This window comes from Ictalurus furcatus, chromosome 6, assembly GCF_023375685.1.
Source record: "Ictalurus furcatus strain D&B chromosome 6, Billie_1.0, whole genome shotgun sequence".
NCBI lineage: Eukaryota > Metazoa > Chordata > Actinopteri > Siluriformes > Ictaluridae > Ictalurus > Ictalurus furcatus.
In genome coordinates, this window is record NC_071260.1 from 165,754 (window position 1) to 237,842 (window position 72,089).

The 72,089-nt window shown below is 39.8% G+C and overlaps 1 protein-coding gene across 1 annotated transcript; it reads right to left on the bottom strand.

Annotated features, from left to right (window-relative positions):
* Nucleotides 1–889: 889 nt before the first annotated feature.
* On the bottom strand, nt 890–53,644 carry znf804a (zinc finger protein 804A). The gene is made up of 4 exons (XM_053626097.1): nt 53,170–53,644; nt 8,731–8,874; nt 3,882–4,012; nt 890–3,682 (listed from the first exon to the last, which is right to left on the bottom strand). The coding sequence occupies exons 1-4, from the start codon at nt 53,272–53,274 to the stop codon at nt 1,288–1,290; spliced, it is 2,775 nt and encodes a 924-aa protein (XP_053482072.1). The 5' UTR covers nt 53,275–53,644; the 3' UTR covers nt 890–1,287.
* Nucleotides 53,645–72,089: the final 18,445 nt, after the last annotated feature.

Consider the following 72,089-nt stretch of genomic DNA (forward strand, 5'->3'; position numbering starts at 1 on the left):
TTTAATGTGGCTATAATTTGAAACTTATTTTAGGTTCAGAATCTGATTTCCTACAACACTTTCCTACATTTTTAACAGTCTTCATGAAGAAACTTGTGTTTTAACGCGTTGTGCTTTTTCTATTATAATGCCGTAGAACTGCAGTTGAGGTCAGTGTTGGTTAAATAAAGATGTTATGCATCATGTCTGTTGTATGAGCAACTGATTTTTTAAATGCATGTCTGCATACATTCTTGCTATCCTGTGCTATGTGGGACTTTACATTTCAGATAAATATGTTTAAAACACTGGGTAAAGAATATTTTATGTCCTATAATACACATATCTCTGAGCTAATTCTGAGCTAACAGATGTATGAAAACACAAGTTGTAAAGGAAAACTCCACCCTGAAATAAAATGTTAATTAAACAGATTTAAACTGAAATATTACTGGTGTGTTTGTTTGGTGATTCTGGGGCTGATTTGTTGGTTAGTGCTGTATTTCTCCTGATTCCTGTGAGAAGATCTCAACCACTCAGATACTGCTGTTCGGTCCTAAAAAGAAAATTTCTTTTCTCACTTTTTATTTTCCAGCAACATTCAACATCATACTATGAGAAATCCAGCATAGAAGTAATGGAGATGTTGCTGTAAATGCTGGAGAGAGAGACTCAGCTTGGCTAGTTAGCGATCTACGAGCTGACGAGAGCAGTGGCACTGATGGAGGTATTACCACGATGCTGCCATGATTTCTTGGCGATATAGTAAGGGCTAAATTTCACTGTACCACTATCAGCAGGTAGTGACTGACAGCTGGAATGGCATTGTGGGTAATTTAGGAAAATAAACCCCTCAGAATTTCACTGTAAAATAAATCTTGGATGCCACTGAAGATAACAGGTTCATTATAATGATTAATGTGCAAGTCATTCGTGGTGGAGTTTTCCTTTAGCGTCTGTGTACAGCTGAGAGATCCTTCACCTCTGACATATGTACTAATAAAGAAACTAAGATTTAAGATTTAAATGATCTGTAAAGTGATGCTGCTTGTCTTGCAGTGCCATGGCTCATTAGTAAGAAAGAATTGTCATTCACCTGACCGATTGCTAAATTATTTTAGTAAAAAGTGCTAACATCTGTAATGTCCTATCCATCTAGACACAAACACATCTGGTAAAAAAAAATGGCATAGACACTAGTTTGTTCCCCCAGTGGTATATTTATGTATATTACTGTTCTGTACGTAATTTCAGAATGTATTTTGTAAGATTTTACCACTATAGCTATTTTACCAAGTTGTAGTAATTTCAGAAGAGAGGCTGAAGGGGGAAGACGGTAGTGTGAGGGGGTAGTAAGGGTGGAAAAGGAGCAGGGTGGTGCAGGAGTGGCTGAAAGACTTGAGGACGGGGTAAAGTGTGGAATGTCACGGCCGTTGTGTGGATAGTGGGTGGAGCCACCATCGGAACTTGAGATGAGGTTATGAAGGGTGTGATTTCAGGGGCAAGGGGAAGCCGGGTAACAGGTACTACCTGGGTAAAGAGGGAAGGCTGAGCAGGCAGGAAGGTGGAGTGATGCCGAAGGACGGTGATGGAACTGGATGGAATGGCAGATGGTAAGTGAACAGGGTGAAGGAGAGGAGAGGAGATGGGAAGCGTAGATCTGAATTTAGCTGAAAACACCTTCTGGTGCAAAACCTGTTTGTGGGTGTGGCTGTGAAGAAGGCCATGCCTCTCCACACCATTGAGTTGAGACGTAAAGCACAGCATTGGGTTGAATGGACTCCGGATTGCGCAGTTCTGCCTTTCCTCGTCCACAAGTTGAAAGCCTGGCAATGGTGGTGTGTGCTGGCAGGATTTATCATGGCTGACTTTCTCTTTTTCTTTGACTCGAGATGTGATGGCACACTTCTTACACTCATTTTCAGATTCTTTCTCTATTGCCGAGTCACCATTCTGGACGGTAGGAAGCTGATTTGTGTCTTTATGCTGCAGAGCTCGCTCAGGTAGAGCCTGAGAATTTATCTCTGAGGTGGAAATGGGGTTTTTATCTATGGATGCTTCAGCTGCTGCATTATCTCCTTCTTCAGGATCACATGTGCCTGGATCTAAATTGAGGATATTCCATGTTGATTCCATGTCCACCATTCCATCCGATCCATTTAAAACACAAACAGGATGTTCATCAGTGAGATGTGTGGTAGGACTTTGGTCCAACTTTTGTCTTTTTTGTCCATGATTTTGACACAAAACATCTTCTTCGTCTAGCTCCTCAATCACACCACACTGTGTATGATCTGACCAATCATTATCCTCTTTGCTCTGGGAGTCACTTTGTCGTTTCTTTGGTATAGTTGGGCTGCTGTGATCTGAGGCTGATGTTTCACAATCAGAAGGAATCACATTGAGACGGTGTGAGTCATTTTGTGTGATTATTGTCTGCCCTAAAGAAGGGATGTCTACCATTCCCCCGCTGCTATCAAGTACCTTTTCAGCTTCAACAGAGCCTCCTGCTGAGGAAACAACGCTGTTATTCTCCGCCTGATTCTGAGCTGATTGCTTTGACTTCTCTAATGGCTGCTCTTGCTGTGCAGCACAACCTCTAAACTGGCTTTCAAATCCTTCTCGTTTGTAGAGTTCAGTCCGTTTTTTCATGTTTGCACTCTGCTCCAAGTCGCTGTGATCCGCCTCCTCCCACCTACTTCTTCTCTTGTGCCTCTTTTTATGCTGACTCCTGTAATGGCGTCGATTTCTGCCTTGCAATTTGTCCTCCGCTCTCTTACCACTCTGAGCCCAATTTTTCAAATGCTTGCGTTTGCTCTGTGCATCGCTGGAATACAGGTGATACTTTCGGATATTTCTCTCCACTCTACATGTGGCCTCCTCTGTGGCTATCTCACAGGAAGAAGAGGACATTTTTGGGCTTTTTTCAGAAAGGAAAGACAATTCTGGGTCATTTTTGTTCTGAAAGTCCTCAGGAGACTTCCTGAACTGGGAACCTCTGAAGTCAAAATGGAGAGGGTTGCAACTAAATGAGATGGAGGGCTCTGCTTTTGTGAAGCACACCATTTCTGATGGCCATTGGAAGATGGTTTTACCATCTCGACCCATGACGGAGATGAAAGGTTGGCTTGGTCTTTTGAGACAAGCGTTGTCTTTTTCTTGGCTTTGAAATGAATCGACATCACATGATGTTGGTTGAGGAGCATCACTTATGGTGCTCTCTTCCTGACCACTATCTTCTTTATTTTCAGCTATATTGCTCTCCTCCGAGTCCAGACTGAGATCTGAGCTTCCAGGAACAGTTGGAAAGTGGCTAATTGGAGACACTGATCTGTCCTCTGAGTAAACGAGGAAAGCACACAGATCTGAGGCAGGCATTGCATCATTCAGGGAACTTTTGGTGGAACTCTTTTGATGTGTTATCATCTCTGTATCATATTTAATCAGCTTCTTCTCATCAGTACTCTCACAAAAGACTGCAGCTGAAGACTCCAGCTTCAGCGAGGCTCTCTTTGGAAAGGAAAAGGAGAACGCGATCTTGCGACGCAGAGTTTGTTTCTTCGCTTTTCCTCGATATGGCCAGGGGATTTGAGATTCCGTCTCCTGTTCTGCAATGTTCTCCTCCTTATCCATGAAGCATGATTTATTGAAGCTTTCCACTGCCACCGTAGTGGATTTAAACATCGGGCCACTTCCTGGAGCACTACTACACAGAAAGAAAAATAACAGTAAAACAAATATACAGTATACTGCAGAGAGATACCGAGCACAGGAAGGACTGTTCATGCTTGTATTGCTATTAAATCTAAATTGACAATTTGGTTCAGTGTGTTAGATAGAGAACTGAACAAATAGGTTAAATATTATTTTATGCATTAAATTTAGTTAGGCCCATGTCCCACCATTGAACCTCTCTCCTTTGTTCGGCCAATTTGTGTAGCCGCCGAAGTGCTCGTTCCTGCTTCTGCTCATCCTTCCTTAATTTGGAGGCCACATTGCGGGCAAATTCCCTCTGTTTTAGTTCCTTCAGCCTCTGCACACACACACGCACACACACGCACACACACAGGTACACACATATTTCTCCATCTGTAAGGCTATAACAATAATAATAATAACAACAACAATAATAATAACAATAACAACAACTACAAAAACTACAACAACAACAACAATAACAACATTGGAAACACGTCTGCTTTAGAATCTCAGCGCATCAACCATACTGGAGCGCTGAAAAAAAAATCTTCTCAAGACTACAGAGGGTAATAAAACTGTACGCCAACGCTGTGCTTCATCAAATCCATTTCTCATGTAAATGAAAAGTTATGGATGAGCTGCATACAAATATCATCCTGTTTATTTTAGACATGAGCCAGAGATATTCATTAGAATTTGCTTGCTATATGAAACACACTTGTTCCTCCAACTGAATGTGGGTGAGATGGGTTGGGGTTAAGAACAGTCTTAGAACAAAGAACACTTCAGGGGTTGATGAAGGATTGTTAGATAGTTACAGGGAACCCTTTCAGATAAGCACATCAAACATTTCAGAGTTCCTAGACAACTGAAGAAGATTCTAGATGTAGATAAGACACGGTTTAGGGGTTACTTTCAGTCAGGGCTGTCATTTATGTTGTTTGGGGTTAATGTTCATAGTTTATTTGTAGTGTAAACTGATGCTCAATGCTAATATAGTCATTGTTATGCTTTTTTTTCTCTCTATAATCTCTTTTGGGTGTTCTGTGTTATATGTGGCTGAGATGTCAATCATAATAACCTACACTACCACATTGTCTTCAAAAATTAACTTCAAGAGAAAGAATAAAGAGAGAGAATAAAGAGAAAGAATAAAGAGAGAGAATAAAGAGAAAAAATAAAGAGAGAGAATAAAGAGAGAGAATAAAGAGAAAAAATAAAGAGAGAGAATAAAGAGAGAGAATAAAGAGAAAGAATAAAGAGAGAGAATAAAGAGAAAGAATAAAGAGAGAGAATAAAGAGAAAGAATAAAGAGAGAGAATAAAGAGAGAGAATAAAGAGAAAGAATAAAGAGAGAGAATAAAGAGAAAGAATAAAGAGAGAGAATAAAGAGAAAGAATAAAGAGAGAGAATAAAGAGAGAGAATAAAGAGAAAGAATAAAGAGAGAGAATAAAGAGAAAGAATAAAGAGAGAGAATAAAGAGAAAAAATAAAGAGAGAGAATAAAGAGAGAGAATAAAGAGAAAAAATAAAGAGAGAGAATAAAGAGAGAGAATAAAGAGAAAGAATAAAGAGAGAGAATAAAGAGAAAGAATAAAGAGAGAGAATAAAGAGAAAGAATAAAGAGAGAGAATAGAGGGATGGTGAGGGAATGATTGTTTATAGCTGCTATAACGTAAGTGACAACAGGAACTAAGTTGTTCTGTGTAACTATTAATGGTTAAAAGTACAACATGATGTTCTTTAAGAAATAAAATAATGAAACCATTGGCCAATTGCTGTGATAAAAGAGGGATAAAAGAGGGGATGTGCTGTTCAAAGAAATAATCAACTTCTGGGTGGTAACAGACATTAAGTAACTAGGCAGGAGACATGTCTCACACAGAGAGAGGGGAAGGAAAAGAATAAGTCAGTGTACTTATGGTGAAAAACTCTGCCTCATAAGGCGTGATATGAAACTCGGTTGAAATCTAAAGTGGCAGTGAGACTGAAGATGATGAAATGAAGTTGAGAAGGTAGTGGGAGGTGTTTTTATTTTCTTTAGGATGTCTATGGTTACAATCAGTGTGGCCTCAGATTTGTTATTACTGAGCCTCAGGAAGTTTTCAGCCACTGAGGACATTATATGAGTCAGTCAGAGTAGGAGGAGGACTGTGTGTTTGTGTGTGTGTGTGTGTGTGTGTGTGTGAGCCCATGTGTGTAAGGACTCAGTGTGTATGTAAATGTGTGTCATCAGCATAGCAATGAAACAGCAGGCCATGTGTTTGATCATATTGCCAAGGGCAGGCATGTATTTAATGAATAACAATAAGCCGAGTACTGAGCCTTGGGGAACGCCGTGAGAGAGACAAGAGAAAGTCTAACCTAAACCTCTCAATTCAACAAAGCATTGTTTGCAGGTGAGATAAGATCATAACCAGCACTCGGTACAGGAATATGTCATGACAAATCTTTTTTTTTACTCATTTTTGTATCAGCAACAAGTGCCAAAGTACATGTATTCATCCTCCGTCTGAACAACATGGCATCAGTGTTTAGACACAGCACAGCAGAGTGTGTTCTGGGCTCAGGGTTAGTGTACTGTAGCAGTTAGTGCTTTTTGTTAGAGGAATAATAGACCGCCAAGCATATAGTAGCTTATATTTTGTTCTTTTCTTTGCTGCTCTCCATGTTCTCTTTCCAAGCACTATGCTAGCTTTTCATCCTGCACAGCACTACTCCAATAGCTAGATGTTTTGTCAGTTTGTTGTTTTTTGGGGGGTAAGTCTAGCTGTCAGTCAGGAGCATGAGCAATACCTCCTATCTGCTTCGGTTGAAGCTACTACTTTCTGTGTGCAGAACAGTTTTTTTTCTTTCCTATAGCTATGAGACTGTAAACACTATCCTAACCACAGTCTGTTCAGCCTTATATCCATCCATCATGAATATAACTCTATTGTACATTTATTCTTCTACATGTATTTACAGATTTCTGTCTGTGCAGTTTTACTGACCAGGCCGTTTCTAAGAATGATTGATTAAAAAAATACTGTAAATGTATTACACAGCACTGCATGTTCATGTAAATGTTCATTTTAATAATAATGAACATGTCTTTGTGTTTCCTGTGAGCTTTATATCGGTTACATCCCTAATACGTAGTAAATTCTCCACTGATCCATTGGTAAGAACTATTTTTTATAGATGAGCTAATCAGCTTGCATGGATGACAGATAATCATGTCCACAGTACACATACAGCTATCCAAACTCAGACGTCATCCAAAACATTAGCAAAAGACTTTTTTATTGGAAAAAGGGTAAGGTACAGTACTCTGTAAGGGACTCTTATCTCTCACTGGTTAAATTCTGCCTTTACTTTTCATTATATATACATAGAATCCTCAGAAATACTATTTAAACTAACTGTCATAAATACGGCACATGACCGTTTGAAGAGCCAGGTTTCTGAAACCCTGAAATTCTCTAAAGACTAAACACCATCTAGTTATTGATCTGAAAAGCTCTCCTTCGGTTATGTGTTAATATTTAATGCTTCTGCTTTAGAAACAGATCACACACCCACCAATGCTTACACTATCTCACATTATAATCATTCACACACACACACACACACACACACACACACACACACACATGTGCAGTTTGGGCAGTAAGACAGCCCAGTGTGAGTGAGTGAGCTTGGTTTTAATGGTGTGGAGTTTTAAGATAGTAACAGTTCTGGATAAAAATAGCGTGTGATGTTCAGTATTCAGTTCAGGCTGAGTCACTCTATTGTGTGGTTCAGTGCCGCTGTAACCTTTTCTATTTGAGAAAGCGACAGTGATTGTACTCGCTGTGGCAAGGGCACTGGGGTAAAGGGGGGAGTGAACATCAGGTCAGATATAATTTAGTGATGTTAAAGGGTATGTTCACAGCCAGTGTATATAGATCTCACCGTTATCCACTTTACTGCTTTCCTCTCTCTCTCTCTCTCTCTCTCTCTCTGTTTTCCTCCTGCCTCGCAGAAATAGCAAACATGCTGTTGTTCATTGTATTTATCCCATATATATACGTATATAGTGAGGAGGAAACTATAATATAAGACAAAAAATGGAGAATATTGATAAAAATTGAGAAAATAAATACATCAACCTTAGAACGTGTTTGAATGAAAATTTTCAATAAAACCATGATCTGTTCTTATTTTCTCACAAAAATGTGAGAAGGTGAATCGAAATTTTAAAACATAAACCTGAGGATGTAAAACTAAGAGTCATGGAACTGTAGAGGCGAGGCAGATGCGAGTCCAGATTTAGTTTATTATTACTGAAAGCATACCAAACACAAATACAGAGAAGCTGAGTGCTGCACAAGACGTGACTTAAATACTAATGCTAATTAATATAAACGTGAATGTCATGATCATGTGATGTGCAGTGGTGTCATGTATACCAGAAAAGGAACTCTGAACTGCAGTTCCCAGCAGCCACTGCACCTCACTGCATCACAGTCACATGACCACCTGCACATGAATCACGTCATGTTAACGAGCACCTGTGTGTATATAGCCACCGAGTGCAGCGCACGCCTTGTCTTACGTTTGTCTTCCTTTGCTGTGATGTTGCTGTGTTTATCCTAACTGCACCACTAAGATAAGAGAACGTGAAACAATACTGATAATGTAAAACAAAAACTGAAGAATGTAAAAAGGAAATTTAACATAAAATAAACAATTGATGATACACAATAGAAATCTGAGGACATTAAATAATAATAATAAAAAAACTCCAAACAGAATATGGAGCATGAAGTTGATAATATAAAAGGAGAACTTGAATAAAATATTCTGCAAATTTATCCCATGAACTCTTGAAAATGTATATTTTTCACATTTGGAGGAGATTTATAAAGCATAAATAATAATAAAATTCAGCGGAATGCAGATCTGAGAGGAGGAATGTCAGCGGAGCGGAGTGTGTAGGAGGACTGAGGAGATGGTTTAGTGTGTGTAGGTGTGTTAAAGATCAGGGAGAATCTTACAGAATGAGGAATTCAGTGTGTGTTGTGTTACCTGTTTGTGTGCATGGTCATAAGAGTTAATGTGATTGTCAAACTCCTGATGTTTGTAGTATTGTTTATCACACAGCTGGCAGTAGAAATTAGCCTTCAGGTCCTCCAGAGCTTTAGCCAAAGATTTCTCCTTTTCCGCATAATCCTGAAACACACACACACACACACACACACACACACACACACACACACACACACACACACAGAGTCCATAAGGCTGCATAACACCTGTAAAAGCCCTATGATACACCTGGCATAAATCTTTGCAAACATTCCAGTAGTTATCAGTGTCATAAAGACCGTGTACATCGTTATCAGGTGAAGGGATATATTTGTTAAAAATGGTTCTGTAAAGACGTTTGTTATTATGTTAAAGATTGTTATGTTATAACATCATGACAACTGACTTTGTAGCTTAATAATGTCAGAGAAAATTTAAAAAAGGTTCAACTTTATAACTTATAAATAAGCAAATTATGTATAAACAGCAATAAGAAATTAACATTTTTTATTTTTTCTTTAGTAAAAAAATAACACCTAGGTGACGGAACAGGAAATTGTTCAACCAGGACTTAATGTGATATGACGGGTATCAATATGAGGTAACACACAGGCCAGATTCCTTTAGTCATTCATAACAATGGGTAAGCGTGAGGAATGTAGCTGTGACGTGCAGTAAAAGGTTGTTGAGCTTCACACAGTGGGACGTGTCTACAAGAAAATAGCACAAGCGTTGAAAATGTTACAGCTGACTCGGACGCTATATTAAACAGTCTTTATAACTGCTCATGCGTTCAGGAAAAATCATCTTTATAAAGTTTGTCAGTTCTCATGAAGGGATTATGTAGTCATCCATAAGATTAACACAAATAAATGTAAAATTCTGCCACATCATATTTATCTGTGAAGCAGGAACTTCCTGTTCTGCTCTCTTTGTCTTATATCAAGTATATCAGTCTTGTTCAGTTTTACTAACTTATTTATGATTGTGTTTTTCTCTTGTTTCTTGTTTCCCGGATGCTGTTTTTAGTTTTTTTTCCGCAGTATTGATCGTGTTTTTGACCTTCATCATGGATTTGTGTTCATGTCTGACTGAATAAAGAATGTGCATTTACATCAAAATGGTTCTCACTCCCTGTCGATGCAGAACCATGGATGCCGTTTCTTCTCAGGCTGCAAGCTGTGCTCTGTCCTCATGTATACAGATATTTTTACCTCCTCCAATTAAAAAAAAAGCCACAAATAGCATTTTCGAAAATATTTCCTCCATGAAAATGAAAAAAACCGATTTGTTGAGATCATGTGACCATGCCGGCCCAGCAGGTGTTCGATAGACTGTCATGAAGACTATGTTTAATTCAAACACCCCAAGAATAATGTTAAGAGCTGTGTATCGATTGTTAAAGGTGGCGAATGAGGAAAAACACCAACAGGCCGAAAGGTCTAAAATGAAACCAAGCAAAGACGAGCGTGTTCTTCCGGGTCCGATCTTAATCTGGTCTGATCTTAATCCGGGTTCTCAGTGCAGTTTGCAGTGCCGGAGTGGTGGAGTCAGGGAGCAGTACAGCGCTGATCAGATTCTGTCTCCTCCACACACATGAGGGTTTAATAATAACACAAAGAGAAATTAAACTAACAACATGTTATCAAATTAGAAAAATTACAGAGCACAAAGTACCGACCGCGATAAACCGAGAACATTCATCACACGCTAACTCTGCTCAGTACCTGCTGCTTCGTGTCTTGTGTTTATACTTTACCATCTTTGCTTCTAATTTTTATGTCCATTATGATCTTGTTTACAATCTCTACAGTGACCATGTCTGGAGTAGGCTGTCACTACTGATTATCTGGATCAGTGATTAGGTTTGATTAATAATCGAGTAGTCTATAATATTGCACCTTAGACTCTACTTGTAAAGACCATGTTTAACACGAGTTTTTCCCAGATAAATGCTACATATAAGTGCGATATAAACAGACTTCATTTTATCCTAAAATTCTGACTTTTTAATGAAAAATAAATTCACGATAATTCCTTTTCATAATTTTTAGACAAAATGATTTCTTTTTAAAATGCATGGCTTTCCTGAACAAAAATGAATCTCGGTTTAAAATAATTTTATTAAATCTTTATTAAATAATTTGACTGATTTGTTATAGCTAAGTTAAAATCGTTCCTTAATGAAAACAAAATATAGGCCGTAATGTTGCAATGTCATAAAAGCATTTGTGTACTACTACCACTAATAATAATAATAATAACTTGTTACTGTCTGAGGTGGTTAGAGCATTCAAAATCATTATTCAAGTGAAAGTACCACTATGAAAAAAAAAGTCAAGTAAATAAAAGATCTCATCCAAATATCTACTTGAGCAAGTGGAGAGTTTAGCGTGTCTAGTTAAAAATCGACTATAGTAGATGTTACTCGTTACACCGGAAGCATTAATACATACTGAATGTGACGTTCCACCCCAGCGGATGTCTCGGAGCAGATGAATCGTCTCGGCAGCTCCACAGCGTGTACCATGTGATTTGTGTTGTTTGGTTTTGATAACCAGTACACACACTTCTTATTTCTTTTTGATCTACAGGTATAATTAATGTTGGATGAATGTTTGTGTTGAGATCTTTGAGAATAATGTTGCAGCAAACCTAATAGAGCCTCAGCTATTCCTGTTTGGGTTTTTATATGCTTTATTAAATATTGATTTACAGTAAATCTTGGATGAGAATTTTTTTTATTGCAGGCAGATTTTTATTCGGTTATGATTTTGTTTTAAGTCGTCCTTTACGGCTCAGAATTTTCCTGGAGGTAAGAAACGATGGTGAGTAAAGCGGCAAAAAGCGGCAATTGATCAGCATTTACGTAATCTTAAATCTTAAACCCACAGATTCACACAGCGCCGCTTCACAGCGGGTCGAGTCTTGTGTTCTGAGTCTCAGGATCAGATCTGGATCAGGTCAATGTGCTCAAAATATACGTTACAAGGCAGAATTAAATCCATACATTATGTTTTAATACATTATGTCATAATGCACATGATCAAGGAGTGACAAGTTAGTAATAAACACTGTGTGTGTGTGTGTGTGTGTGTGTGTGTGTTATAGTACTATACTGAGTGACAGGGTGGTGCGATGGAGTGGAGTTACTGTTAAAACCCAAAGTTGATTATTTTCCTCTAACAGCACGTCTCCAAGTGCTTTATTCCTCTTACACCACAGCAATGTTTTAATGAACACATTTTTATCTGTTTGTAGTTACATTTAATGTTGTGGAATGTCCGAGCAACAAGTTCTCACTTACGTTACAGCAGCTATATATAAACAGTCTTTCCCACACCTCTCCTTTTCCCCTCTCTGGAATTTAATCAGGCAGAAAAGCTGTGGTGAAGATACTCGTTCACTCCGAATCTCTCTCAGATCATCATATTAGACTGAGATTATTCAGAGGATTCATGCTATTTACACTATTTATACCCAACACTACGCATATAAACCAAACGTACACTGATGGAAGTTTTATAGTCGTGCTTTTTCCATCTCCCCTGAACATGAAGACATTTACACGCGGTTCAGCCTGGAGATGGAAAAGCAGCGTACGCACTACACGCATCTCGCTCAGCTCTTCTGAGACGCTTTTTGTTTCCTGTAATTTCCTTCTTTTGTAAATGTCTGGACCGCCACTTCTCGAAAAGAAAGAAGGAAAAAGGTTTTCTCTTCTGATCGTTTCTTTCCTGAAGCAAGGCGCTGTGAGTGGATAATAATTTACTTTCAGCATAATAAATGATCAAAGCAGCTTTTAAAGACGTGATTATAAATCGCCCCATTCCGACACGGTTATTAACAGAGGGGCCTTTAACATCGTTTCCGGAAACCCTTGTTTGATGGCTGTGTTCTCGATTAACGTTCAAATGGTTATAGAGACTGTCTTATAGAGACTGTCACATGATTTCAAACACAATGCAAAAATTTGACAGTTTAACAGTAATTTAACAGATGTTTTTAGAGGTTGTAACGGTATACAAAATATTAAAAATATCTGCTAGATGCAGATGTTGCTCGGGTAAAAAAAAAAAAAAAAAAAAGGCTGTTAGTTGGAAAGTAGCTTCAGCCATGTTCCTAACTCAGATTTATATATTTATATATTTATATACAGTATTCACAATGTCAGAAAAATCTCTCATGTCTAATCCTGAAGAAACATCATCAGAGGTTTAACAGTTTAAGATTTAACCTGAATCAGAGCGCACTTCTAGCTTTGTTCCTTCATCATTTTTTTAGCTTCTTTAACTGCTGCTTTCCTGTTCCTCTCATGCCAGTGAACTTTGGGAAAAGCTTAATTGTGACTGAGACATGATTAAACGGTGGCGAAGGATGACACTCGGCTTTGAGAGAGCTCATATTCTGATTGTGGGATTAATTAATTTGTCACGTTGCATACCGGCTTACTAGCTTGTTAGCATGACTGATTGAGATTCAGTCTTTGTGTGTAAGAGGGAAGAGGAATCAAACGAGCTTTCTGCCATGAGATATAAATTGCGAGAGTGGAATGAATATATTTCCACGGTTAATTAAACGTGAGCTGTAGACTGTAACGGTAATTACCGAGCCGATGCTGCCTTTACACATTTATCTCTTCTTCTTTATTATTTAACCTCCTTTTCTTTAAGATAAACAATACTCATGTGTCATGTGTCTTTTACCATGAAAGGCTAGAAGATGAGAGACCATTCTACTTCTAGAGTATAAAAAACAATGACATCATATTACAAGTTTTACATCAACAAGCCACAATCATTAAGTGAAATTAGGGCCCTTATAGACCGAAAGCAGAAAAGCATCATGTTTATCCCTGGCTGCTGTTGAATTCTGGCTTGTGATTGGTCAGAAGGTGTTGATTAATTTTCTATAACAGCGATTCTATAACAGTTCTGATACGTTAGTGAACCTGAATGTAATTGCAAACTGATAAAATGTCTCACGTGTCATTCTTTAATAAATGTAAAACTGTAATTGTAGCATATTGCTGTGGTATAAGTGAAATAAAACACTTCCAGATGTGTGTTGTTGTAGGATAATAATCAACTTGCCGTTCATTATTGAGTGTTTTATTTCTTATATAATGTCTCAGATAGCAGTTTAAGAGCTTTTGATCAATACTACAATTCTTGAAACTTTCTGTCAACTTTTATGATAACATTTTTATACAGTATAATGTTCCTAAACGTTCCTAAAACGTTGCTGCAACATTTTTTATTTATCAGAAATGTTTTCATTTGTTTTCATTCAATGAAACTTAATGTTTTGTGTCTTATTGGAAACATTATGAGCAACAATAATGTTCTAATAACATTGTGAAGGAAAACATTATTATAGGATATATAGAATACTATAAGATAATATATATATATATATATATATATATATATATATATATATATATATATATATATATATATGTATGTATATGTATAATATATAGGATATATTTTAGAACATTGATTTTTACCTTTTTTGTGATCGTTGTGGTCAGAAATGCTTGATTTTCTGCAGCTTAAAAAAGATTTGTTGTGCTTTTCTTGCGGAAAACTATTTGAATTGGCGAAGTCTTTCTCTGTGATGTTTGTTGGTAAATGAGAGCTTTTAGTTGTACTCATGTTCGACGCACGTGAACCGAAGAGGGCTTTGGCTGAATGCATGTTGTGATGACGTCACATGACACGTCTCGGTCCAAATCTGTGGAAAATCTTCTGTAATTTAGAAAAATTACAATCTCCTCCGAGTAGTGTGGCATTTGCTTGATTTGTGTTCATTTCTATGATCGCAGAATCCTGGAGGGACTGTGATGTGGTTCTCTGATGCTGGGAACTGCTTTAACATCCAGCTGTATGAACATCGTGAGGCACAGCTGCAGAACGCAACGCTTGTGAAATTAACACTTAATTTACTAATGTTGTAGCTCATCAGCCGAACTGTGTCTGGGACACAGCACTACTCTGGTCTGGTAATAGAGTCTCCTATTATTTTATCATAAAAGAAAGATGTTTATGGGAAGTGTGGTGGTTTAAAAGTCATCTCACATTTTTACATCTTATTAAAAAGCATTATATTAATTATTTAATTCAACGAATGAAATTATATTACATTTCCTGCTGCTTTGAATTTACAAAGAAATCAGAGAGAATATAACGTTAGTTCTGGATTCTGTTGAATCATTTCCTATAAATGCTGTATAATTATTTCCCATGTAGAAGTGTTCGACTCTTTCTAAACACCAAAGTGTCACATTTGATTATAATAACAATGAAGTAATTCTGTAATTACCTTTAAAAAAACCCCTGAGCATGAGTTCTCTGATCAACACAATTTCAGTTTTCTTTTTGGATGGAAATTAGGCCTGACTGCACATGAATAAATTACCCATAGTTCCCCTGGATGGTGCTTATTTAAGCATGTCAGCCGTATGGTCACCCATCACTCAAGGTTCTGGTAAAATGTACAGGAAAAAACAAACCAAAACGTTTTCCCTTTATATATGAGACATTTCTCGAGTGACCTTCAGTAAATGGCACAGTCTTGGGAAACAGCTGCTGGACAGATGGAGAAAGGAAAAAAAACACCACTTGCCCTCCGACTATGTCCCTAACGTCTCTAAATCCCTACAGCCTTCATATGCTGAATGAAAATAGGAGCAAAGTGTGTGAGGTTGCAGAGCAATAAAATATGAAATGTTATATTTTGCATGTCGTCTGTGCAAACAGCAGTGAAGGAAATTCTCATGAGGCATCAGCACATGGTCCTTAGCTAACCTGGTGAAGAACTTTTGTGGAACCGCTAAGGTTAAAAAGCGCTGTATAAGTGCAGACCGGATACAGGTGTCTCATCCACCACTATACCCTAAAGTTTTGTGGCCAAATTGTTTTTCTGTCTGACTGCTAGCATTTGAATGCTAACAATGTTGGCACCTCAGTAGACCTATACAGACGGGAACATGTAGGTATTATTGATCCTAGTGATGCTATAGTTTTTGGCTACTCTTGATTCTGTTTAATTGAGCACACTATTTCCTGGAAATGGGTTGGACTACTAATTACCTTTCATCCTGCATGCACCTGGGTTTTTATTTCACCAACATCGAAAGCCCCCTCAAATATAACCAAGGCTTCTACATTACCTCCATGCTCCTTCCAGGTGCTCGTATTCCCAAATGGAAAATGTATCCTCTCTCTGTCCCTGAATCAGATCAATGTCCCTTAGATCAATGCATAGAGAAAGCTTTTAAGCAGGGCAAAGTGTGACCATCTACTTCACATGACCTATAGCTTATATCCCTTTACAGACAATAGAACTATGAACAATGTCAAAGTTTGATATGAGATGAGAGCTATTGATCTCACCGACCAGGCTTGACTCATCTCACACCAAAAACCCTGATAGAAAAGGGGTTAACTATAATTAGCTTTCATTCTTGGTTACAAATACTCAGATAGATCATATGTTCTCACCTCACAGACATTTAAATATACTGTGTGTGTGTGTGTGTGTGTGTGTGTGTGTGTGTGGGGCAATGTTAGTGCACATTAGTGTTATTCTGCCAGCCTGAAATAACACATTACGCATGTTCATAAATCCTCAAGAGTACAATCTGTGTGCCAAGGCTGAGAAGTGACACCATATCCTCACGTCTTCTGGATTTCATTCATTCTTGCAGCTCAATTCAAATATGCATTTTTATATATTCATAGAAATCTTTATGTCTGCTCCGATCTGATAGGAAACAATATGGCTGCATACAAGACAAAAATCTGGCTTCTAGTCTTGGAGCACATCCAAGTACCAAGATCAATGTTACCCACTAGATCAAATCCAGGACCAAAGAAAGGTACCTTGAACACCGTGGCAGACTGCTGACCTTCACATATTTCGCCTGAGAGCTTCGCATTTTAACAATGAATGCAAAATAAATTAAACCAAAAGAGCAGTCTACTTTTTTTGCCAATAAAGACCACAGATGAGTCAATGTGTTTTTAGGTCACGAATTGTGGTTTGTAGCTATTTTATTATTTTATTACTCTTGATCTATACCTAAAAATATGGACAGATGTCTTGTTCATCTATTCAACTTGGGACTTATGTTTGCTCCTGTGAAAAACAAAACAAAAAGAATCACATACAGAAATAGTATATTTATCGCCACATATCCCAGCTCCATTCAGAGGCAACACTGGGGTGTAAATAATTTGGAGTCTCTGCAACAAAAGTGAGTTTGTGCTGTTTTCACTTTTTTTTTTTTTAATCCAGGGTTAATATTTAAATATTAATATTGCACTGGGAAAGAAAGATGAGAAATGAATCTGGTTTAGAGTTTCTCTTTGTTATGATGCAGTCAGAGTGATGAAAGGCTGTAGGATTTTTAGGGCACTTAGATATCGAGACATTTTCAGATTCAGAGAGTCAAAGTTCTGGCAAATCATTAAACACTGTGTTATGAAAAATCTAGATGTTTCTCTACCTGTTTTCCTCACTTCCTTCTCGGACAGGAAGTGAGTAAAACAGATCACACCTATTCCTCCTTATTAGTCTCATTATATCTCTTTAGTCAGTATGTTCCTCTAGTCATGACATTTCATCCTTCCTCATGATGACCGTGCACTTCCTACACGCATGTGCAACATGGATGCAGGATTTCAGCAACATCCGAGTAAAGATTTTCTCAGTCCTTTGCAAATTAGGTACGACATGGTATAGAGACAAATCCACAGGATTCAAAGCTCAAATGATTCCTCGGACCAATCCTACGGTGTGTGTGTGTGTGTGTGTGTGTGTGGTCCAACAGTTCTTCGGTTCCCTACTCACAACTTTAGTTCCTACCTGCAATCAGTTCCTATTTACTGTTTGATGCAGAAATGGAAGAACAACTTATAACCATGGTTTCATCTAATCCTGTCATATACACTCTCGTTAAATATATACACAGAAAAATAAAGCTTGGAAGAAAGTAACAGAGATCGTTGGTGCCTCTGGTGAGTGTACGTAGCTATCACAGTTAGCTTGCATTGCTAATCTGAGAATGAAGCTATTATGAATCTGAACATGTAACATGTAAACCAACCAATTTTCAAACTGATTAGTTTATTATTCAAGTAGTGTTTAACTAGTTAGCTTTAGAAACGATACACCGATCAGTAACATAGAGTCCACAAGACCTCTGAAGGTGTGCTGTGGTATCTGGCACCAAGACATTAGCAGCAGATCCTTCAAGTCCTGTAAGTTGTGAGGCGGGGCCTCAGTGGATCAGACTTGTTTGTCCAGAACATCTCACAGATGCTAGATCGGATTGAGATCTTGGGAATTCGGAGGCCGAGTCAACACCTTGAACTCTTTGTCATGTTCCTCAAACCGTTCCTGAACAAGTTTTACAGTGTGTCAGGGAGCGTTATCCTGCTGAAAGAGACCACGGACATGAGGGAACACCGTTACCATGAAGTGATGTACTCGGTGGTACGTTTCAAAGTACCACATGAACACCTGGACCCAAGGTTTCCCAGCAGAACATCACCCAGAGCATCATACTGCCTTTGCCGGCTCACTTCTTCCCATAATGCACCCTGGTGCCGTCTCTTCCCCAGGTAATCGACACACACTCACCCGGCCTCCACACGACGTAAAAGAAAACGTGATTCATCAGACCAGGCCACCTTCTTCCTCTGCTCCATGGTCCAGTTCTGATGCCCACGTGCCCATTGTAGGAGATTTCGGTGGTGGACAGTTCTCATCTGCTAGTCCGAGGTTCTTCCTCTTCTCCTTCGCGATTCCAAAACTTTCCTGTGTTTGTGCTGGCCCTATCCCAAAAGGCTCTTATCTTGTTCTGGTCATTATCTCTCACTGGCAGTCTTTCTTTGTTCCTGTCACTTACTCTTTCACTTATTTGGTCAATCTCAGATCTTGCTTTTGTGCCAGTCAGGGGTACCAGCTCCAGCCTCATTTTCTGATCTAGATTTGTCCCTGTTCCTGTGTCTAACCTTGTTCCTGTCAGCATCTCAGATCTGGGTCTAGTCATGGTCCTGTCTTTCTGTCTTCAGTCGTGTTTTAGTTTTAGGTCCTGGATGCTTACTCAGGCATATTCTAGCTCCTGCATTTATCTTTGATATCTTTGGATTTTGACCTCATCTGAGTGCCTGTTCTCTCACTGCTGTCATGGAATATGACTTTGATTCGACAAGTGTCAAGAAATTGGTACTAAAATTACATCCTGATGTTCTACCACAGAGAATATATTCTGACTCTTGCGACTTAATACGTCCTTAACCGCACTCTTTTACAAGCCACTTACTGTTATTTGAATGAATTTGTGTAATATGAGTTTTATAACCTTCTTTTTTCTCTCTTCCCTTTTCTTTGTTTTTTTTTTTTTATAGCTCATGTAATTATGCTTCAGGATGAAACAGTGGAACAATATTACATCATACTGCAGCATCGTTAACATTTGTTCTAGTAAAGTGAGCTTGAGTGAGATCATAATTTCAGAAACCCAGTTTGAAAACACCATTGTTAATTAAAATGCCATCAAGCTCAGTAATCCATCAGTATCAGAGTATTTTAACCTTCCATTGCCTCCCAGTCTGTCTCAGAGCAATACGACTCTAACAGTGATTTTAAAATCCCACAAATCTCTTATATTCATGTCACTGATGATTACTCGTTGTGTATAATAAAAGAGATATTTTTCATGCGCACTGAATATAATGCTGGATAACAACTTAAAATTAGTCATTAAATGTAGAGTCTGAACTACAAATGTACTGAAAATTAAATTTGAGCTGGTCTCTGATTTATTTCTTGTTTCATCACGTTTCAGATCATTATAAATCAAACTCGATCACCAGCTCCGATAACAGGATGGTTTAAATCAGGCAAAACTCACATTATGTCTACAGTTAAAGCTTTGAGCAGTAGCATTAATGTCCTATAACAGCAGCGCAGCCGCAAATCACAGGTTTATATTAATGCACTCGTTCTCATACCTTATCGTTTCTATGTAAATGTGTTTATGTAAGATTTATGGAAGGAGTCTCCAGTGTCAGCACTGTGTAACAGTCAGAGGTGAAGCTGTAAGTTTTCCCACATCTTCAGGACAGAGGAGTTTATACTTGAGAATAAAGAGAGAGAATAGAGAGAGACTGAATAAAGAAAGGGAATAAAGAGAGAGAGAATAAAGAAAGACTGAATAAAGAGAGGGAATAAAAAGAGAGGGAATAAAGAGAGGGAATAAAGAGAGAGAGAGAATAAATATAGACTGAATAAAGAGAGAGGGAATAGAGAGAGACTGAATAAAGATAGACTGAATAAAGAGAAAGAGAATAAAGATAGAGAGAATAAAGATAGAGACTGAATAAAGAGAGAGAATAAAGAGAGAGAGAATAAAGAGAGAGGGAATAAAGAGAGAGGGAATAGAGAGAGACTGAATAAAGAGAGGGAATAAAGATAGAGAGAATAAAGAGAGAGGGAATAAAGAGAGAGACTGAATAAAGAGAGAGAATAAAGATAGAGAGAATAAAGATAGAGAGAATAAAGAGAGAGGGAATAAAGAGAGAGGGAATAGAGAGAGACTGAATAAAGAGAGAGAATAAAGATAGAGAGAATAAAGATAGAGACTGAATAAAGAGAGAGAATAAAGAGAGAGAGAATAAAGAGAGAGGGAATAGAGAGAGACTGAATAAAGAGAGAGAATAAAGATAGAGAGAATAAAGATAGAGACTGAATAAAGAGAGAGAATAAAGAGAGAGAGAATAAAGAGAGAGGGAATAAAGATAGAGACTGAATAAAGAGAGAGAATAAAGATAGAGAGAATAAAGATAGAGACTGAATAAAGAGAGAGAATAAAGAGAGAGAGAATAAAGATAGAGACTGAATAAAGAGAGAGAATAAAGAGAGAGAGAATAAAGATAGAGAGAATAAAGATAGAGACTGAATAAAGAGAGAGAATAAAGAGAGAGAGAATAAAGAGAGAGGGAATAGAGAGAGACTGAATAAAGAGAGAGAATAAAGATAGAGAGAATAAAGATAGAGACTGAATAAAGAGAGAGAATAAAGAGAGAGAGAATAAAGAGAGAGGGAATAGAGAGAGACTGAATAAAGAGAGAGAATAAAGATAGAGAGAATAAAGATAGAGACTGAATAAAGAGAGAGAATAAAGAGAGAGAGAATAAAGAGAGAGGGAATAAAGATAGAGACTGAATAAAGAGAGAGAATAAAGATAGAGACTGAATAAAGAGAGAGAATAAAGAGAGAGAGAATAAAGAGAGAGGGAATAAAGATAGAGAGAATAAAGATAGAGACTGAATAAAGAGAGAGAATAAAGAGAGAGAGAATAAAGAGAGAGGGAATAGAGAGAGACTGAATAAAGAGAGGGAATAAAGATAGAGAGAATAAAGATAGACTGAATAAAGAGAGAGAATAAAGAGAGAGAGAATAAAGAGAGAGGGAATAAAGAGAGAGGGAATAGAGAGAGACTGAATAAAGAGAGGGAATAAAGATAGAGAGAATAAAGAGAGAGGGAATAAAGAGAGAGACTGAATAAAGAGAGAGAATAAAGATAGAGAGAATAAAGATAGAGAGAATAAAGAGAGAGGGAATAAAGAGAGAGGGAATAGAGAGAGACTGAATAAAGAGAGAGAATAAAGATAGAGAGAATAAAGATAGAGACTGAATAAAGAGAGAGAATAAAGAGAGAGAGAATAAAGAGAGAGGGAATAGAGAGAGACTGAATAAAGAGAGAGAATAAAGATAGAGAGAATAAAGATAGAGACTGAATAAAGAGAGAGAATAAAGAGAGAGAGAATAAAGAGAGAGGGAATAAAGATAGAGACTGAATAAAGAGAGAGAATAAAGATAGAGAGAATAAAGATAGAGACTGAATAAAGAGAGAGAATAAAGAGAGAGAGAATAAAGATAGAGACTGAATAAAGAGAGAGAATAAAGAGAGAGAGAATAAAGATAGAGAGAATAAAGATAGAGACTGAATAAAGAGAGAGAATAAAGAGAGAGAGAATAAAGAGAGAGGGAATAGAGAGAGACTGAATAAAGAGAGAGAATAAAGATAGAGAGAATAAAGATAGAGACTGAATAAAGAGAGAGAATAAAGAGAGAGAGAATAAAGAGAGAGGGAATAGAGAGAGACTGAATAAAGAGAGAGAATAAAGATAGAGAGAATAAAGATAGAGACTGAATAAAGAGAGAGAATAAAGAGAGAGAGAATAAAGAGAGAGGGAATAAAGATAGAGACTGAATAAAGAGAGAGAATAAAGATAGAGACTGAATAAAGAGAGAGAATAAAGAGAGAGAGAATAAAGAGAGAGGGAATAAAGATAGAGAGAATAAAGATAGAGACTGAATAAAGAGAGAGAATAAAGAGAGAGAGAATAAAGAGAGAGGGAATAGAGAGAGACTGAATAAAGAGAGGGAATAAAGATAGAGAGAATAAAGATAGACTGAATAAAGAGAGAGAATAAAGAGAGAGGGATGGTGAGGGGACGAGTGTTTATAGCTGCTATAACGTAAGTGACAACAGGAACGAACTCATTTCATGAACACTAAAAGTCACTATAAAATAATTAAAATTACGACATCACATTTTTAATAGAAAATAAAGTGTACTCACTGCTGTGGTAAAAGAGGAATAAAAACACTTGGGGACGTGCTGATGGAAAATTGAGCTTCTGGATGTAGAAACTGTCAGTGATTCCCGTTTCCATGGTTCTGTCTTCTCTCTCTCGTCCTCCCTCTCTCTTTCTTCAGAAGAATTTTTGTGTTTTTGGCTATCTATCTATCTATCTATCTATCTATCTATTTATGTATCTATCTATCTATCTATCTATCTATCTATCTATCTATCGATCGCAGTCCCTCTGTCATTCTTATATTATTTGGTTGTTCATTTTTTGGGATTTTTTATTCATTTCTCTCTTCACAACCCTCCAATTAAAAGCTTCTCAGTGTCACAGCTCCAGTGCCTCCTTCTGGAGTGCGCACACACACACACACACACACACACACAAACACACACACATACACACACACACACACACACACACACACACACAGCGAGAATTCGCCCACACATGGGCGTGCAACAAACGACACTTCCAGGCAATGAAACCGAATGAAAAAGCCTGAAAAGAGCATGAAAACATCCAACGGAGTAAAGACAGAATAAATACTGAGACTGAGAGAGAGAGAGAGAGAGCAAGAGAGTGCAAGAGAGAGAGAGAGAGAGATAGAGAGCAAAAGAGAGAGAGCAAGAGAGTGCAAGAGAGAGAGAGAGAGAGATAGAGAGTAAAAGAGAGAGCGCAAGAGAGAGAGAGAGAGAGAGAGCAAGAGAGAGAGAGAGCAAGAGAGAGAGAGAGCAAAGAGAGAGCGAGACAGAGAGAGAGAGAGAGAGCAAGAGAGAGAGAGAGAGAGAGAGAGCAAGAGAGAGAGAGAGCAAAGAGAGAGAGCGCGAGAGAGAGAGCAAAAAGAGAGAGAGAGAGAGAGAGAGAGAGAGAGAGCAAAGAGAGAGAGAGAGAGAGAGAGAGAGAGAGAGCGTGAGAGAGAGAGAGAGAGAGAGAGAGAGAGAGAGAGAGAGAGCGCTTTGATACATACAATTCTAGATCCAGAATTTCACAGCTGTTGGGGAATGATGCACTGCTACACTCACTATAAAATACATAACATACGTAATGCCTGCAATCCTCACAGTCATTATTCTCCTTATTATTGTTCTTACTCTTTCTATTAGAGTCATTATGTCCACTGCTTTTATTTATTCATTCTTCTTCAGTAAGTGCTTTATCCTGGTCAGTGTGGTAGAAGATCTGGATCCTATCCTGAGCCCATTTACTCATACTCATAAAAAAGGTCCGATACCAACATCTGATAGCAGGAGATAGCATGTGATATAATCCTAGTGCACGCGGTCAGGCTAATTAACAGATGACTGTACATGACAACGATCTGGAGGTTTTTCAGATTGAAAACTGTTTTCTGTGAAAATATCAAGATACAGCTTTACACAGCATCTTCCTACAACACAAGTAACCTGATAAGACATCTCAAACATAAACCTCAGCACAAGGAGATCAAACTCAATCTGCTGTGATTTTGTAGAGAAAGGAATTGGTGAAGCTGGAGCAGTGAAGCGAGCATGCAGTGACACGGTCAACGTGCAATTCATGGCAATTGTGCCTGGTTTAAACAGCTAATTGTTTTATTTTGGTGGGAATTTCCCCTGATTTTCTCCCTAATTTAGTCATGGCCACTTCCCAAACATCAGACAGGCACCCATTCAGACACATGAAGTCAGCCAACCGCATCTTTTCAAACTTCTGCCCATGGAACATCGGGGGGCGCGGGGGGGGGGGGTAGTGTAACACCCTCAGAGGGTTAGCGCTAGTGCTATCCACCGACTTCTGCATACACAAGCTCACAGACACCCAGGACTGGGTAGTGTCACTGTGTTCTTATTTAGGGAGGACAGAGAGTATGCCCCTTATCCCTAAATAAGAACACAGCCTAATTTTTTACATTTTCATACACAACCAACCTTCATCAAAAAAATATTGCAAACAATAAAAGCTGTGGGACTGAGATTAAAAGCAGTCCCAGACACACCTCCACTGCTGATCTGCTGCTGGACTGCTGGACGTGTCTGTGTTGTCCACAGATTTTATTTGTTAAATGAACACCAAACATTCTCCATTTATCCTGACAGAAAGCAAGGAGCATCTTTAAGCTGGCTGAAACATTACTAATATGAGCTGGGGGCAGGGTTTCCGGGGCAGGGGGCCAGTTAATATCCGAGAGTTCAGAACACTGTCAATCATTCCAGATTCATTCGCTGATTGGTTCTCATCTGCCAAAAACAAGACTTTTTTTCTGTCTTCACGTGTATTACTGATGCATCATAGCAGCATAGTCCAATGTTAAAATGGGAGATGGGAGGAAACCGGAGAACCCAGAGGAAACTGATAGGAGAACATGTGAATCTCTACACGTAATAATCTGAGCTCAGAGTCAAACAGGGAACCCTGGAGCCATGAGGAACTCGACCCACTACTGTTAGCGTTGGTATTATCGATAGCTTCTGTTTTTGCTGTTTTTATGATACTCTGATAATATTATAATTTAACGCATTAAAGCTACACTGAACTGAACCGATTAGAGTTCTATAACAGACATACTGTATACAAACATTTCTACACTATATATCAACAAATCATTATTTTCATTATTATTACTTTTTATTTTACTGAATGCTTTAAACTCATAAGCGTTAAAGAGCGTTAGTGAGAGAAAGACCGATTATACAGTGTGTGTGTGTGTGTGTGTGTGTGTGTGTGTGTATGTGTGTGTGTGTGAAATATGTGTGGGGGTGTGTGGAGGATTTAATTACCATATGTACATATATATTAGCATTCTGTTGTGCATCAGTGTGCGTGTCTGTGTCATGTTTTCTGCTGTCATGTCATGTTTTATCATCTTTATGAGGATCTTTAGTTGAGATAATTATTTCTGTCGATTATTATTCATGATAAACTGAAATTTAACCTTAACCTCCATAACCAGGAGTTTCTCTCTTTCAAATAAAAGCCTGCATTATGTTTTTTTAATAGAGCACAATTTAATTCATGAGGACCAGGTGATTATGAGGACATTTGACACTGTCTTATCGTTGTGAGGACGTCCCTGTGTGCGCTCCCATACACCCACCCACCCACCCACACTCAAACACACACACACACACACACACACACACACACACACACACACACACACACACACACTTGCCAGATCAATGTTTAGTGTAGGCCTGCTCTCTTCTCCAGCTCAATGTTTTGGGTTTCAGACTGCAGAATGTCTTCAGATCTCTGCGGCATGTTTTATTCATCACACACAAACACACACACACACACACACACACACACACACACACACACACACACACACACACACACACGGCTTTGTTGAGTTGCCCACGCTACTTGGGTCCCCCTCCACCTACTCTCCTCCTCCTTGCTCACACACACACGCACACACACTCACACACACACACTCACACACACACACACACACATGCACACACACACACACACACACACACACACACACACACACACACTCACACACACACACACACACATGCACACACACACACACACACACACACACACACACACACACACACATGCACACACACACAGCCGCCTGATGAAATTCATTAGCTGCTGCATCTTAATAGCTAGAGGACTAATTAATCTTTTTTTTGAAGTGCAAAATAAGCAAGAGTGCTGCCTGAGGCATTACACACACACTCATCTGTATCCCATAATGCACTCTGTCAGGAAGGAGAGAACGAGTGAAGACCGGGAGAGTAAAGCAGTGAGATCTCTCACGCTTAGATGTGTGCGCTCTGAGTTAGCGTGTGGGTGTGTGGAGCTGATCCGAGGTTTGATTTTCATTTCTGAGACCAGAAGCCAGGCTTTGTAGAGCTCAGATAAAGTCTAGAACTGATAAGAACTCATGATGAAGGGCTTCTCAGCCTTTTTTGGCCACTGACACCAATTTAAGAGCTCAAAGTTCTTGGAGACTCATACCCCCTTAGTGGCAATTTTAACTGCACTAATGACACACACTTACTCAAGGCTCCAACAATCAATGCTACTTCCTTCCAAGCTTTGCTCTCTTCTGAATGTGTTAAAGATTAAACCGTGGTGATATGTTTTACTTCCATGCATGTCAAACAGGAAATGGGAACTAAGTGCAAGTAGGAACTAAAATTGTGAGCTCAAGAAACATCGGACCTCACAAGCCGTAGGATTCGTCCAAGTTATCATTCGAGCCAATCGTTTAGACGTCTTGCTTTACAGCATCATACTTTTCACATGATGCTGAACTGCGTCGCACAAATACGTAGAAAATGATCAGCAGTTTGTCCCGTTGTGGTTTGCGAGTGTGAACAGGACAGTCAGGGAAAAGGTGTGGTGGCTTGACGTGCCTCCGAGGAAGCGGATGCTAGATTTCCCCATCTCTGGTTTGTGTGGTAATGGAGAGCTACTGTAGTTAGTGGGTGGGAATTAGCAGTGACCAATACTGGGATGGAGCAACATTACAAAATCTAAATGCATGAGCATGCTTTACTTTATTTGAGCTTTGAATTTGATATTTAAACATATTTCCAGCCCTGTGTGCCCTAGTGTAAACAGGGCCTATATGAATGAGAGATGAGATGATGAATGAAATTAGGAAAATCAGCTGCTTTCATCTCTGCTGTTACAGCGTGGTCTTTATCCATCAGCCTCGTGGCAGAGAGCTCTCCCATTCAGCACAATTTCCAAACAGTCTAGCAATGAGTACATATTCTCCAGTGAGTGAAATGATGGTTAGTTGGTCCTTGGTTGCTGTCTGGGACACATGGAGATACACTGGGACACACCGAGACACACTGGGACACATTGAGACACATTGAGACACACTGAGATACACCGAGACACACTGAGACACACCGAGACACAGTGGGACACACCGAGACACACCGAGACACACTGAGACACACCGGGACACACCGGGACACACAGAGACACACCGAGACACAGTGGGACACACCGAGACACACCGGGACACACCGAGACACACCGAGACACACCGAGACACACCGAGACACATTGAAACACACCGAGATACACTGAGACACACCGAGACACACTGAGATACACCGAGACACACTGAGATACACTGAGACACACTGAGACACACCGAGACACATTGAAACACACTGAGATACACTGAGACACACCGAGACACACCGAGACACACCGAGACACACTGAGATACACTGAGACACACCGAGACACACTGAGATACACTGAGACACACCGAGACACACCGAGACACACCGAGACACATTGAAACACACCGAGATACACTGAGACACACCGAGACACACTGAGATACACCGAGACACACTGAGATACACTGAGACACACTGAGACACACCGAGACACATTGAAACACACTGAGATACACTGAGACACACCGAGACACACCGAGACACACCGAGACACACTGAGATACACTGAGACACACCGAGACACACTGAGATACACTGAGACACACTGAGACACACCGAGACACACCCGGGACACACCGAGACACACCGAGACACACCTGGACACACTGAGACACACTGAGACACATTGAGACACACTGGGACACAATGAGACACATTGAGACACACTGAGACACACTGAGACACATGGAGACACACTGGGACACACCGAGACACACTGGGACACAATGAGACACATTGAGACACACTGAGACACACCGGGACACACCGAGACACACTAGGATACACTGAGACACACTGGGACACACTGGGATACACTGAGACACACTGGGACACACGGAGACACACTGGGACACACTGAGACACACTGGGACACACTGAGACACACGGAGACACACTGGGACACACTGGGATACACTGAGACACACGGAGACACACTGGGACACACTGGGATACACTGAGACACACGGAGACACACTGGGACACACCGGGACACACTGAGACACACTGGGACACACTGAGACACACCGAGACACACTGGGACACACTGGGACACACTGGGACACACTGAGGCACACTGGGACACACTGAGACACACCGAGACACACTGGGACACACTGAGACACACTGGGACACACGGAGACACACTGGGACACACTGGGACACACTGAGACACACCGGGACACACTGGGACACACTGAGACACACCGAGACACACTCACGTTCACAGTACAAAGGTGACGTGGGCAAATGTGTCCCAGACCTTCTCCGAATGTGGTTTCAGTAAACAAATCACAGAGTCTTCAACATGCTGTTGCCCCTGTTCACACCTGGACTTATTGCTGTACATCTGTGAGCTGATTACCCAGGACAGGTGTGTTCCAGGTGTGTTCCAGGTGTGTTATACCCTGGAGAATAATTGATAGTTTTCTTAACTTTCTTAACAATAATATATATATGTACCTGCACGGTCAGTATCTGCAGTGTCTGCTGATAAAACATGGAAACTTCTGTAGATATAAAAATGCTGTTGTGTTTATCAGCATCAGCTTCTGGGATCTGTCTGAATCGTTTTGTGTTCAGGAGCACTTTACAGGTCCATTTGAGAGGACAGATAGAATCTCCTGCTGCACAAGCTGTGTGTGTGTGTGTGTGTGTGTGTGTGTGTGTGTGTGTGTGTGTGTGAGTGTCTTGCTTAATAATTAATGTGTGGTTAGCTTTGCTGTAGCACTCGCGGCAAAGCTCAGTAAAAAAGCGGATTTGATTTGCTGTTGTGGATCGCAGAGGGAGCCAGACGCATTTACTGTAGAAACACACACACACACACACACACACACACCCCGAGTGAGTGTGATGCATGAGAGGGTGTGTTAAGCGTGGCGGCTGGCTGGCTGTAACCTTAATGCAATTTCTCATTGAAGAACGGCGACAATAAACGGCAGTGCACACTCGATGAACTCGTGTCTGACTTACAGTCATGCACGTACGATATAAAAACAATAAAAGCAATAAAAACATGAGGAGTAATAACGGTCCTAAAGACAAATGAACTGTTCTGCATGTGATTAGATACTGAATATCAAAGCGAATACACTCAGGGGTTTGGGGGCTCTTCAATTTAATTTAATTCAATTCTTTACTGCCGAAAATGTTACCAATCACATTACTGCCAAAGCAGATAAATAACAGAACAGACACATAACATCTGTGCAAATCTAGCTCACACACACACACACACACACACACAGAGAAGCTAAGCACACTATAACGTCTACTAACAGTCTCTATGGAGGATCTGATCTTACCCATGAGCAATGTAACATGTGTGCTTTGCATTTTTACATTTGCATTCCTTGTTATAATCTAAAAATAATTTACATAAATGACTGTGATTGGATGAACCACAAACAGGATCTGATACAGAAGTTGAAATCGATCATGTATAGAAAACCGTTTACTACTACACACGTACTGTACTGTCGCAGTGCTTTGATCAGCCCTGCTGCTGTGTTTTTCTGAGTATTTGGAGTTTTTGGCCGTCCCATGGCCATGTACATGCCCTTGTGTTCTCAACCCACCTTCATCAACACCTTTCGCCACTCAGACAATGTCACCTCTCACTGAACGTCCGCTGTTTCCTCCTGAATCAGCCAAGCCTTCAACCCACTGAAGCCATGCCTCATCATCTTCACTGCACAGGGAGTTATTCCAATACAGAGGCAATTGATTGGTAAGTAAAAAATAAAAAAGTGATGCCATTCTCTACCACATTCCTTCTCTAATGAGTCTCAGGTTACACCCTTCCACATCTCCAAGCCTCTCTGGCTGCAATTAATTTCAAGAAGATCATTAATCAGATCCATTCATGACTCTTGCACGGACTTTCAGTTTACAACTTTACCATGAGCTCATCTCCGAGACACACCAGAGATCCATCCAGACCAAGATACAGGGCAAGATACGAGACCTCGGAAAAAGACTTGTAAAGGTACAGGGCCCTGGAAATTAAAAAATTGGAAAATTGGTGCGGCTTTGGCTCCGGTAGTAGAGCGGGGTTTCCACTAATCGCAGGGTTGGAGGTTCGATTCCCGGCCCACGTGCCTCCATAAGCCGAAGTGTCCTTGGGAAAGACACTGAACCCAGTTAACTCCCAGTGGCAGGCTAGCACCTCGCACGGCAGCTCTGCTGCCCCTGGTGTGTGTGTATGTGAGTGTGCGTGAGTGTGCGTGAGTGTGTGTGTGAATGTAAAGTGCTTTAGAACCGCTATATAAGTACAGACCATTTACCAAGATGTAAAATGTAAATGTAAAGATTTGAAAGGACTCACCAAGTTACAGGGCCTTACAAAAGCAGCTTACAGGACCTTGGCCATGGATTACTACATACAAGGTCTCAGAAAAGAGAAAGGATGCCAGAAAAGACAGAATCTCAGAAAAGATTCACTAAGGTGCAAGGCCTTGGAAAAAAAAAACCCTCACAAGATACAGGACCGTGGCATTGACGATATACAGGGCCTCAGAACAGACTGAAAGATCCAGGGCATTGTCAAAGACTCTCAAGATTCAGGAGCTCAGAGAAGACTAAAGGATACAGGAACTGGTAAAAGGCTCACAACATGCAGCCCCCCCCCCCCCCCCCCCGCTTTTTTTTGCAGTACCGTGACCGTGCTTCATGTCGTGGAGTCGATGGAAATGAAATGCTGTAGCATCATCACTTTAATGAAAAACATTCCTGCTACTCCGGATAGTTAAATGTTTTGAGTTTCCTAAAAGGGTTCCCCTCATAACACCGGTTCTGTTGTGTGGTTCTGGACGGATTTAAACTTGATGGTTCTAGAATCATCATCAGTGCCATTCAGAATTTTTAACTCTGTACACACACACACACACACACACACACACACACTCAACGCAGTGTCAGATAGCTGTAATAGAGGCTCAGCTGCTCTGTGTGTGTGTGTGTGTGTGTGTGTGTGTGTGTGTGTGTGTGCGCGTGTGATATGATCGTACCTCGAGCCAGACACTTTGATCCACTGATTCTAGACAGATAGATTCTCAATAATGACCTTCTGTTCTACGTCCCTGTCTGTCTTCTTTAGGTCTCTCTCTCTGTCTCTCTCTCTGTCTCTCTTTCTGTCTCTCTCTCTTTCTTTCTGTTTCTGTCTCTCTCTCTCTGTCTCTCTTTCTGTCTCTCTCTCTGTCTCTCTCTCTTTCTTTCTGTTTCTGTCTCTGTCTCTCTTTCTGTCTCTCTCTCTGTCTCTCTCTCTCTGTCTCTCTTTCTGTCTCTCTCTCTGTCTCTCTTTCTGTCTCGCTTTTACATTGATTTCAGATCTGATCAGTTTCACTGCAGAATTGCATGCCTTTGTCACCGCACACACACACACACACACACACACACACACACACACACACACACACACACACACTGCTGTTAATTCATGAGCGTGCACCTGACAGCGTGATGTATTATTGATCACAGAGCTTATTAATGTTGATTTTTGGGTCTTGTGACATTTACAACCGCTGTTACTTTCCTCTTCTGCGTGACTCGCTGACATTTCAGCTCTCATTTAAACCTGGAATTCACTCAGGCCTGATGAAAAAAAACAAAAGCTGGATTTGTGGAAGAGTCTACAACAGAGCTGGAGAGAGAACATCACTCTGCGCCTATTAATGCTGAAAAGTTTGATCTCTCTGGAGAACTCTTAAAGTTTTTACACACGACCCTGTAACAGAGATGTACCGCTCCTTTAATAAGTGAAGATCCCCATCCAGAGATAGAGTTCTAGCTAGAGAACTATCCAGAGAACCTTAGAGGAACCTTTGGCACCTTCGCCTCATGTCATACCCCAGTAACCTGTCTACACTTCCTCTTACGTTCCATCCTTTTCCCATGACTTTTATTCGCTTTTATTCTGAATGAACTTTAACCCAGTGATGGAGCCTACATCCGACTTTATAAATTCACTAAACTAAACTCGGACCTGAACTTAAGGATTTAAATCCAAACGTCCTCCAAATGTCCTTGTGAAAGATTTTTATCAGTAAGACATTACTATAAAACAAATATAAGACTACTGAACCTCTTTCTAGATAGATTTGCTTGTTGTTTTTTTATATTTTAAAAAATACCTTAAATTCAGTTTAATTATAAATTTAATTATAAGTTTAGTTAGCTTAAAACATTTAAAAAATAATAGTTTTTACATCATTATGCAACAATTAAAATTATTAGCACGATTATTATTATTATTATTATTCTCTCTCTCTCTCTCTCTCTCTCTATATATATATATATGTGTGTATGTGTGTGTGTGTGTGTGTGTGTGTGTGTAAGGTAAGAGGTAAGATTAATTTTTCAAAATATATATTTATATATTTTTAGATCTATCTGTTTGTTTACTTGTTAACTTATTTGGTCAAATTATTTTTAATAATTGTTGCTTATTATTATTATTATTATTATTATTATTACTATTATTATTACTATTATTATTACTATTATTATTATTATTGCAGAATATACACAGTTTATGGAAGTTTAGGAACATTGTTTATTTGTTTATTTGTTTGTTTGTTTATTTATTTATTAGATGGCAGCAATTATCTGTGAATAACACACACACACACACACACACACGCACACACACACACACACACACGTGTTTTCCTCCTACATATAACAATATAAATGATTAAGGCCTGTTAATGTGTGTATAGTTTGCCCCCTCGTGTGTTGGTGTATGATCCTCACTGGTCTCAGCCAATCAGGATCAGGGTTTTGGTGTGTTACTGGTGAAGAAACATGGCCATGTGATTTGAGAAACAGAAGTTTAATAAGGAATGGACTGGGATGTGTGGGTCAGATGATAAAGTGTCTTTCCGTCCTCGCTCCAAACCCCCTGATTCCACATCGGGGAGAAAAGTGGTGTAATTTACTGATTAAAAGGAGAGGAAGTGACAGCGTTCAGTCGGAGGAAAGGAAGATGAACGAGTGCGGGCGAGGAGAGAGGACATCTCTCATATTGATCTGTCCAGCGACGGGATTCGTCCTGCCAGCTGTGTGACACATCAGCCACACTCAGATTCCCATTACACATCACCTTGGCTGACCTCAGACATGTATAAAAGCTTCACACACACACAGACACACACACACACACACACACACACACACACAACGTATCAGCAAAATATCATATTGAGTGTGTATAGTTAATAAAGAACTGCTGATATAAACAATAAACTTTACATTTTTGAGATACAGAAATCTCCCAGCACTGCTTTCTAAAATATTTACGAATATTTAGGAACGTGTTATTAATACCCAGTGATTAATACCCAGTGATTAATACCCAGTGATTAATACCCAGTGATTAATACCTAATGATTAATACCCAGTGATTAATACCTAATGATTAATACCCAGTGATTAATACCCAGTGATTAATACCTAATGATTAATACCCAGTGATTAATACGCAGTGATTAATACCCAGTGATTAATACCCAGTGATTAATACGCAGTGATTAATACCCAGTGATTAATACCCAATGATTAATACCCAGTGATTAATACCCAGTGATTAATACCCAATGATTAATACCCAGTGATTAATACGCAGTGATTAATACCCAGTGATTAATACCTAATGATTAATACCCAGTGATTAATACCCAGTGATTAATACCCAGTGATCAATACCTAATGATTAATACCCAGTGATTAATACCCAGTGATTAATACCCAGTGATTAATACCTAATGATTAATACCCAGTGATTAATACCTAATGATTAATACCTAATGATTAATATCCAGTGATTAATACCCAGTGATTAATACCCAGTGATTAATACCTAATGATTAATACCTAATGATTAATATCCAGTGATTAATACCCAGTGATTAATACCCAGTGATTAATACCCAGTGATTAATACCCAATGATTAATACCCAGTGATTAATACCCAGTGATTAATACCTAATGATTAATACCCAGTGATTAATACCCAGTGATTAATACCTAATGATTAATACCCAGTGATTAATACCCAGTGATTAATACCCAGTGATTAATACCCAGTGATTAATACCTAATGATTAATACCCAGTGATTAATACCCAATGATTAATACCCAGTGATTAATACCCAGTGATTAATACCCAGTGATTAATACCTAATGATTAATACCCAGTGATTAATACCCAGTGATTAATACCCAGTGATTAATACCTAATGATTAATACCCAGTGATTAATACCCAGTGATTAATACCTAATGATTAATACCCAGTGATTAATACCCAGTGATTAATACCCAGTGATTAATACCCAATGATTAATACCCAGTGATTAATACCCAGTGATTAATACCTAATGATTAATACCCAGTGATTAATACCCAGTGATTAATACCCAATGATTAATACCCAGTGATTAATACCCAGTGATTAATACCTAATGATTAATACCCAGTGATTAATACCTAATGATTAATATCCAGTGATTAATACCCAGTGATTAATACCTAATGATTAATACCCAGTGATTAATACCTAATGATTAATACCCAGTGATTAATACCTAATGATTAATATCCAGTGATTAATACCCAGTGATCAATACCTAATGATTAATACCCAGTGATTAATACCCAGTGATCAATACCTAATGATTAATACCCAGTGATTAATACCCAGTGATTAATATCCAGTGATTAATACCCAGTGATCAATACCTAATGATTAATATCCAGTGATTAATACCCAGTGATCAATACCTAATGATTAATACCCAGTGATTAATACCCAGTGATCAATACCTAATGATTAATACCCAGTGATTAATACCCAGTGATTAATACCTAATGATTAATACCCAGTGATTAATACCCAGTGATTAATACCCAGTGATCAATACCTAATGATTAATACCCAGTGATTAATACCCAGTGATCAATACCTAATGATTAATACCCAGTGATTAATACCCAGTGATTAATACCTAATGATTAATACCCAGTGATTAATACCTAATGATTAATACCCAGTGATTAATACCCAGTGATTAATACCCAGTGATTAATACCTAATGATTAATACCCAGTGATTAATACCCAGTGATTAATACCTAATGATTAATATCCAGTGATTAATACCCAGTGATTAATACCTAATGATTAATACCCAGTGATTAATACCTAATGATTAATACCCAGTGATTAATACCTAATGATTAATATCCAGTGATTAATACCCAGTGATTAATACCTAATGATTAATATCCAGTGATTAATACCTAATGATTAATATCCAGTGATTAATACCCAGTGATTAATACCTAATGATTAATACCCAGTGATTAATACCTAATGATTAATATCCAGTGATTAATACCCAGTGATTAATACCTAATGATTAATACCCAGTGATTAATACCTAATGATTAATATCCAGTGATTAATACCCAATGATTAATACCTAATGATTAATACCCAGTGATTAATACCTAATGATTAATATCCAGTGATTAATACCCAGTGATTAATACCCAGTGATTAATACCTAATGATTAATATCCAGTGATTAATACCCAGTGATTAATACCTAATGATTAATACCCAGTGATTAATACCCAGTGATTAATACCTAATGATTAATATCCAGTGATTAATACCCAGTGATTAATACCTAATGATTAATACCCAGTGATTAATACCTAATGATTAATACCCAGTGATTAATACCTAATGATTAATATCCAGTGATTAATACCCAGTGATCAATACCTAATGATTAATACCCAGTGATTAATACCCAGTGATCAATACCTAATGATTAATACCCAGTGATTAATACCCAGTGATTAATATCCAGTGATTAATACCCAGTGATCAATACCTAATGATTAATATCCAGTGATTAATACCCAGTGATCAATACCTAATGATTAATACCCAGTGATTAATACCCAGTGATCAATACCTAATGATTAATACCCAGTGATTAATACCCAGTGATTAATACCTAATGATTAATACCCAGTGATTAATACCCAGTGATTAATACCCAGTGATCAATACCTAATGATTAATACCCAGTGATTAATACCCAGTGATCAATACCTAATGATTAATACCCAGTGATTAATACCCAGTGATTAATACCTAATGATTAATACCCAGTGATTAATACCTAATGATTAATACCCAGTGATTAATACCCAGTGATTAATACCCAGTGATTAATACCTAATGATTAATACCCAGTGATTAATACCCAGTGATTAATACCTAATGATTAATATCCAGTGATTAATACCCAGTGATTAATACCTAATGATTAATACCCAGTGATTAATACCTAATGATTAATACCCAGTGATTAATACCTAATGATTAATATCCAGTGATTAATACCCAGTGATTAATACCTAATGATTAATATCCAGTGATTAATACCTAATGATTAATATCCAGTGATTAATACCCAGTGATTAATACCTAATGATTAATACCCAGTGATTAATACCTAATGATTAATATCCAGTGATTAATACCCAGTGATTAATACCTAATGATTAATACCCAGTGATTAATACCTAATGATTAATATCCAGTGATTAATACCCAATGATTAATACCTAATGATTAATACCCAGTGATTAATACCTAATGATTAATATCCAGTGATTAATACCCAGTGATTAATACCCAGTGATTAATACCTAATGATTAATATCCAGTGATTAATACCCAGTGATTAATACCTAATGATTAATACCCAGTGATTAATACCCAGTGATTAATACCTAATGATTAATACCCAGTGATTAATACCTAATGATTAATACCCAGTGATTAATACCCAGTGATTAATACCTAATGATTAATACCCAGTGATTAATACCTAGTGATTAATACCCAGTGATTAATAGCCAGTGATTTAAAAGGTACCTTTAAGTAATGTGCTGTTTTAAGGTGAGTGATCATTACTGTGTGTTGGAATCGTCCTCTGAAGCATCCTCATGTTTAGGACATAACCAATAACCTACTGCAGTGCATTGTGGGATTTTATAAGTGCAGTAGATATACTAGGGTTACTGTTTCCACCCTGTAGTGTTAAATTCCTATTAGACCACAGCAATTTACCAATGATAACAATTTTTATTTATTAAAGAGTGACACATCATACTTTTTATCTGTTTATTGTTGCATTTAATGTTCACAGAACGAGTTAGTTCCTGTTCTCGCTTACGTTTCGAGCACCACTGTATATAATGTTGATTTTAAATTCCAGTTCATCAACGCTTACAGGATTCTTTTACGTTAATCAACAACAATTATTAATAATAATTATATATAAAAAAAACCTGTCCAATATGTTAATACATGTCTCAGGAGCTGGGTTTAGCGTAGCGGTGTTACGACTGAACGCGCTGCAGCGATAAGAACACGACGTAAAGCTTATTTAAAAAGAACAGAGTGGAAATGTCAGAGCCAGAGTCACGTCTTAAATGTCACGGACCGAGGGCCATTTCACAGAAGTGAACCATGACCTTCATCTCACCTTTCTAAATAGCACAGATCAGACCTCTAACACACACACACACACACAGACACACACACACACACATACACACACACATATCTACTCAGCTAATTAACTCGAGGTAGCTTATCACGATGGCCTGAAACCTGTGCAATTTAAATGTCATTGGTGCAAACACACAGATTACAATGCTTTTCAAAACACGCTCACGCACACACACACACACACACACCATTCTATCAGGAATGTTTTTATTGATCAGCTCTGAGATGAAGAGAAAATAAATGCCGGAGTTGAAATCAATGCTGTAGTTGTATTGTATAAGCAGCAGATGGTGTGCAGTGATGAGCTGGAACATTGCTAAGTAGTGAACGCTACAGGAGGGATAAGATACGCTAACACTGATGAATTGCTGAGCTCACTGGCGTTTTAATTAATGATGGAGTTTTAATTAATCAGCCTGACTGATTGGCAAGCTGATGTCTCAATCCTCCGACGTGCGTTATTAGACGAGCTGACCTTAACAAAACGCTAAGTGTTTCGTCTCAAAGCTTAATTACACAATGTGTTTAAAAGAAATGCAACAAGGCTAATAAAAACCACATAGCAGTCAGTTTACTATCAATCTGTTAGCCAAGTCAAAGGGAATAAAATAATACAATTCTAGTCAGAGTTACAAACATATCGCTGATTTTCTTCTTATTTATAAATGTTTGATAAACACCAATCAGACATGCGTTCATGCAGAGCTGATTTACATTTAATCTCACCAACAAAATGAAATAAAAGAGCTGAATATAATGAAACGTTACTCTAAAGCTGAGCGCATAATATAGCCTTAATTAGTGTCACTGTTAAATCTCAGCGTGTGAGCACTGCTGCTATCATGCTCATCTAAAATCCTCCAATAGGACGACGGCAAACTAACGGGACGCTACAGATACGGCAGCAGCAATGGAGAAACGTAAACAAAACACACTAATGGACAGAAATAATTCTCCTTATTGCCTCGAGCTCTCCGTGATAAATATCTGTGTTTACACGAGCTGATTTTCTCCTTCAGCTGATTTTAGGATCACGCTGATTGATGACGTGAGCAGAACGTAGTCGTGTACTTTATGGTCAGAGGATCTTCATCATGTAAGGTGACATGGACACACTCTCACGGAGTCTGCTATAGAACTCACAACAGAGTGTATGTGGATTTCATTCAGTGTGACTGTAATAAATAGAAAGAACAATCACACAGTGTTTTAACCGTTTTATGAAGCAGCCTCTCCTTTTAAAAACCGCTTTATAAAGCGTACGCTACGTCTTCAGCGACTGCAACACGTCGGCTACCGCAGACACACACACTCCCCCTGCTGTGGGGTGCCATTACTTTCGTCTTAATCACACAGTTAATCTTATTTTTCTTAATTTACGGATTTCTTTCAAGCCATTAATGTGAAACGACCGAGTTTCACAAAATGTTCATGAATCAATTGGAGTGTAATTGAAATAAATCGGCGATTTAATCCATAAATACGATCACAATAACTCATCAACAATTCTACAAACTGCAGGTTCATATTAACAATGATTAACAAAAATTAACAAAGTCTTATTGCACCATCATGATGAATGTCTTGTGTAAATGCTCCTGTGGATGATTTATGAATAAATGTGGCCGTCTCCAGCTGGGAAACACCACAGGAACGTGAAGAACATCTCTTATGTCTTATCCAGTTAATTAGCACACGAGCAACCTGAAGACTGTGAAAGACACGCGGCCTTCGTGGAATCCCAGCCAGGGTGATCACACACACACTGCAAGACATGTTCGAATGTGTGATGCTGTGTGGTGGGTGACAGAAGAGTGTGTGTGAGTGTGTGTGAGGTGTATGTGAAACAGAAAGAGATGAAAGAGAGGAGGAAAGAGAAAGACAAGCAGTGCACTCAAAACTAATTGAGCTGTTCTTCTTCTCTTCGAGATCCCTCTCTGCAGGGTGTGTGTGTGTGTGTGTGTGTGTGTGTGTAGGTGGTTTGGAGAACACCCACACATTTCACTCTGAGTACTTCAGAAAGACTCGGCTCTCCTTTTGCTCGTTTTGCTCATGTCTGTGTGCTGAGAAAGTTTCACTCCATGTTCTCCAGCCGCTCTGCTCTCCTCAGACTCGTGTAAAAAGGAAGGTGGAAAAGATGGAGAGAAGAAATTAACACACCGTGCCAATTATAAAGAAGAAAACAAGGGAATGTGACGTGAACGTTCTCAGCTTGCTTCTGCGTCTATGCTGACTATTTTAAGGAGTACAGTGTATAAGGACATACTCTTGGTAAATGGACCTGTGTGGACGAGCTGCAGCTGAAATTGCTGATTTTGAAATGGAGAACATGCAGCATGGAACCTAGCGTCCATTACTGTCTCAATGAGCAGAACTTCCTTGTATGGAGGATGCCTATAGCAGTGCCTGGGAAGTTTTAGCTGGAGATTCTGGCTTTAATAGTGTCCATAAAGCAGTCTGTAATGCAAGTTTGAGATTAGCGTGTGTCGAGCATGAGAAAAGCTAAAAGGTCTCATTTACTAACAAACACCACTGCAAAAGAGCATGCACAAAAGACTTTTTTTGGTCGCAACAAGCACAAAATGACTCTAGAAGTCTAGATTGTGGTCTTTGAGCTGCATGGAGAGTGATGTGCAACCCGTGGCTCTGAAAGCGCTCTTTCACACGGCTCTGCTCGCGACACATTATTATAATCCATCCATCCATCCATCTTCTACCGATTACTCCTTTTCAGGGTCGCGGGGAACATGGAGCCAATCCCAGGGAGCATGGGGCACAAGGCGGGGTACACCCTGGACAGGGTGCCAGTCCATCGCAGGGACAATCACATACACACTCACACACCCATTCATATACTACGGACACTTTAGACACGCCAATCAGCCTACCATGCATGTCTTTGGACTGGGGGAGGAAACCGGAGTACCCGGAGGAAACCCCCGCAGCACGGGGAGAACATGCAAACTCCACACACACAGGGCCACGGTGGGAATCGAACCCCGGACCCTGGAGGTGTGCAGCGAACGTGCTAACCACTAATCCACCGTGCGCCCCACATTATTATAATATAAAATATTATTATAATTTATTTACCTTTAAAAGCCAACAAACAACTGTGGAATGAATTCCTTCAGGAGAGAGATTAAAAAACAGTCTCGCACACACCTCGAAACTTCCTAAAAAGTGATATAAAAGTGTTAATGGTGCATTAAAGCAAAAGAAAATTTAAAAAAGGGACGTTTCCCAGCGCAGTCTTGTGCAGTTGAATGTAGAGTCAGTTTATTCTAGTGTGAAATAAACATTATTAACGGCTTTATTTACCGTCTGCTTCACTGGTTTTCCACTACATCCCCACAGCGGCCACCATGTGTGTATGTCAGGAGATTTTACATTCTATTGAATAAATTGAATTTACTAATACTGAGACATGCCTACTACACGCACACTGCACTGCGGTTTAAAAGCTGATGTGAAGTGGAAAGGGTCGACCACAGCGCTCTCAGAAACTCCAGCCCAGTAATGAAGGCGCAGAACGCAGTTTCCCTAAACACTAATAGAAATAATGAAGGAAAGGATGGAGGGAATGAGAGAATTAATGAAGGAAGAATAAAGAAAGTTATGGAATAAAGATTATGCATATGAAAAATGTAGAACAGCGGTTGCTCTACTCCGAGTTCTCTCTTTTTCTCTGTTTCTAAAGCTGAAGCCAGAGGTCAGATCGGGGCAGATGTGTCACGCTCTGCAGATGGAGAATAAACGCCTTCTGGGAAATACACACACCAAGATAGACCTTACACACTGCCCTTCACACACACACACACACACACACACACACACACACACTCACTCTCTCTCTCTAGTGGACGCTGTGGTATTTTTAAACCTGAGCTCAGGGGTGAGGGTGAGGAGAAGCAGTGTGATGACCTGTACTATGCTAATGCTTCAGTGTCACACAGAAGAGTGCAGGATCTGCATAAACTTGGCCAAGGTTCTGAGTACAGACGCATTCGTATAATTTCTTTCATTTTCAGAACGAAGGAAAGTCCATGTTTTTTGACACTGGTCGATACCTTCTGCTATAATATCAGCTCATTTTGTGGTTTATCCTGTCCTTTTGTCTGGTTTATAGTACGAGTACGCGCCGTCACATTTCAGTGACATGAAAGCACGTAAAAGGCAGATCAATGAAGCAGTAATGTTATAAAACTCTAACAGATGGTGTGCAGTGAGGAGCTGGAACATTGTTAAGTAGTGAACGCTACAGGAGGGATAAAATATGCTAACGCTCCATGATTTTCTAATTAATGATGGAGTTTTCATTTATCGGCCTGACGGATCGAAGTTCCACACATTTTGATCTTTTGGATATTTTTAAGAGAAAAAAGTTACAAAAGCACTTTAAAAATTTTTTTTTGATCCACGAGCCATATGGTTACTTCTTAGGATGCTAATGCTAATAGCATGTGTAAGTGAGCCCCTGCTGCGATTTTGTGTCACGGTGAAACGGCGTTTATTTATAGACCATGTGTATGTTATTATCTGTGTTTCTTTGCCAATCGGTGTGAAAGGAGTAAGTCACGGGATTAGCATATTCATAAGCTGATCTTTCTTTCGAAAACTGAGGCGAGAAATACACACACACACACACACACACACACACAGAGTGTCTTGGCACAGATTTCAGCGCCGTGCTACACTTAACAAGCGTATACGACACGGTTGGAGCAGCACTGGAAGCTAAGCACCATTTTATGGCTATGCTAATGAAGCCAGATGTGTGCATGTGTGTCACTGTGTAATCAAGCAGTTCTCCCCGAATGCTCATATGTAGAGTTAAACAAACACACTGTTCTTTTTGCGTGTAAATCCATCATGTGAGCTGAACACCTCACACACCTCCTGCTAAAGCTGTCCAACCAGATTGCAGTAAAGGAGAATGAAGCAGCACTGACTAGCTAATTAATGGATAATTAATTACCCATGTTAATTGGCCGATGGAGGATCTATTAGGACCGGATTCAAAACTGCTTTTGCACACACGCGCACACACACACACACACACACACACACTTACTTTACAGCTTCCAAAACACACTGCCTTGCCGAGTATGTCCCCCATTCCACCCATTTTTGTAAAAATGCTGAAGAAATTCTAAACAGAAAAGTTACAAATAAACACAAGTGCAGTCAATCTTTTAAGGTTCTAGTTGGGTTCTAGATTAGATCTACAAAAGATCTTGATTAGTACCTTACAAAATGGGCTTCTTAAAGGATCATTAACTTTATCATTCTTCACTTCCACTAACTCTCAGTTGTAGAGTTTATAAAACCTTTAAAGTTTCCCTCAGAGAGACAACCCAAACTTTACTGGTTCTAGATTACGTTATTAATGAGCTTGGATCTCCGGGGATCTTTAGATTGTTAAGAGTTTATAAATCATTTTCGGATCGCCCTTGAGGGAAAAGCCACACTTAGCATTCTGCATTGGGTTCTAGATTTACATTTACATTTACATTTATTCACTTAGCAGACGCTTTTATCCAAAGCGACTTACAAATGAGAAAATACAAGCAGAGCGATATATCAAGCAGAGAACAATACAAGAAGTGCTACCATACAAGATTTGGATCAGTGGATTGTAAAGAGTTCTTCCCTTATTTAAAAAAAAAAGAAACTCACACATTTAGGGTTCTAGATTAGGTTGGTACCTTAAAAAATGGGCTTCTCAATGGATCATTTAAGGGCTCCTCTAGAAGGGTCTCTATATTGGGTTCTGGATTGGGTTGGTACCTTAAAAATAGGCTTCTCAAGGGACCTTTGGAGTGGTAAGGGTCTGCAGCAAAGTTTACAGAAGTTTTAAGCTGAAGTCTTCAGGAAGGTAGATCTCCAGGAACCAGGCTGGTGAAAGCTGATTTAGATTCATTTTAGTTCCATTAAATTTTCAAACCTCAGAGACATCAGCCAATAGAAAAAGTGGGTGGGGCTGTGAGCTCTTGCTGAAGAATGGAGGGATTGATAATTAATTATGAGCACTGACACTTAACTTTTCCCTTGGTGCTCCACTTCATTGAAGAAACTAGCAAACTTCAGCGTGAACCCACTTTCTGCATTAACCCCAGAGAACCCCGAGCATGCTTCTGAGTTTGTCTGAACAGTAAATGGATGCAGTCACGAATTCCATCTGTTAAAAGTCTTAAGAACGTATTAATATTAAATTAATTAGTAACTAAGTGGAAAAAGCTTCATCAGCTGTCATGTACAGATGGAAAAGTCTGAAAAACAAAACCCTGTTTTTAACCTGGAACTATGAAATATGTAAGCATGAAACTGTCAGAGGTCTACAGTGATGTCGACGTGTTCCCGCTCATAATTGTCCTCTAGAGATCATCAAGTGAGCTGATAGTGACGGAACCGCTTGTAAGATGACCCGAGGGACGTGACCGAGGGCACATGGAGAGGGAAAAGTCAAGCGGGCCGCTTTAAAAACAGTAATGGAGTGCAGGTCACAGGGCGCTCATCGAAATCTTTTGTCACCATAGCAACCTCCTGCCGACGCAGCAGTTCTCCATCTCCATTCAGTCCCTACAGAACACGAGTCAATAGATGTGTGTGTGTGTGTGTGTGTGTGTGTGTGTGTGTGTGTGTGTGATGAATCCATCTCGTCATGACAGCGTGCTCATGCTCTGTTCGGACTGACAGGAACACGTCTTTTATTTTCAGAACGATTTTCTTGTCCGAGAAATCCGCATACACTTCAGTTACCAAACTCCACGTGCATGACTTTACATATCCTCCATCTGTAAAAGGTTTTCCGTGTCTTATAAGCTCCAGTGAGACAGTAAAGCATGCAGCTTTGGCCTTCGCCCACCGGCTACGTTTCTGCAGAAGCTGCATGGTGGGTTTCGGGATGTTTCTTGACATTAGATTTTTTTAAACGAGGCAATAAGTTCTGTGCAGATTGGACACGGCAGAGCACCAGAGCTCTCGATAAAAGCAGGTTTCAGTCAAGTCACTGAAATTTTCGATGAATTCTTTCTTCTCGCCGTCTCCACAAACAAGCTAGGGATCTGCTTGAATCCGAGCGCGAGAGGTTACCATAGAAACGTAAGTGGTTTTCCGTTAATTGGTGTCGTGACACATGTGCACAGCGCTGCATACATGCACTGGCCATAACTTGAAATATATTATTATAAACTGACTTTTCAGTCGGTTTACAACATCTGTACGCTGCACAACAAAGGAACTGTAGTTGACTTTACATTTTCTGCAGGAAACTGATCTCCAACGACGTGTTTAAGTTTTTAACCATGATATGTTGGTGAACGGTGAGACGCCTGGCAGGTCACACCATTTTTGTCAAAGAGCTGCATGTGGCTCGCGAGCCATCGGTTCCTGACCACTGCACTAAATGAAACAAATTCCATCAGTTGTCATGTACGGATGGACGAGTCTGAGTAAAAAAACCTGGAGCGTAAAACAGTCATCATGACTGCTCCAGCAGGAGTATATCTTCAGTATACACCGGAAAAACAGTACAGCACGAGGTCTAATCTCGTCTCATTAATTTTACTATCTCCAGGTAACATGGTGTTGCACATTTTTCAATGTCACTGAAAAGCTATGGCATCTGCTTGTGATATTAAACCAGTAAAGATTCCACTTGTTTTCTGATGCATAAATCTGTTCTTCTCAGCATAAACTCTCAATAGCTTTGTTGCTTAGTGACTTGAATTTCCACCATCACACCATCACAGCACAGGAGAATATACACACGTGTTCCTCACACCGCTTGTCCACATCAAACGCTCCACATTGTGCTCTCTGCACAGGCTAACAACACCTGAAACGCGTATTCGGCTCACTGATGGCTTGGTTCTATGAGAAAGCAACAACCAAATGTGGACAACAAACAGGGGGTTTTACTAGAGCAGGATTTCAATACAACAGGAAAATCAGGGTACAGCGACAAGACCAAAAAGCAGAGATATCAACTGACGTTTTCTGTATTCGGGTCATTTTAGTATCTTCTTTACTGAAGTACAAACTTGAGCACAATCATAGCACATGAAGGAGCTGGAGTAAATGAGGAGCTGGAAGTTTCTGTGACAGTTTGAGGCCAAATATTTATGTGAGAATCAACATTAGTGCAGGCATTAGGGATCAAAACACTTATCACATAAACAAAACAAAAACTCTGTGATGGAACAGAATAATAAGTGGAGAAAGACAGAAAATGCAGACTTTACCAAGCACAAAGACAAACAGTCAAGTATTTATATGAGTTCATAATGAGTCCAGAGCAGGAGACGGGAGTGCGTAATCAGATATTGATTCAATTTATTCCTCCTGCCTGCCTCCCGAAAATTAAACCCCCCTTGATGATAGCAATTAAATGTCTAACAATGTGATAAATTGAAAGCATGATAATTGTCCAAGCCCATATTGCGGGTTTCAGCACGTCATAATATCTGCTTACGCGTTCTTATTTCCAAAGAGAATGAAAGTAGATGCTATATAGTACTGCAGCGGAAACATCTGGATTCATCATGACACAGAAATACTGCTTTCCCTCATTTATGTAAAGAATAAAACACACCACAGCACGTGTATATACCACAGCACGTGTATACGCCACAGCACGTGTATACGCCACAGCACGTGTATACACCACAGCACGTGTATACGCCACAGCACGTGTATACACCACAGCACGTGTATACACCACAGCACGTGTATATACCACAGCACGTGTATACACCACAGCACGTGTATACACCACAGCACGTGTATATACCACAGCACGTGTATATTCCACAGCACGTGTATACGCCACAGCACGTGTATACGCCACAGCACGTGTATATACCACAGCACGTGTATATTACCACAGCACGTGTATTTACCACAGCACGTGTATACGCCACAGCACGTGTATACGCCACAGCACGTGTATTTACCACAGCACGTGTATGTACCACAGCACGTGTATATACCACAGCACGTGTATTTACCACAGCACGTGTATACGCCACAGCACGTGTATACGCCACAGCACGTGTATACACCACAGCACGTGTATACACCACAGCACGTGTATAAACCACAGGACGTGTATACATCACAGCACGTGTATACACCACAGCACGTGTATAAACCACAGGACGTGTATACACCACAGCAGGTGTATACACCACAGCACGTGTATAAACCACAGGACGTGTATACGCCACAGCACGTGTATACGCCACAGCACAAGTATATACCACAGGACGTGTATACACCACAGCACGTCTATACACCACAACACGTGTATAGACCACAGCACGTGTATACACCACAGCACGTGTATATACCACAACACGTGTATAGACCACAGCACGTGTATATACCACCGCATGTGTATACACCACAGCACGTGTATACACCACAGCACGTGTATACACCACAGCACGTGTATATACCACAGCACGTGTATACGCCACAGCATGTGTATATACCACAGCACGTCAGGATGTGTATATACCACAACACGTGTATATACCACAGCACGTGTATATACCACAGCACGTGTATATACCACAGCACGTGTATACACCACAGCACGTTTATATACCACAACAAGTGTATATACCACAGCACGTGTATATACCACAGCACGTGTATATACCACAGGATGTGTATACACCTCAGGATATGTATACACCACAGGATGTGTATACACCACAGGATATGTATACACCACAGGATGTGTATACACCTCAGGATATGTATACACCACAGGATGTGTATACACCTCAGGATATGTATACACCACAGGATGTGTATACACCTCAGGATATGTATACACCACAGGATGTGTATACACCTCAGGATGTGTATACACCACAGGATGTGTATACACCACAGGATGTGTATACACCTCAGGATGTGTATACACCTCAGGATGTGTATACACCACAGGATGTGTATATACCACAGGATGTGTATACACCACAGGATATGTATACACCACAGGATGTGTATATACCACAGCAAGTGTATATACCACAGTAAGTGTATATACCACAGGATGTGTATACACCTCAGGATGTGTATACACCTCAGGATATGTATACACCACAGGATGTGTATACACCACAGGATGTGTATACACCTCAGGATATGTATACACCACAGGATGTGTATACACCACAGGATGTGTATACACCTCAGGATATGTATACACCACAGGATGTGTATACACCTCAGGATATGTATACACCACAGGATGTGTATACACCTCAGGATATGTATACACCACAGGATGTGTATACACCTCAGGATATGTATACACCACAGGATGTGTATACACCTCAGGATATGTATACACCACAGGATGTGTATACACCTCAGGATGTGTATACACCTCAGGATATGTATACACCACAGGATGTGTATACACCTCAGGATATGTATACACCACAGGATGTGTATACACCTCAGGATGTGTATACACCACAGGATGTGTATACACCTCAGGATATGTATACACCACAGGATGTGTATACACCTCAGGATATGTATACACCACAGGATGTGTATACACCTCAGGATATGTATACACCACAGGATGTGTATACACCTCAGGATATGTATACACCACAGGATGTGTATACACCTCAGGATGTGTATACACCTCAGGATATGTATACACCACAGGATGTGTATACACCTCAGGATATGTATACACCACAGGATGTGTATACACCTCAGGATATGTATACACCACAGGATGTGTATACACCACAGCAAGTGTATATACCACAGTAAGTGTATATACCACAGGATGTGTATACACCACAGCAAGTGTATATACCACAGTAAGTGTATATACCACAGGATGTGTATACACCACAGGATGTAGCCAATGATTACAATTTTTATTTATTAAATAATGATGCAATACTTTTTATCCAAATTCAAATGCAATTTGTATCACACACACAAGCATACACAGTATAACCTGTCCATCTATACTTACATTTAATGTGTTTTGTCATGTTATAGCAGCTATAAACACACATTCCCTCACCAGTCTCTCTTTATTCTCTCTGTTTATAAGAAGAAAATTAATCTCCGTGTGTGTGTGAGTGAGAAACAGTAGAGAAGTGTAAACTCCTCTGTGATGAAGATGTTGAAAACTTACAGTTACAGCTTTACATCTGACTGTTACACAACGCTGACACTGGAGACTCCTTATTTTGTATATCAGACAAACTCTGTACAAATGTTTATTTAGCTAACACACACACACACACACACACACACACACACACACACATACATGAAGAGATTATTTGTAGGGTTTTTCAGAGAGCATTATTTCATTCCATGTACTGCATCACTTAAACATTTTGCTCTCTAGAATATTCAATATTTCATTTTCACACCGGGACATCAATAGGCAATTTATTATGATTGTTGCTATGGTAATATATTAGTGGGAATTATCCATTTTTCTGCACTGTAGCACATTAATTAATTAATGTTCTTTCACTAATTATTTAAATAATTCATTTAGCTGTAATTGTTGCACACTTATATTTAACAAAGGTATTTTTTGATAAACCTGTGTTGTGTTCGAATGGTTAGATATCCATGAGAGCAGAGTATTTTTGTGACCAAAAGGTCAAAAGGTTAAACAATTAAGAGAATTTCTCAGAGCCGTCATTACTCATCTTTACCAAGGGTTCCAGTATTAATGGAGGGCGCTGTAGATCCATCAATGAATTAAAACTGATCACACCTTCGTTAGATCATTACACGTGTCCTGATAACGCAGGGCAGATGGTTAGCGTTGATGTTTAATATTCTGAAGAGGACCAATAAGATGAGATGAATCTCTGCAGTTCTGAGAACATGTTGTGTGTCGTAGCAACTGGTGGATTTTCTCGCCGCACAGTACTCAGTGCTAATTGCACAGATGGATTTCACAGAGTGGAGCAGAAGGGTGACCACAGGACCTCTCTCTCTCTCTTTCCTCTCTCTCTGTCTCTATATATCTCTCTATATCTCTTTTTCCTTCCCTTTATCACTCCGTGTATTAGGAAATCATTAAATCACTAGAAATATAGTTTGAAAGCAGTGTTAGCAATAACAATAATGATGATAGACTTGAACAGAGGGACGCTTGCTGATGTTCAGAGTTAGTCATCTTTTGTTAGTCGTTTTGTTTTTAAATCATTTTTGTCTTGTTTTAAAAGTCAAGACATATAGATGTCTGTTTTTATTTTTCACCAAACTAATTGATCTTTCCGTCGCTGAGCATCAGATACTCCACGTTATTGTCGTGTTGTTGTGTGCACTCCTCGTCTGTCCGCTGTGTCTTATCTGCACTCAACAAATGTCGTAGAGAGCGAAGCTTTCTGTTTGCGCTGAAATAACACTGCGCCTGGTGAGAGGACCAGATGGCACTTCACCGGGACATTCAGGTCCTTCCTGTGTGTGTGTGTGTGTGTGTGTGTGTGTGTGTATATATATATATATATATATATATATATATATGGTATCTTCTATACCATCCATCCATTTTCTATACCTCTTATCCTACAGAGAACCTGGAGCCTATCCCAGGGACCATGGGGTACTCTGAACGAGGTGCCAATCCATCACAGGGCTTAATCACATACACATTCACACACCCAAATCCCAGATCCACCGAGCTGCCGCTGTCGGGCCCTCGATCAAGGCCCGTAGCCCTCACCTGCTTGTCACGTCATTGCTAGTTCCAGCCACAAAATGGCCAACAAGAACTACATTACCCATCAGCCCTAGCACATCACTTGAGCATATCCCTCCCTGACCACTTCCACCTGTGTCTTGTTGCACTGATCACTAACCCTATTTAAATTCCTGTCTCTTCCGGTTTCAATCTCAAGTTTTTTTCTTTCTTCATGATCTGGAAACAGAGCGACAGCTTTCAGTTTTCATCTGAGAACGAGAGCGTGACGGAGGGAAAATGAGAGAGAAAGAGAATCAATAAGGAGAGAAAGAAGGAAGGAAGTTGCTCTATTTTATTTTTTTGTTTTGTTAGTGATCTGTCCTCCCACTTGGTTTCTTTTCTTTGTGTTTTTCTTAATAAATACCCACACTGATGGCTTCCACAGCTGCAGTAGTTTGGAGTTTACTGTCGGAATTTAATTTTATTTCTTATTGATTTGTCAGCGACTGCAACAGCTACAGATTTCATCTCATTATCAACTTGCTGCTTGATTATTAAGCTATTAATCACTAGTTTTGTACCGTTACACCCTAACCTCGAACTTGTACAGCACAATAATGAACAGTCCTTTAACTAACACACACACACACACACACTCGCAGCAGTCAGTCATGTTCTTGCTGTCTCCTCAGTCGAGCATTTCAACATTTCATCCCCAATCATTTCTAATTCACACTAAAGGGAACCGCTCTGTTCTGCCAAAAAGAGTGCAATCAAACGACTGAAAGATGGTGAGAGAGAGAGACAGACAGAGAGAGAGACACACACACAGAGAGAGAGACACACACACAGAGAGAGAGAGAGACACACACAGAGAGAGAGAGACACACACAGAGAGAGAGAGACAGACAGAGCAATTTACAAGACTTTCCTCTTCAACGCTAAACTCTCATGTGTCACTTGTGTGACTCGTGTTTGAGAGGATGGAGGTGAACAGGAGACGGTGTATAAATCCGGATCGTGTTGTTTTTTCATAAAATTCAGGTGAAGACATCCGGCAGCGGTGGAGATGAAACACTAACAAGAAGCACTTCAAATTTCTTCACCGAATCCCCGGAGTCTGTCGAATACACGACTTCGGTTGGTGAACACAGTCGACTTTTATTTTCAGAGAGAAGTGAGAGAAGGAGGAAAAGATGGAAAGAGTGGAGGATTTCAGATTGGAAAGCTCTGATCATTTATTTGAAACTATATTTTTAATTAAATTTCAACTCCGAGCTTCATGATGCTCTACTGGAAACACGCCAGATCGATAAGAGACTAACTGGAGAGATTTTTCATCCCGATACATTTGGTTATTTTTTATTTCCCCGCCGTGTTGGCCCAGATTTCACTAACGTTATTGCGGAGGCCGAGTGGAGCAGGAGGATTACTCCGAACCCGCTAATGTAATCGCTGCGATTGAGCTAAACCCCGAGCCATCGCTTATGACTACGTGTAGAGATTAGAGCCATCCCCATCCATCTGTCACACTGCTGATCAATCTGTGTATGTGTGTGTGTGTGTGTGTGTGTGTGTATGTGTGTGTGTGTGTGTGTAAGAGTGTGTGCCTGCTTGATGTTCTTGCAGTAACTCCACACATATGGCATCACATGGCTTCAAAACCAAACTTTTACTGATAAACAACACACACACGCGCACACACACACACACACACACACACACACACACACACACACACACACACGCGCACACACACACACGCACACACACATAGTTTTTCTGATTTGTTACAAACCTGAAATTTACATATTTCACTGAAATATTATAATATATTCTTATCTTCTATATATAATTTTATCTTATCAAATAAAATTATGAAACATATCTTTAAAATATTAGGCTGAATATTGTAATTAAATTATAATGTTATTAAAGTCAGCATTAAAAATTCATTTAGCAAATGATATTTATTTCATTATTTTGTTTTTCATGATTGTTTGTCATTTCACAAAGTTACATGAAATGCGGTATTTATATTGTTACATGTTTATAAATATTATATTTATAATAAATAGATAATCCATCATTTATTCACTCTTTTTACATACATTTTATATGGAATAATGTAGTAGGGTGATATTGTCCAAATATTTGTTAAATATCAGTTATTTATTTTCAAATATTTTTCTAATCTCAATTAAAATTCAGCACTTTTTCACATTTATTTATTTATTTATTTATTTTATTTTCACTAATTTGTAATTTTTCACATTTCTGAAAACTATTACAGATTAAATCCATGTGCAAAAACCAACAGAAATTACTATTATTATTATTATTATTATTATTATTATTATTAAAGTCGAATTTTAGAATCTCATGAGGAGAAATATTTTTAAGGTTATATAAATATAAAATTCCCACTAATGAAAATGTTGGAACTTGTTTGTCAGTTAAGACATTGTTCTTTTGATGTTGTTCGCGCGCGCGCACACGCACGCACACACACACACACACACACGCACACACACTTACCAAGTTGCCGTTTCTGCACAGCGGTCCTCTGAAAACTCCTTTGATGTTGCGGAAGTGTCCATTGCTGAGGTGTGTGGAGCTGATCACGATGTAGTAGCACGCCATGTGGGAACATGTGCACACACACACACACACACACACGCACGCACACGCACACACACGCACACACACACACTAAAACAAGTGGAGTTCCTGCAGATGTCTGGCTGCGCTGCGTCTGGTTAAAATCCCGAGTGTGCTGTAGAAGAGTGGGAGATTCCCATCATCCCTCCATCATCTGCACATTATCCATCAGATCAGCATCTTCTGTCGTTCTTCCCTTCTTCTGTTTTCCTCCAAGGGAGACAACACTAATCCCTTTATCTCCTCGGTATCCGGATGCGAGAGTCTGCTCCGTGTCTCAGTGACGGCTCTGCGCCACGTGTGGACCGTGTGTGGTGTGTTCATCTGCTCCAGTCGCTGCCCGAGGAGTGTGTGTTCGAGGCATGATGTCAGAGAGAGAGAGAGAGAGAGAGAGAGAGTGTTTCAGTGAGCGCTGCAGTGAAGAGTGAATCTATTGCGCGCTGCTTCTACAGTTCCACTGAGTCAGCCACTGTTTCCCCTCAGCCTATCACACACACACACACACACACACACTACCCCCCCCCCCTCTCTTCAGCATCAGGTTCGAGTCACTCTCTGATCCATTCAGTGTAATGAGAGAATCATCACTGTACAGTTTATTTATAAATGAAGTGACATCCAGAAAGACAGAAACAAACAGAGAGACGGCTTTCAGTTTTCATCTGAGAGAGAGAGAGAGAGAGAAGGAAAAGGAATAAGGAGAGAGAGAAAGAGAGAAAGGGGATGAAAGAGAAAGAATGGAAATGAAATAAGTGAGAAATACCAGAAATAACAAAAAAGAAGGAAGGAATTAAAGAAAAGGAAGAATAAACAACTGAAGAAGGAAAGAAGGAAGGAAGTGAAAACAGAAGGACCGCAGGAATGAAGGAAGGATGAAATAAGAAGGAAGGATAAAAGAGAGGGAAGGAAAACTGACTGAATGAATAAATAAAAATGAAAGGAGAATAAATGAAGGGAAGACAAAGGACGAAGGAAGAAATAAAGAAAATGCAATTTCAGTTTTATCCGATAATTCAGGAGAAAGTGGGGAAGAGAGAAAGACTGAAAGTGCAGAGGTGTCTCAGTGGTTAAAGGCTCTGGGTTACTGATCAGAAGGTCATGAGTTCGAACCCCAGCACCACCAGGCTGCTGCTGTCGGGCCCTTGAGCGAGGCCCTCAACCCTCAACTGCTCAGATGTGTAAGTGAGATACATGTAAGTCGCTCTGGATAAGCGCTTCTGCTGAATACTACAAATGTAATTTAATGTAATGTGAAAAAACAAAACAAACACGAGATGGAGAAAGATAAAGAGGGAGAGAGAAGATGGAAGAAAGGAATAATACAAAAAGGACAGAGAAAGAGGGAAACGACAGGCTAAAAAAGTGAAGCACTGAAGAGAGAGGGGGAGAGTTATCCGTCCACCCATCTAAACAAATTTTAAATGGAATTATATTATAGAAAAACAGAGACAGAAAGAGAGAGAGAGAGACAGAGAGAGAGATGAACAGAGTGAGAGACAGAGAGAGAGAGATGAACAGAGTGAGAGAGAGAGAGACAGAGAGAGAGAGATGAACAGAGTGAGAGAGAGAGAGAGAGAGAGAGAGAACCCCCAATCTGTCAGTGAACATGTCGCGCTGCTGCTGGAGGAGTGAAATCCCTCGTTCCTCCTCCTCTTTTCCACTTTGAGCAGAGCGATAGCGCCTCGTAACTAAGCAACAGAGTTCCTGAATCAATTCTAAATGGAGTACAGTAGAGCAGAAAAAAAGACAGAGAGAGAGGGAGAAGTGAAAGATGGAGAGAGAGAGAGAGAGAAGTGAAGGGGGAGAGAGAGAGAGAAAAGTGAAAGATGGAGAGAGAGAGAAGTGAAAGATGGAGAGAGAGAGAGAAGTGAAAGATGGAGAGAGAGAGAGAGAGAGAGAGAGATGAAAACAAATCAGTTAATAAGTATTTAAAATATTTTCAGCGTCACAAACAGAAAACAAACAAGTACATTAGAAAATAAGATCTTCAAATAAGATAATATATAATATAATGTCTTCAGTAAATCTCTCTCTCTCTCTCTCTCTCTCACTCTCTCTCACTCTCTCTCACACACACACACACACACACAGTTTCCTAGTTGTTGGCCCTCTTCCCTCCATGCTGCTCGGTCTCTTCAGTACTTTTCTCCCATGATGCTTTTCTCTCACGTCTCTGTGAGCACGGTTTGGGTCGGAGCTGCAGATCTGTCCGTGCCGTGCAGATTTTGACAGAAAGTGCTCGTTTAAGAGGAACTCTGTGTTTTCCTCTCGGACTTTTGTCTCCTGCTTTGTGTTCAGATGAAAAGAATGAAATAAGACATGTCTCTCTGCACTTTAGAAAGTTCACTACCTCGGAAAAGTTACGCACGCAATTCTTCAGATAGACGGACCTTCTGCTGGATGAATCTGAGACTACACCAGATTTCTGACTGACTGTGTTATTCACAGGGGCGTGAACAGCGACGCTCCACTGATAATTAACTGATTATTGATCATCAGTTGATGTGGTGAAGTTTTCTGTAAGGAGATATGTGTTTGTGTAGCGTGTAAGGAAGGAGTCTCCAGTGTCAGCGTTGTGTAACAGTCAGATGTAAAGCTGTAACTGTAAGTTTTCAACATCTTCATCACAGAGGAGTTTACACTTCTTTACTGTTTCCCACTAACACACACACGGCCATTTGATGTCTTGTTAAGGAAAGAGAGGCTGGTGAGGGTATCTGCTATAACGTCAGCGAGAATAGTGTTATTCTTTAATAAAAAAATAAAATAAAGAAGAATAACAAAAGAAACAAAATGTTCCACTTTATTGATTTTTGATTTGTGTAACGTACCAAGACCTACACTGAAATAAGAAAATCTGCAGTACATTTACTATTTTAGACTCATTTCCCCCCAAACCTTTTTTTTTTTTTTCAGTTAACAATAAAGCATGTAATACCAACTTTGACCACAAGAGGCAGTCGGTTGGTTTTTCTCCCTTCTCTGCACAAACAGAGCATCAAATAATGGAGAAGGTTACAATAATGTGACCAAATTAAAACATATATACACTTCAGTGAAAATGCTGGACAGGTCGTAAGGGTCAGATCAAGTATGACCCAGCTGTCCGAGTTACAGAATCAATAAGGTGTAAAATAATAATAATAATAATTATAATAAAATAAAAAAAAAGAGAGAAAAAGAAAAGAAAAGAAAAAAAAAGCTGAAGCTCTTGAGCAGTCCAGGGATTTAAACTCATAATCCACCAATCAGAGCCACCGCTGCTCCTGTGGTTATTTAATATTCATAAAATAAAGCAACATGAAGGAAAATAGAGCAACATGGATGAGAACAACCTAAGAGGTATTAGAACAACATGGAAGAAAAATAGAGACGTGAAGAGAAGAATACAGGAACATGAGGCAAAAATAGAACAACATAGGGAGAAAATATCGGTAGAACACGGGACAAAAATGAAAGAACAAAGGGAACAGAGCAGTGTGGGAGGAAATGATAGATAAAATGGTGACATTTTCTTTATAGTAATTTATAGGGATGCACCGAATGTTCGGCAACCGAAATTATTTGGCCGAAAATAATTTCGGACTATGGACTGGGAGCGGAAAAACCAGCGGGACTAAATGAACTAATCTATAGTTTAAACTAACTAAATCTATCAAGGACCATAACATTAACAACGTATCTAACTCTACTATATCCACTACAATACTCCGCGAGGTGTACAGGGACGGAGCGGTATATATCCCCAATATCATCAGCCCTATAGAACCCAATAGAACCATTTTCTGCACTCCTGTCAATGCACCTTTTAATCCACTTTTTGTTGTAGGCTACAGAGTGTTCCATTCTTTCAGCAGTCAGTTACAGGCCGAACATCGGCTATTCAAGGGGCTCAAAGATGACCACATCAAAATATTTTTATTTTACTCATTTATTTATTTAAAGTTATATTGTGCCTTGTTGGTAGCCTGTGCCTGCTGGAATGAAAAAAAATGTTTAGTGTTAAATAAATATTTAGAAATTGTAGTTTTTGTAATTGATTTTTTTCTTTGAAAAGCAAGACTAAATGGTAAAAAGCACATTTTGACTATTTAATTTATGCAATGGTGAAAAAAATGGCAACATAAATGGAAAAAACGCGAAAAAATGAGTTCGGTTTCGGCCTTCGGCTTTTGGCCAAGCTTTTCATTATATTCGGTTTCGGCTTCGGTCAAGAATTTTCATTTTGGTGCATCCCTAGTCCTTTACATTTTAGGTTTAAACCAAATTATATACAATACACAGTCAAAAACGTGATAGTACTGACAAAATCAGTATCTAGTTATCAACTTGTTATTCCGAACATTTATCCAGGTATTAAATCATTTTTATTTGATTTGGTAAATACAGAAATTCCTGAAAAAGTGTTAAAGTGTCAGATAAAGTGCGTTACTGTGAGGCACCATATCAACAGCTGCACATGTTTATAGTCTGTTTAGGATGTAGGATGCCGTGCAGGTCTCTCAGACTCCAGAACTCTACAGCACTGCAACCTGTAATGAGAAGTGCGTAAACTCACCACATAACAAAAGAGTTAGCTGTTGTGCCTGCATTCAGCAAGGAGGTCTAACCCTAACCCTAACCTCCCTGTCTCAACACCCTGTTTGACTGACTTATTGACTGGTCTTAAGGACCCGTCACCCTCTTTTGCCACCTTGCAATCTTGTCTCATTGCCCTGTCTTACCCCTGTTTTTCACTGCCCTGCTACCCTGTCTTCCTGTCCTGTTGCCCTGGCTTGTGACCTGCTGCCTTGTATTGCTAACTTGCCACCCTGTATCATGATCTCCTGCCCTGTCTCACTGACCTGCCAGTCTATCTCACCACCCTGTCTCACTGACCTGCCACTCTATCTCACCACTCTGTCTCACTGACCTGCCACTCTATCTCACCAGCCTGTCTCACTGACCTGCCACTCTATCTCACCACCCTGTCTCACTGACCTGCCAGTCTATCTCACCACCCTGTCTCACTGACCTGCCACTCTATCTCACCACTCTGTCTCACTGACCTGCCACTCTATCTCACCAGCCTGTCTCACTGACCTGCCACTCTATCTCACCACCCTGTCTCACTGACCTGCCAGTCTATCTCACCACCCTGTCTCACTGACCTGCCAGTCTATCTCACCACCCTGTCTCACTGACCTGCCAGTCTATCTCACCACCCTGTCTCACTGACCTGCCAGTCTATCTCACCACTCTGTCTCACTGACCTGCCACTCTATCTCACCACCCTGTCTCACTGACCTGCCACTCTATCTCACCACTCTGTCTCACTGACCTGCCACTCTATCTCACCAGCCTGTCTCACTGACCTGCCACTCTATCTCACCACCCTGTCTCACTGACCTGCCAGTCTATCTCACCACCCTGTCTCACTGACCTGCCAGTCTATCTCACCACCCTGTCTCACTGACCTGCCAGTCTATCTCACCACCCTGTCTCACTGACCTGCCACTCTATCTCACCACTCTGTCTCACTGACCTGCCACTCTATCTCACCAGCCTGTCTCACTGACCTGCCACTCTATCTCACCACCCTGTCTCACTGACCTGCCAGTCTATCTCACCACCCTGTCTCACTGACCTGCCACTCTATCTCACCAGCCTGTCTCACTGACCTGCCACTCTATCTCACCAGCCTGTCTCACTGACCTGCCACTCTATCTCACCACCCTGTCTCACTGACCTGCCACTCTATCTCACCACCCTGTCTCACTGACCTGCCACTCTATCTCACCAGCCTGTCTCACTGACCTGCCACTCTATCTCACCACCCTGTCTCACTGACCTGCCACTATATCTCACCAGCCTGTCTCACTGACCTGCCACTCTATCTCACCACCCTGTCTCACTGACCTGCCACTCTATCTCACCACCCTGTCTCACTGACCTGAAAGTCTATCTCACCACCCTGTCTCACTGACTTGCCACTCTATCTCACCACCCTGTCTCACTGACCTGCCACTCTATCTCACCACCCTGTCTCACTGACCTGCCACTCTATCTCACCACCCTGTCTCACTGACCTGCCACTCTATCTCACCACCCTGTCTCACTGACCTGAAAGTCTATCTCACCACCCTGTCTCACTGACTTGCCACTCTATCTCACCACCCTGTCTCACTGACTTGCCAGTCTATCTCACCACCCTGTCTCACTGACCTGCCACTCTATCTCACCAGCCTGTCTCACTGACCTGCCACTCTATCTCACCACCCTGTCTCACTGACCTGCCACTCTATCTCACCAGCCTGTCTCACTGACCTGCCACTCTATCTCACCACCCTGTCTCACTGACCTGCCACTCTATCTCACCACCCTGTCTCACTGACCTGAAAGTCTATCTCACCACCCTGTCTCACTGACTTGCCAGTCTATCTCACCACCCTGTCTCACTGACCTGCCACTCTATCTCACCAGCCTGTCTCACTGAACTGCTGCCCAGTTTCATTAGCTTGTTTCACCAACCTTCCACCCCGTCTTATCAACTGGCCACCCTGTCTCTCTGACATGCCACCCTGTCTCACTGACCGGCTGCAGAGGTCACTATACCTGTTTTGATGAGCCACCAGGTTACACGTCCTGTGCCAGCCTTGAGTTCTCCTGCTCTTTGTTCCTGCCTCACCTCACCATGTGTTCCAAGCACGGTGCTATCACCTGAAATTGTTATTTTACTGTGAAACCAAGTGTAACACCGGACACAGTCTAAAATGACAATATTCACAGTTTTCATATGAGCAGCTTTTGAGAAACTGTTAGTCTAAAGATGTACATCCCTGTACCGAGTGAAAGGATGTGTTACTGAAACGTTATCATTGCTAACACAGTACTAAAAGGACCTCAGTGTTGCTGTTGCAGCTCTAATACAGTATGAACGGTGTAATCTCCTTCGTGGATCAGAAATAGAGCTGTACTGTGTGTATGTGATACTATTACACATCCTCATGCAGAAGTGCAAGAATGTCTTATTATCAGCACAATTGCCACAGCAACTACAAAGGTGGATGCTAAAAATACTCAGCGAGTGCAGTACAAAGTACACAGCTCTGAGTCGAGCGAGAAATCGAGCTGAGTGACATGTCAGCGAGAAAATATTCTCAGCTCAGAGAGGGGTTTAGCATTTTATGCATTTTAACTATAGATAGCTGCAAAAATATTTTTTATATCATCTAGTGCAGCTGTATGGTCTAGTTTCTCTGTACATTTTATACTTAAATGATCTGAATGTTGTATTTTTGGATTTAAACAGGAAGCTGAGTACGAAGCTGATAGAGGGTTTAGCATCGGGCCGGAGTTCAAGATTTCCTGTGGTCTTATTGATGAAATGTTTATCCCTTAAGTCTGAGTAACTAAATCCTGTAAGCCTGGAGTAAAGTACAGTTTAAAGTGGCTTATTTGAGCTAAAGGAGATCTGGATCATCAACTTGATGTGCTAACCAAGCTAACAATTTCATGTTGTAAAAATATTTTCATAAATGTTATATATAAGAGCTCTTGTTTTCTATATAATTGTATACACTTTTCTACAGTGTTGTGGTTAAACATTTCCCTAAGACCAAACTTATGAGGTACTATTGGGAACTTTTATTGGGGCATTTTCAACGCTTGTGCTATTTTCTTATAGACACGTCCCATTGTGTGAAGCTCAACAACCTTTTGCTGCTCATCACAGCTACATTCCTTACTCTTACCCATTGTTATGAATGACTAAAGGAATTTGGCCTGTGTGTTACCTCATATTTATACCCCTGAGAGCAGAGAATGTTTTGTGAATTTTTTAAACAAAAGATCAAAGGTTAAACAATAAAGACTTTTCTCACAGCCTTCTTTGCTCATATTTACCAAGGGTGCCAATATTAGTGGAGGGCGCTGGGTATAACATCTTATTATGGTCCACTTTCAAGCAGGCTAGCCTGACCTGGTACTGGATGCTCATGTAAGTTTATATTCACTCTATCACAGCTCATATCTGTTTGATGTTACACCTGAGCATCATCTTATACCTTCAGCAGTCTGTGATTGATGCTTACCTAAGCTAATATCCAGTTAATGGCTCTAACCACATCAAACATGTCCAAAGAATCCCCATCACAGCGGAAACTAAAATTCATCAAAACACTCAGCTTTAATTCATCATATTCTTTTATCCTGCCGTGTTCTGGATGATCAGGAAAACAGCACACACATATGCTAATGTTCAGCTCAGATCTCTTCCAGCATTACACCATGTGGCAGCGACCTGATTGGAACAAGCAGATAGGAACGATGCAGCACCGAGAGACGAGAGCAGAGAACAAAGAGATCCACTCTGAGGAAACATGACAAAGAGGAAAAGGTGTTCAAGCGTTATTAGCATCACAATGTACAAACTCTATTAGCATGCATTCAGTGCTTCAGTGCTAGCGCTTGATTATTTTCTTGAATGTGTTTTTTTCTCTTACTACCACAACAATTTACCAATGATGACACTTTTTTATTCCTTAAAGAGTATCACCTCATACTTTTGATCCATTTACTTACGTTCTAGCAGCTATAAACACTCGCTACCTCACCAGCGCTCTCTTTTTCGTCAGCTTTTACAAACTTTCTTTTCTGTGCTGAAGAAAACGTAAAGTTACAGCTTTACCTCTGACTGTTACACAGCGCTGACACTGATGTCTCCTTCCATACACGCTACATAAACACATCTCTCCTTGCAGAAACTTGAAACAGAAGAGTGTGCGCTGTACACGTCCCTGTGAATGAGCCGTTACTATAGAAACGGTAACATATTAGATCGAGAACGTTGATATAAACCTGCGCTCCTGTCAGAGCCGCTGTTCAAGAGAATTAATCAACACCTTCTGACCAATCAGGAGCCAGGAATCATCAGCACCATGGGTTAAAGTGTAATATTATAACCCAGTGTGTTTATTTGAATGAAGAAAACACCTTACACACTGTATAAAAAACCTGCTGTGTGTTTATTGCTTTGTTTACTTGCAATGTTGCGAAGACACACTGATAGGTGTTACACACACATGCACAAACACGCATAATGCTGGAACAGGACTGTTAAATGTGTTAAAGTGTGTGTGTGTGTGTGTGTGTTAAACACTCCAGATCTCTTACATTGCTGTTCTAAATCTCATTCAGTCTTTCGTTACACTTCACAATAATAAGTCACACACTGCGTAAACCCTTAATGTCACCTCGTGAGTTTTTTTACAAGTCTTTAATAAATCATCAGGTAATGCTGTACAATATATTCCTGTAGTCTCCGAATAAAGTGTTAATCACTAGTTCCTCTCGCCTCTGTGGGCCGTATTCAGATTTGGTGTTCTCAGGGAACACCCTGAGAAGGGAATGAGACGCTGCGTGAGCTTCACGCTGTGGGAAACGCCCTCGAGTGTGACCGCTATCTGAAGTCTGTGTGAAATCATGCCAATTTATTTATAGGCCTGCTGCGGTCAGGTGATGTGGCAGTTTCACGTGTCGCATGACTTTAAACGGCACGTGTGAACCACGTCACCAGCCTCTATTGCACACGTAACCCAGACATTTTCCTACTTCCTGTAGTTTTCCTACTTCCTGTAGTGCTCCTAGTTTCCTATGTTCTCCTAATTGTCCCAGTTATTCTACTTCTCCTAGTTTCTATGGTTCTCTTAGCTCCTGTAATTCTACAAGTTCTCCTAATTACTGCAGTTCTGGATTTCCTCAGCCCTAACCATCACGGGTCTCTGATTCTGAGATGCAGAACTCACAACGTCCTCACTTACCGTGTTACATTATTATGTTCAAACAGAAAAAGGAGGATTTATGGGTATTTTAACCCAGCTCTGTGTGTGTGTGTGTGTGTGTGTGTGTGTGTGTGTGTGTGATGCTCTAGCTGAAAGGCACCAGTGTGAAGTCAAGGTTACTGAGCCACTGACCTGTGTTACACACACACACACACACAAACACAAACACAAGCACAGTTTCTGGTGTTCAATGAACCTTCACCACATCTCTCCTTATGCACACACACACATACACACACACACACACACACACACACACACACACACACACACACACATCTCTCCGGTGTCTATTTCAGCTCAAAGGCCACACGGCAGGAGTTTTTGACCTGCTCTCCTTGCTAAGTGTGTTTTTGTTCTGCCGCTATTAGACACATCGAGTAGTAATGCATGCACACACACACACACACACACACACACAGACACACACACACACAGACAAAATGAAGAAGTGTAGCGAAGTCTGTCGACCGTATCTGAGAAAATCAATCTAAATTCACAGAGAGCGATGCTGAAATATTTATTTATATTATTTCTTATGCATAAATTCTATAAAACATATCGAGCTGCATTTGAATGTAGGAATTATAAAAAGAAATATAAATGTGTCTGTCTTTGTGATAATACAGGCTCTATGAGTTCAGTAGTCAGTATATTAAATCTCTATCAGATATAAATCAGCTCTGTGTCTTGTTTCATTGTAGAAGCAGAGTTAAATTGAGTTTATGAGATTAAGAAGAAATTCATTGAGCTACAATTCGACTCCAACTGGTTTACAAAAAAACATTTTTATTTCTGCTTGTAAATGTTTTTGTGACCAACCAAGTTAAAAATTCCTGCCAAAAGCTGCTGATTTTCTTTGTACTCATGTGTATGTTTATAAATGTGATGATTTACATTTAGCCACACCCACAAACCTCCATATAAGGCAAAGCTCCCGGAGAGCTGAAAATGACTAAATAGTGACTAAACACTGAAGGAATGCCTCGTAAGCATGGTGTGCGCTAAACCGTCCAGTAATGCAGCTCAGCCACTGCAGTGCATCAGCTACCATAGATACACACTAACTCCTCCTCCTTTTATAGGGTGCCATTACTTTTGTCCTACATGAATGTCTAGTCTTATTTGTGCTACTTAATGGATTTGTTTTGAAATTGCTTTCTTTCAGGTTATAATAACGCAGTGAATAAGTCTCACAAAATGTTCATGAAATTGGTGAAATAGATAAACGATGTAAACTTGACAGCGTAGCGCGTAAATAAAATCACAACAAATCAACAATTCATCAACAATTCTACGATTAGGAGATCCATCGAGAGTCACATGAATATACGCAAGTCAAAGCACACCATTACTCTTCCAAACGAACTGGATTTCCATGAGAATAAATCCAGTATAAAAGTGATTAAGATACAGAAAAGCGGTAAATTACAATAAATAATAAACTTCAAACAAAACAGACAACTACAATTTTTATTATACAGTAATTTATATCTTTAATAAAGTTCTTAATTGCTATTCTATGAATTGTGTTTGACCATAAAATTGAAATGTTCAGGTTCTGTGAGATTTGTCAGCGTAGTGTAAGTGACGTGTTAATAAACACGACTTTCTTGCGTTTAAAGGCCGTATATTTTACAGAAAATTATTCTATTGTAAAAAAACACATCATTAAGTTTGAAGAAGGGAGCATTAGGGCTCTTACAGGAAGTATAAGATCAACGGGATGGACAGTACAGAGGATTAAATGAGATGTTGCTGAGAATTTTTTAACAGTACATGGTATTTTGATAATATACATTATCAAAAGACTTTTTTTGTTTTATTAAATATACATGTAGAATATTAGCAGTCAGACAGTTTATTAAGAATGGAAGAGTCATTCTGATCCTGGTTTTGTTTGTGGAATGATTTAATAACAGCACTCTTAATCTCTTCTACTGTATTATGCTGTTTATCAGGAATTTAAAATGCTTTAATGCAGAAATACCTCTGTGGAAATGCGTTTGGTTTTTTTATGAACATGGATGTCACACACACACACACACACACACACACACACACACACACACCATTTTCTCATGGTTTCCAATCTGCTCTGTGGGATTTGGAGGATTTGGGGATCAACAGATGATTAAACACAGCAGGTCACACAGACTGAGGTCAAAGACGAGGTGATCAAGAATGTGTGTGTGTGTGTGTGTGTGTGTGTGCGTGTGTGTTATGCTACATTTGTCATACAGGAATAATCCCAGTGACCACCTTATGGCTGGGAAAAATATCCATGCGTTCCTCAGAGTAAGAATTCCAGGTCAGAATTTTAATAGACTGTATTTTTTCTGAATAAACCAGTAACTGTGTCCAAAGAAAGTCTTTCATTAGGAATTCTGCTTCATATTTAAGTTTATAATGAAGATCCAGGAAAAAAAAGACAAAAAGACCAAAAAAACACAACATTGAATTGAATGATATTTATAGTGAAATCATCTAGTCTAGCATATGCTAATATGCCCCTATATGCAAACTTTATAATAAATTCTGATTCTGATTTTTATTAAAAACCTACATTTGCACCAAACAGGACAAAATGTGCATCACTACACTTAAAAAAGTAAAAGCTATGAAGGTTAGAGTCAGGAGCAGGGCTGCAGGGCGGCGCCAGAGTTCGCCATCTCGACATTTTCTTGTCATTTAATTGATATAAAATGGACATTAAAATGAAATCAAGTCCCACTGCAATCATATTCACTCTAATTTGAACATTTTTCTTGTAAGATTAGGTTAGTTGGAGTAAATCAGGTAATTAACACAGCATGCATAACATGTAGTGTAAAATCTCTCCATAAACTCAAATCCTAATCCATCATGTACAGAGCAGAACTCTCAGTGAGAACTTCAATAATCTCCATCTGCCTGTGTGTGTGTGTGTGCGTGTGCATGTGCGTGTGTGCGTGTGTGCGTGTGTGTGTGTGTGTGTGTGTGTGTGTGCGTGTGCGCGTGTTTTGGAGAGAAACTGAAAAAACTGTACTGGCACACACAGCCTTTTCATGTTCTTATGTAATTTAGTGAAAGCATTTTTTTTTATTTACAGTACAAAAAGGAAACCAGACAAAAATAAGCTCCTGAAAACTGCGCTGATAAAAACTTCCTTCTTCTCCGCATCAAACATTTCCATCAGTGTTTCTCTAAACAGTGCTATTATTGTTTATATGAGTGTATACGGAAGTATTTCACACACAGCTGCTGTGCTGGATGTTTTGACGTCTGTGCGTCGTTCACACCACCGAGTCTGCCAGATCTTTCTGGAGTAGAAGCATCTGAGAAGGAGATTTCCAGTAGTGTCTGGACCACAAACATGAAACACTGAACACAAACACTCTCTTTTACAGTCTTTGTAGTAAATATCACATTAATCACTAGTTTATTTGAACAAAATGTCTTCCACACTCATTATATGCAGCATGTAGAATAGCACCTGATCCAGCACATCTGGATATTTTACTTTTACTAAATCGAGGCCATGAAATCATAATGTATTTGATCATGTTCTTAATTTGCTGTTTTGATTACTTGAATTAATTTAAAAAATACCAATGTTTTTATCACTTTAATGCTCAATGCGCTTTCTATAAAGAAAACATGGACAAAAATAAGCATGTTGTTTAAATATTCTGTATCTGATCTGTTTTCCATTTTGTTGTCCCTCATATGCTAGTTTTGTGCATAATACATGAGATCTTATAACCCAAATGCAGCTTTATTACAAGTAAAAGCTCTCTGACTTGTACATCTCCCACATCTGTCTTTATCTCTCTTTCAGCTCTTATTCCCCCCCCCCCCTCTCTCTCTCTCTCTCTCCCTCCCCCTGCACTATAGACTGTGATTTGTTTTGCTCGTACATCTATCTGGTGCTTTATACATTTTTACAGCACTAAAGGGGAAAACAAGAGCCATGTGAGAGTATGTGAACGGGCGAAAAAGAGAGAGAGAGAGAGAGAGAGAGAGAGAGAGAGAGAGACATACAGCTACATACTGTCATGTCATGGCAAACTAGCGACTCCATTTCCCAGAATGCACCGCAAAGTACAAACATGGCCGACGACAACTACAACTCCCAAAGTAACACACAGACAGGGTCACCCTCTCCTTAGGACTAATCACACACACGTGTTCCCAATCACACGCACAATCACACCACACTATAAAAGAGACTGTTCATTCACATCGTCTTCGAGAAGTAATGCAATCAGTTGCTATTGGTGCTGTTGTTTACCAAACCATGCTATTGTGTTGTTCTGCTTGACCCTTGACCCTAGGCTAACTTTGTTGACACTTTGTTAAAAAATACTGAAAAACCAGATACTGTGTGTTCACTGGAGGCTACAGATTTTGTAAAGCCTTTGACCAGGTAGATCATTTAATAAATAAGATCCTGGCCATGGGGGTAAGGCTTGAGGTAGTCCCTTGGATTTGTGACTTCATCTCCAAACAAACAAAGAGTGTAATATCATGGAGCTCTGAACAGAAGTACCTCGCATGCAGGGTGGTCCTTGGATCAATTCTCTTCCTTGTCCTGATCGACCATGCTGCCCACAGTGCCCCACTCCCACTATGTTGAGTATATAATCTGCTAGAAACCAGCCAGTGGAGGCATTCTACTTCTTTACAATGATCAAGTTCCTTAAGGAAAAGGGCAGTGGTAACTCAGTGGGTAAGATGTTGGGCTACTGATCGGAAGGTCATGAGTTCAAATCCCAGAGCTGCCACCCTGCTGCTGTCGGGCCCATAACCCTCAACTGCTCAGTTGGTTAAATGTAAGTTGCGCTGGATAAGGGTCTGCTGTAAACGTATTGAAAAGAATTGCGTTGCTATGCACATATCCTTAGCAAGAACCCATCACCAGTACCACCCTTCATGATCAATAACAACCTCACCACCCCACCCCCCAGAATCAAAACACTGGGACAGAACATGGAAGCTTTTTCTTCTTTAGCACATTAAATTCTTTTCTTGGGCACAAGATGATATGTTATCAATCTACATCAGACCTGCACAGGGTCTGCAGCCTCTGCATGACACCCTGGACTTACCTGAGTGTTCACCTCTCAGTTAGAGGCTTGCTGTATCATTCATGGAGTATCCTACACCAGCTCCCAACAAGCCAAACTGGGCGTGTCACTCCACCATTGCCTTCAGTCCAAGACCATTAATCAAGAAGAAAATCCAGACATGAGGGCTCTGATACACAAGCAGGCTAGAAACAGAACTAGAACTAAGAAAACAAACAGTCAGATGGTTATTTCTACCACTAAAATCAATATAAAAATCATCGGTGTTCATGAAAATATCACTATGCTACATTCGGTTCTTAAAGGGAACAAAATGAGCTGATCTGATTGGACATCGCAAAATAATATCACATTCAAAAAAATTCTACACAAGCATACGTAACACCCGATTAACCTCGGAGGGACTGAAAGTTGTCTCGTTGTCCTTTTAACAGTTTACAATGTGTTATAATCATTAATAAATATTACAGTTGCTTTATAAATGATGTGCATTATAATGAATAGTGACACTGGCAATAGATTATATGATGACAGTTACCAAGGAATTTGAATGCATAGCACATTGAGGTACGAGGTATTTCTAGAGCTTACAATGAACCATATGAACCATAATTATAAAGATTTATGAATATGGGAGTGTTAAAGAAACTGGTTCACTTTATTACAGAAGAGTTTTTAATTTATCCACAATAAACTATGATGGTGAATAATTTAGGTGAAATGATCTACATAACAACACACTATATTACTAAAATTGTATTAGTTTCACACACACACACACACACACACACACACACACACACACACACAGGAACAGTGAGACAGTGAGTGATGTCATGTCCTATGCTGAGGTGGCAGTGTGTATTATGGAACGCTTGAAACAGCATTTTCCAGACAAGCCCAATGCAGCGGTCAGTAATAAAACAATGAACACCCCTCCCACTCCCCCTCCCCCGCCCCTCCCTCACCAGTATTCTTGTAGAAAATAATCAAGTGTTAAGCTAACTACACAATCTGTACCATAGCCCCCTCCAAAACTATTGGAACAGCAAGTAGACTTTTGCTGTAGACTGAAAACATTTGAGTTTGAGATCAAAAGATGGATGTGAGAAAAGAATTTAGAATTTCTACTTTCTATTTCAAAATATTTAATTTGAGGAACAGGACCCAGCACCTCTTAAATGTATCACACCTGCATTAAGAACCTTTTTCATGTGGATCCGGTACTTCTGCAGCTGGATGTGTAAAGTCTCACACAGCAATATTATCCAAACAAATTGTTTTCATTTTTAATTCACCAAAAGTAAAATAGAACAACAAACAACTGCAATAAAAATGCTAATCTTTTATTATCGGTGCTCAAATGATGTTAATAGCCAATAGCCAATCAATAGCCTCTTTCACGTAACGTAATCATTTCACATTCAAAGGTCACCCGGATGCGTTGTCACGAAGTCGCGTAGCGTGCGGTGTAGAGTGCGTCACGGTGAAAAAAGAAAGACGTTATCATTAACAGCATTTTTTAAGAACACAAACAACGTCAATGAGAAAATGCAGCAAAATACTAAAAAAATCTGAGAGAGGGATTGGCAGCGGGTCACTGATGAATCGTTTATTTACACTTTTTTATATTTATTTGTTCCTTACAGGTGGAAAATTGTGTTACATACTGTAGGATGAAAAGGTAGAGATTCTTCTTCCGAGAGTGCTTCTTGGTACTCTCATTGGTTCCTGACTTTTCAGACACCCTGAGCTGGACGTTTGTTCTGCTGTAACCTGCGAACGCTGTTCTGAACACAACCTGAAAAAGTGAAGTTCAGGAGTGTAAAGATCTGCTCTGAATAAAACGCAAGTGCAAGGTCAAATCAATTCACATGTAGAAGTGCTGCTTCACAGAAAATCAAATCAATGGATAACAACAAAAAAAGAAAAAAGATCTAAAGTGCCAGGTCATTTTCCTTTCAGCTCTGCTTCATCGAGTGCACTTCTCCTATCACACACTCTGCGGTGGTTTTAATTGCCGTTGTAGACGTGCTTGGTGTAATGGCTCCACTCGACCCTGAGGAGTTAGTGAATTAAAGTTAATTTAGGTTAATGATGCAGTAAGAACTTTGGTCCATCCATCATGTGATTTTTGATGATACAGTTTTTTCTTTTAAAACATTTCGAGACTGTGATATAAACACACCTGCTTTGGCTCATAATTGAGTTAGAAATGATAGAATGTTATTTAAATTAGTGCTCGGGACTCAGACACAGTCTCAGGGTTTAAGTCCAGGCTGAAAACATATTTGTTTACTCAAGCTTTTAGTGAATAGTTTTGTTGTTAGGTAAAGGAGCAGATCTAGAGGATCACAGGTAGAGAGTGTTGTGGTGAACTGGGATGTTTGGATGCTGTCGCTCCCCCACTTTCACACCTTCACCCAGGTGTGTTGATGGTGGAGTGTCTGGCCTCCTTATGTCCCAGGGAGTCCTCATGTCTGTGTTCCTTTCTGATTCTCCCTTTTAGTTATTATGTCATAGCTAGTCTTGCCGGAGTCCCTGCTTTCACTCACGCAAACTACACTGTCCTTAACCATTACAGGACAACAACCATACCTAATAATCTCTCTCTCTCTCTCCTAACCCTAACCTTAACCCTAACCCTCACCGGACCTGCCTGATCCATCCTGATGTCCTACTTCTGGTTGGATCATCAGTTTAATATCACATGCTGCTGCTGAGGATGTCCCACATGGAGCAGACTAAAGATCACTGAGATTACTGAGGACCGTACCACTTAAACACCATAAAGATGCTCTGGACCTCATATAACTTTGATGTCTAGGACTGATGTCCATTGTTAAAGCGCTACACAAATGAAACTGAATTGAATTGAATTGTTATTAGGATTTGTGATAGAGGTTCAGCTAGGCATAGAAGCTTATTAAAAAGCCTGTGTGCTAGTTTATTCCTTGGTGACGTAACATGATGACTCCACACATCCAGAAAAATCCAGAACGTTGCCACTGGAAGCCGCAGTGATCCATCCTAATGATCTTTAATGGCTCTGCATTAATATTTTAAAAGGCTTGATGTTGAAGGGTTGCCTTTAATGCAGAACTGGTGGTGTGGCATGCACACACACACACACACACACACACACACACACACACACACACACACATGCATTAGAGCTACAGGGACTTTAATATATCAGTATATCAGCCGTATATCAGCAGTCAGCACATTTAACAATCTATCTCAGTTCAATGTGCTGACTAAGACGTGGAAGGAATTCTTTAAGTTGCTGAGGTTTTCCTGTTAATATAAACAAATAATTTTTAAAAAAAAACAAAAGAATTATACTCTTTGATGTTTCTAAGCTAGCACTCAGGCTTGTGTAGTCTGTAATCTTTATCACTTTTTACATAAGCAGTTCCTAGGAATCATGAAATTGTGCCAGTGATATTTCTATCCTGGACTCGCTGCTTCTATAGCTTTCACTCAAACGAGCTCTCCTTAGAGAGGACTTAATCTCACAGATCAATTGCAGTAATGAATATATTTATGTAACGGATCAGTCGCTGGTTCTGCTTCCCGTTCAGCTCGCACGAGGAAATTAAAAGGGAGTAAAAACAAAGAGCTTACTTGGACACTATTCAAACTACAGCACAGGGCACGCGAGCGAGCTGAAGTGCCGAGACCAGTTTTTGGCAGCAGTGATGATTATAAAACCCTTTCTCGGGCTAATCAGCTGAATAAATGAGATGGATATTGATTTGTTTAGATTAGCATTTTGATCCTCAGAGGGTCGTTCACGCCGCAGCACTCAGGTCAGTTTCAATTAGCATATTGGAGCCACATAGTTTTTTATTCTGCCTTTATGCACTGTATTCACTTTATCAAAGCCGAGATCACGTCGAGC

Excerpts from the sequence above, each read along its gene's own strand:
- znf804a (XM_053626097.1), bottom strand. The coding sequence starts at position 53,274 with ATGGCGTGCTACTACATCGTGATCAGCTCCACACACCTCAGCAATGGA. Across the intron at positions 8,875-53,169 it reads TGTGCAGAAACGGCAACTTG|GATTATGCGGAAAAGGAGAA; the intron begins GTAAGTGTGTGT and ends TGTGTGTTTCAG. Across the intron at positions 3,683-3,881 it reads CAAAGGAGAGAGGTTCAATG|TGCTCCAGGAAGTGGCCCGA; the intron begins GTGGGACATGGG and ends TCTGTGTAGTAG.